This window comes from Lissotriton vulgaris, chromosome 2_1 (assembly GCF_964263255.1).
Source record: "Lissotriton vulgaris chromosome 2_1, aLisVul1.2, whole genome shotgun sequence".
Lineage (NCBI taxonomy): Eukaryota > Metazoa > Chordata > Amphibia > Caudata > Salamandridae > Lissotriton > Lissotriton vulgaris.
Window position 1 is genome coordinate 1,434,765,632 of NC_141687.1, and position 72,089 is coordinate 1,434,837,720.

General features: G+C 48.2%; 2 protein-coding genes across 2 annotated transcripts; both read left to right on the forward strand.

Moving 5' to 3' along the window:
* The first annotated feature begins 1,820 nt into the window (after positions 1 to 1,820).
* Positions 1,821 to 38,038, forward strand: LOC147732713 (uncharacterized). The gene is made up of 2 exons (XM_086954307.1): positions 1,821 to 2,463; positions 37,215 to 38,038. Exons 1-2 carry the CDS (start codon positions 1,821 to 1,823, stop codon positions 38,036 to 38,038), a joined length of 1,467 nt encoding a protein of 488 aa, XP_086810433.1.
* Positions 38,039 to 42,197: 4,159 nt separating this feature from the next.
* LOC147732714 (uncharacterized) lies at positions 42,198 to 53,221 on the forward strand. Its single transcript, XM_086954308.1, has 3 exons — positions 42,198 to 42,507; positions 43,256 to 43,722; positions 53,162 to 53,221. Exons 1-3 carry the CDS (start codon positions 42,198 to 42,200, stop codon positions 53,219 to 53,221), a joined length of 837 nt encoding a protein of 278 aa, XP_086810434.1.
* The last annotated feature ends 18,868 nt before the right edge of the window (positions 53,222 to 72,089 follow it).

Below are 72,089 nucleotides of genomic sequence, written 5' to 3' on the forward strand. Positions count from 1 at the left end.
GTAAGTGTTGGATAGTGTAAGGGTACTATGTGTTGTAATGCTATGCGTTGTAATGGTATGCGTTGTAATGACTACGTTGTAATGGCATGCGTTGTAGTGGTGTGCGTTGTAGTGTCATGCGTTGTAATGGTTGCGTTGTAAATGCCTGCGTTGTAATGGATGTTGCATTGTAAAAGTTTCGTTGTAATGGTAGTGCGTTGTAAAAGTTGTAAAGTCTCGTAATTTGCCGGGAAGACGTTGGTGCGCGGACTGGAGACACGCCAACCGGGGGGACAGACACGACCCCAAAAGGTAATTGCCTTGAAGTAGCCACAGATTGCAAATTAATCGCGGACCGCTGGAATAGAACACGAGACGGTGCAGACAAAGTGCACGTCATTCAAAGGCCAACAATTGGGCCCAGTGGGACACGCAACACGACATAAATCTGCATGAAGACATAAGAACGTCTGTCTGAGAACTACATTTCTCGAAGATAAAAGGTGAAGATCACATTTGGAAATATTGGCGGAAAATTCCAATCTACTTATCTTACAATTACGAAGAAGAATTTGGTTCCTCTCTTTACACTGACATTTTGAATTGGATTATATACCTGCCTTCTTGAACAGGATTGCGCCCTGAAGAAGTTCCGCCTGACGGAACGAAACGCGTTGGCTGGTTTCTCTTGGCATATTAAAAGAACTCTTTTGCAACTACAGATTCAGCGTTTTTCATCCGGAACCCTTACTTGTTCATGAACTTTACTATTGAAGCCTAGTGGCGAGCTATTCTACCCGAGTGGTGCATTTTGAAAATTGGGTTGCAAATTGTCGTTTTCCTAGGATGAATCTGGGATGTACTCCTGGGACAGGGAGTATTTAAAAATTGCACGCTACTTATAAATAATTCCCATTCATATTGTGGTGATACATGGGTTGGTGCATTGAAGGCGCACAAGTGGTCCACTGTCCCAATTGTTTTGTATAAAACTGTAAAAGTTGTGTTGTAAAGGTTGTTTCCCCTATTTGAGACAAATAAGCACCGCATAGGTCACCGATGAGGGGAACATGGCAGCTGGCTAGGTAGCACGGCTGTGGAGCTCCGGCGTTCCTAGTGCAGAAGTCAGGAAAATGACCTAAATATCGGGTTTTATACTTTTTCTTTCTGGCTGTATGAATTGCGGGGATGATTTGCCCCTAGAAAAACTTGTTTGTTCAAGTGAAGATTAAGCCTTAAGAAATCATTACATTCGGAGGCTACCATCGTGAGCTTTTCGAGAAAGCGGCTCATGGTGGAGGCTGTAACAGGGCGATCCCTGTGATGCAGTGGCGAGAGAGCTACAAAGCATGTTGGGTGCACTTGATTTGCATCTTGTTAACGTCGGAGCTACCCATTTTAAAGGTCATCAGCTGGATGTGGCCTTCACGAACTCAGAGAATCTTCAAGCCCTTCAGCCCCTGCCTCTTCCCTGGACAGACCATTGTCTAGTCCCCCTCAAATGGCAGTTGGGGAAGGGGAGAGATCCTGTACCTAGACGGTATTCAGTTGAACGGCTCTGGTCTAGGCTGCCAGTGGATAACTGGGCGGCTGAGTTAGCGAGAACCTGCCCTCCTTCGGTCTCTGACCCTATCACTGCTGATCAGCATGTGGGAAATTCGTTGATCAATTCCCTTGACTTATTAATTCCAGAAAAGAAAAGGTCCATTAGGGAAAGAAGAGCCGGTTCCGCTCCCTGGTACACCCCTGAACTTAGGGCTCTCAGAACACCCTGTAAAAGATTAGAAAGGGCATGGAGGAGAAAGCTGATGGAAGAAAGTCGAGAACACTACAAGGTATCGATGAGGAAGTATAAAGCTGCCTTGAAAGATGCCAAAAGAAGTTATTTCAGCGATAGGATTGATAGGGCGAGTAACTCATCAGGGGAATCCTTTAAGATTTTTAAGGAACTGCTGAAGGCTCCGGTTCCTCCAGTCGTGCACGACAACCCCCAAGAAAAATGTGAAGAGCTGGCAGACTTCTTTCATTCCAAAATAGAGAAGATTCTGTCTTCATTGCCTGCGACATCTCAAAATCTGGAGATGGACTCTAGCCCAGGAATATGTCCCTTTGAGTTGTCCTCTTTTGGCCCTTTTTCAGAGGAGGAGGTCGTAAAAGGTCTGAAAGGGATGAAGAGTGGGTCTCCGAGCGACCCTGTGCCCATGAAATGGCTCAAACAAGTGGCAAACACTCTTTCTGCCCCGCTTACAGATCTTATCAACCTTTCCCTCTCCCAGGGCACGGTGCCGCAGAGATGGAAAAAAGCAGTTGATAAAGCACTGCTGAAAAAAACTGGATTAGATCCCTCGAATCTGGACCATTTTAGGCCTATTTCTCTTTTACCTGGTTTTTCAAAAATCGCAGAAAAGATGGTTAATCGCCAGCTCTCGTACCACCTAGAATCCCATCATTTGCTGGGAGATTCCCAGACGGGCTTTTGCCCTGGTCAGGGGACGGACACAGCCTTATTGGCAGTGGTGGAGGAAGCAAGGAGCATTCTTGATACGGGGGGGTCAGTGGCAGTGATCCTCCTGGACTTGAGTGCTGCCTTCGACACCGTGAGTCACCAGGTGCTCCTCCAACGACTGTCAGAGGTGGGTGTCACGGGGATGGCCCTCAAATGGCTTGAGTCCTTCCTTTCTGACCGCTTCTATCAAGTCTGGGAAGGGGAAGAGCAGTCGACCCTGTTCCCTCTTCAATGTGGAGTCCCGCAGGGCTCATCATTGAGCCCTACCTTATTTAATGTCTATATGACTCCACTTGAGAGAGTGGTCTCCCCTTCAGGAGTGAGGATCATCAGCTATGCTGATGATACTCAGCTGGTTGTAGGCCTTACCCAGCTGGCGGAACAACCAGAGGTTCTTCATGACTGCCTTGCCAACGTCCATCGTTGGATGTCCCACTCTGCCCTTAAGCTCAACGGAGAGAAAACTGAGCTTATGTTGCTAGGCAAATCTAGGCCTTCGCTCATCGCCAGTTGCTGGCCTCGGTCTCTGGGTGATCCACCATCTCCTAAGAAGGAGATTAAGAGCCTAGGAGTATGGCTGGAGGAAGATCTGTCCTTTAGGACACATGCTAGGAAGACCGCAGGGGTGTGTTTTGGCCTGTTGCGGTCAGCGCGCAAGGTGCTACCACTGCTTCCCAATCCATCCAGGAAGCTTCTGATTCGTGGTTTAATCTTGTTGAGACTTGACTACGGGAACGCCCTGTTCCTTGGCGCTCCGGAAGCGACCTTTAGGACCCTTCAACAGGTGCAGAATGCAGACGCTAGACTGCTGATGGAGGTTCCTAGAAGACATTCAGCTGCTCCGGCCCTGAAAACGCTTCACTGGCTCCCGGTTAAGGAGCGGGTGAAATTTAAAGCGTTATGCACGGCCCATAAAATCTTGCATGGTAGGGGCCCTTCTTTCTTGTCCAATATGGCACCCCCCTATAAACCCACACGGCCACTGCGATCGGACCAAGGACGTCTTCTGCAGTTAACCAGAGTAAAAAGAGCTCGCTCTGGGGGCCGGCGATTTTCAGTGCAAGTGGCGGCACTGTGGAACTCCCTGCCCTTTAAGATTCGCTCGGAGCCTAACATTCTGCACTTTAGGAAACTCCTGAAGACGCATTTGTTTCCTGTGTAGTGACTGAGTCTGAGCTTTCCCTTCTTCGTTCTGTTCAGCGCCGGGATGCCCCTGGGTAACTGAGCGCGCTACAAATTTCATATAATAATAATAATAATAACCTTGGTGCGGCGGCGGCGGCGGCGGCGGCGTTGGAGCGAAGAGAGTGTGTGTCCTCCACACTCGATCTTCCATGGTGGCGAGCGCCCGGCTTCCGTGGAGGGGCCGGCTTGCAGTGGTCCTGCTGAGCTTCCAAGTCACAAGAGGTAGTGCTAGTGTGGAAATCGGCGGAGGCCGGCGGCGAGCGGATCAGTTTCCGCCACGGAGACAGGCATTGAGCCTGAAACAAGCGAACCCCTGTGACTGGGAGTGTAAAGAAAAAAAGGTGAGAGGGCAGACAAGTGTGCTGTTTGCCAGACTGGATGAGGGGGAGGATAATTCAGCGGTTGACATAAACCCCCAAAGTATCAGTAAAGGACAGCATTTGAAGTTTGATGTGGGCTGCCATATGACCTCAAAAAAGGGAGGTAGCGTTAATTCAAAAAAGAAAAAGAAATCCACCTCAGACATCAGTGAAAAAGAGGGGGAGGTATTGGTGCACCCAGGACAAGGTAGCGCAGATAGAATAGTTAAGGCAGGGCAAACAACCACCAAGGCAACCTGTGAAGCAGCGCCTGAACCGGCAGACTCTTCCACTAAGACACTTAATAATACATATACCACTCATAAAGATCCCTCTTCTAAGGTGAGCTTAACACATGGAAGTGTGTACTTGACGAAAAACAGATATTCCCTGAGGAATGTTGAATGTATACAGTTGTTAGCTGAAGGAGAAGAAGAAGGAGGGGGGAGCTCGGACAAGGATAGGGGGATAGGTAGTGGCGCAGCACTAACTCGAGTGTCACCCCTTTCCCCAATGCAAAAACCTTTAGCCCAGAAAGATATTATAGAGAAACCAAAGAAACTTACAAGACGGAATAAGAACCACACAGGGAACCCAAGAGTTACACCGTCTCTAAGATCGTTTTTCAAGTTAAAAGAAGCAGAACCTAAGGAGACATTAACATTACAGAGGGATCATTCAGTTACAGTCACCACAGACACCATAGCAACTACATCGGTGGAAAAGCAGTCAGTCGAAACTAACTTAATTACTTCGAACAGGTACTCTCTACTGGAGGAACAGGATGTGGAAGACACAGGCACGCTCTTGAAGGAGCACTCATTAAACGCTTGACTAGAAACTGAACACACCTTAAATATCTCCAAGACAAACGAACCTGTAGAAAAATATCCAGATGGACAAATAAAGGAAAATTCTGTAGATATAAGCACAATGTTAACACAATTCTCCAAGGAGATAAAATATCAATTTTCCATATCGGAGAGTAACCAAACGAAAATACAGGAATCTTGCGGGAACTTGGAAACAAAAATGGCTGATATCACAGCGAAATTGACAACAATGGAGACAACAGTTGGGGAGTTACAAAAAGATGTGAAGAATAATCAAAAAAGAAATTAAAATCTTAAACAGCAGCGAGAAGGAAATCAAGGATAAGTTAGAGGCGTTAGAAAACAATTCTAGGCGCAATAACTTAAGGCTTTTGAATGTCCCAGAAGGCCTGGAAAAGGGGAATCTAAAATAATTTGTGGTGACAATCATTAAGCAGGCCATGCCAGAATTTCAGACTTGGGACCTGGAACAAGACATACAGAGGGTGCATAGGGACCCTTTTAAACGTGACCTGAAAAGGGACAAGCCACGGACAATACTAGTGAATTTTCGCACTTATGTTATCAAAGAGGCAATACTCTCAGCAGCTCTTAAGGCGAAAGTATTTCAAAAAGATGATTGGTCCTATTCTATAAGATCAGATATTGCTAATACTACTTTAAATCGGCAATGGGAGTTAGGAAAACACATTAATACTCTTGAGGCCCTAGAGGCAACAGCGCAATTGAAATTTCCAGCTACTTTGAAAGTTATATTTAAGAATAAAATGCACAACTTCAGGGAAGTTAAAGGGGTTGAGAGCTTGATAGACCACATTAATAGTCAAAAAGGTGCACATTAGGTATAAGATAAGTTAGGAATGTCTGAGTTGCAAGGGGTGCAATGCAATACCCCATATGGAATAAGGGAGGGTTCCCTAGGGAGGGAGAAGGGCTTCAACGAGAGAAATGCACACTTTCACTTGTAATTAGTAATACTTGGCGGGGGTCATAAGGGGGAAAAAAATTCTCATACATGACATACTCAGACAACAAAAAGAGGCTTTAAAAATCAAAAATAAGGACAAGGGGGAGAAGAAAATGAATAATGAATAATCTTAGAATTATATCCTGGAATGTTAATGGGCTGATATTACATAAAAGAAGGAGAAAGATCCTAGAACTAATTAAACTGTCCGATAATGATATAATCATACTGCAAGAAACGCATCTACGAGAAGAGGAATGGGGAAAGATTCTTAGACAAAACAAATGGATAACACATATGGTGTGTACCAAGCAATCGTGCAATGTTAAGGGAGTAGCCATATTATTAAAAAAACTGGCAAATGTTAAAATAGAGGATTTTAAAGTAGATAAAGGAGGCAGATGAGTACTTGTGAACATTAAAATAGATAATTCAGGTCTCACGTTGGTAGGATATTACGGTCCTAATGTGGACGACCCTTCCCCCCTGAATGAATTACATGGACATTTGCTAGAAACTAAAAACGTCATAATTATGGCAGGAGACTTTAATATTTTAATGAATCCCCTACTTGATAGATCAAAATCACAACATATAACAAGCGCCCCAAAAATGAGAAAGAGTGTAAACCAGTTGATAAGGAATTTAGGTCTAGTAGATATATGGAGACTTATGGCAGGCAATAAAAAGGAATTTACATATAGTAATAAGAAATACTCGCATGCCTCAGGAATCGACCTATTCTTGGTGAGTGAGAGACTTAGAGAGAACAACATCAGGGTTACACATCAATTAAAGCATTTGTCAGATCATGCAGCAGTGAGGCTAGAAATGCTTATGAGGGGAAATGTAATTGAATATATGTGGACCCTAGATAGAACACTTTTAGATAGACATGAAGTGGTGACTGCATTAAAGAAAGAAGTGACAGAATTTTTTTATATTAACTTAAGCTCTGCAGCTCCACATATAGTATGGGACACTTTTAAGGCCTACCTGCGGGGGAGACTGATAAGCCATGCTGCCTTTTATAAAAAAAGAAGGGAAGAAAGAAATTAAAATGTACGAAGAAAAGATTAAAACAGCGCAGGAAAAGTTAACAAGTTGTCAAAACATTGCCTCAAGGGCAGGATTGCAGAATAAATTAAATGAGGCTAAAAAGCGGTTGGCAGAGTACCTAGAAGGGAATATTAAAGAACGATGGGAAGCCAGTAAACTGTGCATTATGAATATGGGGAAGGCTGTGGGAAGCTTCTTGCGTGGAAGGTAAAGCAAGACCAGTTGAGAAATGAGATTAGGAAATTCCGGGAGGAAGGTTCCCATAAATTATGCGAGGATAATGTTAGCATAGGCAAGGCATTTTGTGACTTTTTCCAAGATTTGTTCACTGTAGAAGAAAGAGACCCTCAATTAGCTGCAGGTCAGTGGCTGGATCAGGACCTCCTACCACGTATACACATCGATCAACAAGAAATGCTAAATCAAGGTATCACTGCTGCGGGACCGGACGGTATCCCCAATGGACTTTACAAAATCTTAAAGGAGATTCTAGGTCCATATCTACATAAGTTATTTAACACTATATTTAGCCAGCAAGCTCCCATCCCATCTTCATGGAACGAAGCAGTAATTACTTTGATATTAAAGCCTGGGAAGGACGCATTAAAATGTGAGTCATATAGGCCAATCTCATTGCTAAATAGTGATGACAAAATATTTACTCAAATTTTAGCAATGAGATTGGGCAGAATATTGGGAAGCGTCAATTGGTTACAGCCATTGACAAAGCCACTACCACAAAACTCCATTAACTGTCATAATGATAGATGCTGCTAAAGCATTTGACAGAGTAAACTGGCAGTATCTATACAGAGTTATAAAACAAAATATTATGGGGGATAACTTTTTAAAGGCTATAAAATCTATTTATGGATTGCCAACAGCTAGGATATTGGTAAATGGAGTTCTCTCATCCCCATTCAAGATAGGACGTGGGGCGAGGCAAGGATGTCCCTTGTCCCCTTTAATATTTAATATGTATATGGAGCCACTGGCTAGAAGAATAAGATCTGAAACTGGGATTATTCTGTTTAAATATCTAGACTGGGAAATAAAAACAGCATTATACGCAGATGATTTGATGGTCTACACACCAAACTTTGGGACAGCATTACCAAGTATAATGGATTTAATGGAAACGTTTGGTACAATATCTGGCTATTTAGTGAATAAAGACAAAACGGAAATCATGACTTGGAATGACCCAATAAGTTCTCAACTAGAAAAGCCAGAGATTAGGTACTTGGAAATTAGAATAATTAAAGACCTAAATAATATAGCATTTATTAATTTTAAGAAACTACACCTGGAAACTAAGACCTTGTTAGAATCATGGATGCATCTACCATTATCTTAATTGGGCAGAACAAACTTGATCAAAATGATGATTCTCCCAAAGTTTATGTTTATTTTTAACGCCCTACCATTACATTTTAAATCAGCATGGCTTCAGAAACTGCAAAACGAGCTGACCAGCTTTGTATGGAAAAACAAAGCGGTGAGAATAGCATGGAAAAAGCTACGTAAAAAGAAAATGGAAGGGGGGATCACCTTGCCGGACTTTAAATTATATCACTGGGCTTTCTTTTTTAAAAACACTAGACATTTCCTCATGGACAATTCACAAAATACTATGCCTTATTTACGGGCTTTAAAAAAGGATTTTCCGGAGGAAGGTAATTTCTTCCTATTCCATACGGTCACCCCAAATTCTTTAAAAAGATTAAATTCAAAGTTTTGTTAGAAGCCTGCGAGATTTGGGTACAAATTAATCGGATCATGGACATATCATATTATAGCAGCAAAGCTCCTATCTGGAACTCTCCAGGCACGCCAGAATGCCTTTTGGATATCCTAGCTCTCCCTTTATTAAGAGCTGGTTTAACTAAGTGAGGAGAGTTAACGGAAGGTAACTCCTATATTCCTTGGGATGTTCTGGGCCTAAAAACGAACTACACTTTGTCAAGACTTAAATATCTTCAACTGACAAGCTGGGTCCGGAACGAAAAACAGTTTAGCGCGGACTCAGAATGGGAGGTAGAATTTGTGGAAAACCGAGTATTTAAAAAGGTAGTGGCTAAATGGTATTAGATGCTAGTGGAGAGAGAGGATAGTAAGTTACCCGCACCAGAGGAAATATGGAGAACGGACATACCAGATACAGATATCCACACTTAATGGAAAGGATCATATGCAGCACTTTGGTCTAGCATCAGACCCTCACCTTTAAGAAGAAACCATCTTTTTACTCTATACAGAGCTTATTGGTCCCAAAAAAAGTTTGCCAAATTGGGAGGAAGTACGTGAAGATACTGCCCTAAGTGTGGGCTGGAAAATGCAGACGACGTACACATGTTCTGGCAGTGTCCGGTAATTCAGATCTTCTGGTGCGAGGTGGGTAAGTTTGCCTCCAAAACGCTAGGAGTTGAAGTCCAGGTAAGCCTTGACCTTGTTATTTTTGGGATAATGCATAAAGGTAATAAAAAATACATAGCGAATATATTACAAGCACATTTATTATTTGTATTGATAGCAATGGCACAAAGAGAAATATGTACGAAATGGGTATCACAGACAGCGCCAACATTAACACCTTGGCTGCTTGAGGTATTTATCTCCTGTGCTGGGCCATAATGATAAGGGGTGTGATCATGACGAGCTCAGCTCGTCATGAGCACAGGAGCACTGTGCCTCATGACGAGCTGAGCTCGTCATAAGCCCCGAAGGGGTTAAGGGAATGGACTTTATATGTTAAGAACTCCTGCAGGCTAGACTGTATATAAGGCTCACCTAGAAGTATTAAGATGTGGAAACCAATTTGGGATATGCTCTTAGGAGACGATGTGTAAGGGCACATTCCGCCGATTTTGTGATTTAGGACAAGTGGTATACTAAAGTCCTATGATTAAGGCATATTAAACTTTGCTGGAGTTTGGGCAGATCGCATATATTTCCAGATATATAGTTTAATAAGGCCTTGGATACCTGGGTAGAGGTGAAGAGCCGGTCATCCCAGTTAGTACGCACCCAGTCTCAGCCTTTGTCACATGCCATGTATGAGGACATAAAAAAAAAAAAAAAAAACTAAGCACCACATCAACTCCCTACCTGCCCCCCCCCCCCTTAATCTGCACACCAGTGCAAGCCATCAACCTCTTCTACGGTGAAAAATCACAGTAGATCTGAAAGCACATGGACAACACTAAATCTACTTCTACTTTCACACCCACTTCTCCACCGTACATTGCACAATGGTAACTTTCAAAACACTGTCGCTCGCAAACCTTGATTGCATCTTTAACTTCCGCAAACCCACCTTCTATGAAGATGATATTTCACCTTTATCATTCATCTAAGTCCTCTCTGGTGAAGCTCTTCCCTACTCACCGATGTTCAATATATATCTTACTCATGGTGGGCTTTTTCCAAAAGCTCTCAATATTCAAAAACTCAAACCTCAAGAAACATACAATAATCCATAATTACCTTGGCAGAATCTGACTGGAAATGTATCGGTGAGTAAATCATAAAAAAACAGTCTTCGCACAACTCCTAGACTATCTACTACCTTATCACCAATCATTCTACAATGAGTGTACAATTACCATACAGTGATGTTTCGTATGCATTGTCTTCTCCTAAAACCCTTAACACAATTACAACACTCTTATCTCATGGCCCCAGGTTAACAACAGTGTGAAGAAAAAGTAAAGTTCTTATAGTTAAAAATAGTATGAATTCAAGAACACGTTTTTCACACTCACTTCCTTATGGAAAAAAGTCGTTTGAAAAAAGGTTATAAGATATTTAACACCCTACACTGTTTCATCTTTGGTAAGTAAAAACTTGCATTTTTGTCGCCAACAAGTGACTGTTTAAGTACCAAACAAAACTAGAACAACAATTTGAAAACCAATCAAAATCTAATTTTTTCCCCATTTCACAGCCTTAGCATGCTTTATGTATTTTAAGGATCTCATAACCGTTGCATGTTTCGTTAAATTTATCTGCCTTCTATTACTATCTCTCCTTCTCTAACTCACTCAAACCGGGCACTCTTGACATATGTTTCACCATTATGAATGGAAGAACTTATACACACTATAGCACCTCAGATTCTATACATCTTAGGTTATTCATTAAAAAGGAATTAGTCTCATTTGAGCTGCGTGTGGAACTTTCCAAACAAGTCACCACTGTACCTGTGGACATTTCAGGCTCATCTCCAAATCGTATTATTGGCAAATAGTATGTAAACCTCAGTTTCACACTGTACCAGAGAAACACACATTCCAAATTAACTACCTGTTAGGGATGAATAAAAATGTATAGACACCACACTCACTTACTTCTTAGATGATATTTCACCTCCCAATCTTTTTGCAGCATTCGACATCAATAGACACATTATACTTCCTAGAAAACTAAAAGAATTACTTCACTGAATCTATTGAGGGAGAAAGCAGAGCAAAAAATGGCTAGTACACCAGTGGGGGGATATGTCTGAAGTCATCAGTTCCATTTGTCCCTGCCCGTGGTTCACTAACCTTTATCTTTTCTCAGAACTCTCTAACTCCTCTGTGTTAAAACCACTGCCTTTTTTGGAATGCATGCTTACTACACACACCAGTTATTCCATGGGGAGAAACTAAAACAATTAAACCATCTCTGAATCATTTCAAGACATATATTACAGAATCTTTCACAATTTCCTTTACAGTAACTTTCAGAAAGTCAGAATCACTGTTTTTACTGAAAAAAACATGGACACAGGAAGGTCTTCCATCCATGTGTCTTCAACCTTAAAACCCCTTCGCTGCTCATGACGAGCTCAGCTCGTCATGAGGCACGGTTGAGCTGTGCTTATGACGAGCTGAGCTCGTCATGAAACTATAGTATTCATACAACCTCAGCACAGGAGGGGAAAAGTCACAGCAGCCAGTAGACTTGATTCACTAATGCACATTTCTCATGAAAAGTTGTACTCTTAGAGATCTTTGTAATTTAAGAATGTTGACTAATTAGCAAAGATTTTTGACTTGCAGATGCATAATTTAGGCCACTTAGGGTGACAAAAGCAAAAAGGAACAAATGATGGGCTCACTGCACCACTGGATACAATCTAGCCTTGCTGATGAGGGGTGATGCCCTGAAACGGGTCCCAAAATACTTGAGGAACAGGGTCAAGACTGATTTACATAAGGTTGGGTCCAAACTGGGGTGACCTGGTGAGCAAAAGATTGATCGATTAAACCCTGATCTTTGTGACTGAGGATGACCGTTTGCAGTGTTTAGCATTCCATTCATCATTTGCTCCTTTTGCTCTTATCACCATAAATGGGAAGGGTATGCCCAGACAGGGTCCAGTGCTCCCTGCGCCACTGGATTCAAGCTAGCCTAGCTGACATGGGATGATGCAGTGAAATCGGTACCAGGATGCTTGTTTCCAGTCCAGGGAGGAATTGGCTTGGCAGTTCAGGCTGGATTGTTCCCATGAGGAACATGGTAAAGACTGATTTGCATATGGCTGTGTCTAAACTGGGGTAGCGTGGTGAGCAAAAGAACAATGGATTAAACCCAGATCTTTGTGACTGGGTGTGAATGCTTGCTTTGTTCAGCATTCCGTCCATCATTTGTTTATTTTACTTTTAGAAAGTTGGAATTGTTCTGCTACACTAAATGTGCCTTTATGCAAATGTCCAGGGTCATATGACTGTTAATGGCTCTCCTATGGGGTGATGTGTATTCCTTCCTGAGAGGACAGAAGGGCCTAAGGTGTTGGGAAGGGCGTTCCTCTCCTGAGCAGAATGCCATGGGGGTGGGATTGTACCCAGCTCCTTCCTCAGCCTCAATGGGTAGCCTGAGGGCTGTACTCAGCCCTTTCCTGACTACGGAAGATGCCTACTCTGTTATTGGAAAAATGCAGGCCATACCTGGAACTGCCTGCCCTTTTGTTTCATTTACAAAGTCTGGGGCCAAACCCAGGAGAAAGGGAAGAAATTACCAGAACCAGTTTTAGGGTTAGGCAAAGAGGTGTCCTCCACCCACAGGCTGGCATTGCACATAAAAATGGCAACACCAGAAACTCTCATCAGAAAACTTCTGGACCTGTGGAGAATTAAACAAAGGACTGCCTTGCTGTCTGAAGCCTGAAGAAAGTCTAGACCTGCTTACCTTGAACCCAGAAGTGGCTGACCTCCTTTCTGAGCTACTGGGACACAACAAGCTTCCAGAGGCCTTTCCCTGCAACTGCCCAGCTGACCATTACCAACTGAACATGCCGGGACCCTTCTTCTGGCCTATGGTGGAGTGAGTCCTAAACCCCAAGTATTTCCCGCAGGTCCTGGACCCTTGGCAGGTGTTGACAGTGTACTCCTACAACCTTAAAACTGCAATCACTGGATTCAGGTGAAGATCCAGAGGCTCTCAGCTCTTCATGTTAAAAGGAACTGTTCTCAGTCTCTTCACAAAATTAACTGAGAATCAATAGTTGCTTAGAGAAGGTGTCTGAATGGATGGCAGCCAGCTGCCTGAAGTTAAATGGCGAGAAAACAGAGGTCTTGGGTCTAGGTAACACTCCAATGCTTTAGGATCAGATTATCTAGCTCCTTTCTCTAGGTGAGTATCCATCCCCTAAATTGGAAGCAAAGAGCCTAAAGGTTATCCTGGACAAACAGCTAACCATAGCCTCTCAAGTTAAGAAGGTGGCTGGCAACTGTTTCGGCCTCCTGAGAGCCTAGAGTAGCAACCTGAAATGGCTCCCAAAGGACCTATAAAGAATCGTGATTCAAGGTTTGATTATTTCCTGCCTTGATTTCGGCAACTCATGTTACCTGGGCAGTCCAATGTTGGTGACAAAAAAAACTCCAAATCATTCAGAATGCCTTCGCTCAACATTGCAACGTATTCTGAAAACTCAGCTGCAGGTGCAGCACTCGTCACTGGCTGCCTACCAGTTGCAGAGTACAATTTAAAGGAATTATGCATCATACATTGGGTAAAGTACAACACAGGCCCACATGTTCTCTATTAATGGACCATCCCTTATCATATCAATAGGAACCTCAGGTCAAATAATCTTGAGCTTCTTGTTGTCCCTAGTATCAAGAGAGGAAGAAGTGGAGGCCATTCCTTTACATAACTTGCACCTAAGCTTTGGAGCTCCTTGCCCATTGGTCTAAGAATTAATGACAGCTTCATGAGTTTCAGAAAGAAGCCGAAGACTTTTCTATTTCCCTAATTTTAGTTATTTTAATATTTTTATCTTTCAACTCCCTCGCTCCAACTAGACTGTTGGCGCTCGGAAGCCCGTTGTCGGGTAGACACATGCTTTACAAAAACTGGTGATTATGATGATGACTGAGGCCAACACAGAAACTGCATCTGACAGCCACTGAGACATTTCCAGATACAGATCCTAGACCACATCCGCACTTGGCTCTTTGCACCAATAATTTTCCCATTGCATTGAAGTTACGATTGTATGGCCAGCTCTGCGCACCAGCAATTACCACCCTACGGTCCCCTGTCAACATGAAGTTCTGACCGAGGGCTAGTAAACTAGAAAGCTAGAAGGCAATCTTTTCACAGGTTCAAGCCTGGTCCCTATATCCAACCTGCGCTCCATCATGGTGGGCCTTACGGTTTGAGTTGACTCGGTTCAGCACCACCAGATAACCACATTTCAATTTTGTGCTTTTTGGCACTATTTCGACTAAAAACTTTAAAAAATCACTTCTCCAGTTCTACTTATTGGATTTTTGTTGTTTCAGGAACATTTAAGTTTTTTTAAGTTGTCTCTCTTATATATTTCTAAATTGGATTGGGATTTTTCTTGTGTTTTCACTCTATTACTGTTTGAGTGCTATATAAGTACTTTAAACATTGCCTGTTAGTAAAGCCTAATTGCTTTTCTGTCAAGCTATCAGAAGGTTGAGCCCAGGTTTATTTATTGACTTTTGAGGTTCACTTGACCAGCATTATGATTATTACTTGAGTGGGGCTCTCTTCATTCTCAACAAATAACCACATTTCCTAAAGAGATGGGAAGAAGCACGTTGGCACAGCCAGCAGCACAAGGCGGGAGAGACGTATACGAAGGAAATGACCTGAAAACACAGGCACTCTCTGTGAATGTTTACACTATAAGAAGTAGTTCCCTGACATCGAGCATAGATACCAGGCAAAAACAAATTCGGTAAAAGGGCAATGTTCCATGGGAGGATCAAACACAACCTGGAAAGCCGATATACAAATAAAAAGCAGACAAATGTGAATGGCAAGGAAAGTTAACCAACGGTAAGCAAAGGGCGGGTTCCCATCCCCTCTATGTTCATGGTAAGCCGTAATATGCCTCACAGCAGACAGTGCATGCATTGTCTAGTAGGTGTGATCTAGAAAGGACCTATGTCATGTGTATGTTTCTCTTAGTTGCTTTGCATTTTACAGATCACTGTTGTGGTGCACCCCTCGGGAAGGCCACATAATTAACTGCATCAACATCAGTACACAAATAGTACATGTGTAAATTGCACGCAATTATGCCTGTTTCACCCTTTGTGAGATAGACTATGGTTAAGCTATGCATAGGTATATAACTACTTTATACAGATGATGACGAGACTTATGCTTGAAAAACAGCTGTCACTCAATTTCGTGATTTTCCGGAAATGCTAAAAAAACTCCTCTTGTCAACCCGCCAGCAAACTCAGCTATAGGTATTTGACTTTGTTCTACCACTTGCAACCAAGCATGATGAGTCAAATAATTGATTTGACAATTCCTTGATTAAGTAATCAATGTCATAGTTACAAATGTGCAATATTACTGCATTTTCCCAACATCATTTGATAAGTTTGAGCTTGACAATGGGTAAATTTGTACCTTAAGGTCCATAGTATGAGAGGCTATTGGACTTGGCCTTGTTGGCTAAAGTTCACATAAACGTTTTTTTTTCCCCTATGCCGTTTTCCTGACAGAGAGCTGTGAAATTAGATGCTGTAGGTACTTGCCACTGCTAATCAGTGTGCAAGTACAGATGTTCCCTGAATAAATTGTAGTGGTGTTTGGTTGCCTCTGATTGGTATGTTTGCCTTACTAGCAATATCCCTAAGTGATGTGCACTGTGTGTGCCTGAGCTAGTACTAAAGAAATGCGCAGAGAGGGAACATAGGTCTTCAGTCTAGGGCCTGCGCCCATTATGCTAAATTAGCATGTTGTCCTGACAAGTGCTACCACTTGTCAGGCCTTACTTTCACTTTTGCATACACATGGGGCACCCGTGTAGGACGTCCTGGGTAATCCATAGGCAGGGTGCAGTGTAGGTAAAAGGCAGGACCTGTGCCAGTGTGGGTGCTAGGCCCTGACAGTGAAAAAGGCTCCATTTTATTTTCTCTGGTGAAAGGCCATCCTGCCATAGGACAGAATGGGGGAAGATGGTTGTGGTATTGTTAGCCTAGTTTTCCAAGAATTGGAAATGGAACAGTGAAGTTTTGTATATCTTTTTGGATAGATGGTTTTGTCGCTGTGTGCCCATAAACGGCTGTTTGGGAAAATGGCTGAGTTTGTGCTTTAGACCTTTTTGCGTGTCTCAGCCGAGTGTAAATTGCCTGCCTTTATCTAGGAGAGGTGAGAAAGTTTGAGGGAGGTTGTGTCCCAGGAGAGGGGTGGAGACGGCACAAGGCTGCCCTGCACGTCTAGCAGGGAGTAGGAGAGGCTCTGCGAGGTGAAGAGGCCTGGTTCAGACCCATAAAACAATACACCCATCTCTCTATGAGTGATTAAAGATCCAGGCCCCCAGTATCAAAGAGAGAACAGTGACACTGGGGGGGGGGGAGATTCACCAGACTGATTTAGGGAAGGGTCGGGGACCCCTGAGCTCAAGGAAACTTCAAAGACAATGAGTGGTATAACTACAAGAACTGTAACCCAAGACTTTGGTAAGGTTTGTTATGTTGACGATGTCGTCGAGAACGGTCTCGGTATCGTTCAGAGAAGTGCAGGGAGCGCTTTGAAGACACTGTGGACAGGTTGAGTCTCTGGCCGCTTTGACTTGTCCATGATCGGGAAGAAAACCTATGCCTCAGGAAGAGTTGCTGAATAGGCTGCGGGAGACACTTGACCCTTGCTTCGTGATCTGGGGCTTGTAGGCAGTTTGTAGCTCTTGACCGAGGAGATACTGAAAGGGCGCTGCAGTGGGTCATGTCCCACCTTCTTCCTGAGCGGGACTTGGCTGTATGCTGTGTCCTGAACCCCAATGGGCTGAGGTGAGCTGGCTCCCTGTTTGGAAAACAGGAACATAAAAGGAAGTCTCAAGTGGCGCGGTGGTGGGACCGTGTCATAGCAGCCAGAGCCCTCCAAAGGGGTGCCTAAGGTGATTGTGGACATCCGGAGCGAATCAAGACTCTGACACGCAGGGTGCATGTCTTGGTGCGGCTACAGGTGTTGGAGCGCCTGTGGATTGTGGGCATCGTGGAAGAGAGCCGAGATTTGGGACACACAGGGGTGCGTGTCACAGTGCAGTCTGGGCACTAGTGAAGAGTGCCGGGACCTCGTAGGCACGAAGAAGGAGTGAGTCTCTGACACACTGGTTGGCGTGTTGTGGTGGTGCCAGGGCGTTAGTGTAGAGTGCCTGGTACCTCGTGTGCGCCAGGAGGAGAGGTGAGACTCAGACGCGCAGTGTGCGTGTCATGGTGCGAGCCAGGCGTTAGTGGAAAGCACCTGAAGACCATGTGCACCAGGAGACAGAGAAGTCCTGAGAGTGCTGGAGAGGGGGTCCAAGTGATCGGGCTCTCAAAGGAAACGCGGGGTAGCCCCAGTGTCTTGGGTAAGGCTTCGTGGAAGGAGTTTGTGCTGAATGTTGGCGGCCCGCAGGAGCTGAAATACTGGCCCAAGTGCGCCTTGACCGTGTTGACACGGTTCTTGAGTGAGGCCAAGCCACTGGTGCAGGAGAGGAGAGTGGGGTCGCCCCCCCCCCCGCCCCCAGGTAAAGCGGATCATCGATTGGGGCGGGGTGCGGGCCCGGCGGGACACTCCCTCGGACTCTCGCTGCTGGCAGCTATGTGCGCCAGTTGCTTCTGCCCAGATCTTGGTCTGTGATGGTCCCGGATGGGGCAGTACAGGGGCCAGGGCCCGGAGTGGAACTTGGTGTCATTGTTGATCTGTGTTGGGGAGCAACCGTTCGCTCAGCTTCTAAAAACAGTTGTATAACACTTTGCATATTTGCTGCTAACAAACTATCGAACTATTGGACAATGTCTGATACTAGAGGTGCTTAACAAACTCAGGGGTTAGTGTGCTACGCACTACATTATGTTTCTCTTGCAGGTTATGGGATCCTAGTGTAGCACACTGAATTAGTTATTTACTGCACTGTGCTGAATTGCACTGTGACGCATTACCTTATTCCTTCCTTGCACAGGGCATGCTGGTGGTGATACACATTGAATTGTTTTCCTATCACACTGTATGTAATTGCAGTTGACGCATTGCTGTAGTCCTTCCTTGAACAGGGCATGCTGGTAGCGAACTGAGTTGCATTATCTTGTTTTGACTCAGTACATGATCTAAGCGCTACACATTGCATTGTTTCACTGTGGCACTGTATAGGAACCCATCGTTAAGTAGGGTAGTATTCCTTATATTTTGCAACATGTGTAAATCTACTGGTACGACGTTCCTAACCTGTTGAGAACGGTTAAAAGTCAGCGTAACTGTGGGAAAGCAGGGGTTGGGGATTAAGACCATCCAACCCCTGTTGGCCCCTCTTATAACGAATGAAGCAGATTGACTGCTGTGTGACACACTATGAGCCCCTCATTTATATCCGAGGGGCTGTGAATTTCTTGTCCACTTAATTACTTGTAGGGGATTTCATATATACTGTTTTGAGTCCATGATTGCGCTGCACCTGGGTCTTGTTTAATAGTGCAGGGATGGTGGGATGTGGTGGAAGGCAGAAGTGAAGCACTGTAGCTAGACAATGCTTTAAAACATAATCATTCAGTACACCTCCAATCGGTCCCACTGCAATCCACACCACCTCACTCCACACCACTCCACCCCCACTTAATCCAATCCACCCTAGACCAATCCATACCACCCCACTGCACCACAGTCCAATCCTCCCACCCCATATCCCAATTTACCCCACTCAAATATGCCCCACACCAATCCAAAACTATCTTCTCCAAAACAATCTGCCCATACCAATCCAATCTGCCCCAAAACAATCTGCCCCACACCAATCCAATCTGCCCCAAAACAATATGCCCCACACCAATCCAATCTGCAACACACTAATCCAATCTGCCCCAAAACAATCTGCCCCACACAATCCAATTGGCCCCACACCAATCCAATCTGTCCCACTCCAAAACAATGTAACCCACTCCAAAACAATCTTCCCCACACCAAAACAATCTTCCCCTACTGCCCACTCAAAAGCAATATGCCCCACTCCAAAACAATTTGCCCCTCACCAATCCAATCTGCCCCACTCCGAAACAATCTGCCCCACTTTAAAACAATCTCGGTCATACCTCAATCCCCGCCACACCTGAATCCCAGCCACACCCTCATCCACGCCACACCCCAATCCACAACATACTCCAATCCACGCCACAATCCAATCCAGGCCACACTTCAATCCCCGCCACACTACAATCCACGCCACACTACAACCCACACCACACTACAATCTGCCACTCCATCCCAATTCACCCACTCCAATCCACCACAATCCACTCCAATCCAATCCACCCCACACCAATTTAATCCACCCCGAACCAGCCCAATCCAAACGACCCACTCCAATCCTCCGCACCTCACATCCTCAACCCAATCCAATCCATCCTACTACCTCCCCAATCCTTCCCTCTCCATTTAAATCAACCCCACTCCAATCCCCCAAAAATCTTCCCCACAACCATATGCCCCTCCACTCCAAAACAATCTTACCCACTCAATATAAAACAATTTTCTCCACCCCAATGCAAAACAATCTGCCCCACTCCAATCCAAAACAATCTGCCCCACTCCAATCTACCCCGCCCCAACCCAAAATATTTTGCCCCACTCAATCCAAAACAATTTGCCCCACTCCATTCCAAAACACAAAACAATTTCACTCACTCAATCAAAACAAATTGCCCCACCCCAATCCAAAACAATATGCCCTATTCAAATCCAAAACAATCTGCCCCACTCCAATCCAAAAAATCTGCCCCACTTCAATCCAAACCAGTCTGCCTGCTCCCACCAAAAACAATCAGCCCCAATCCAATCCACCTCACCACTATCCAATCCACCTCAGAGCAATCTCATCCATCCTACTTCAATCCAATCCACACAAATTGAATCAACCCCACTCTAATCCAAACCTCTGCACTCCAATCCAACCCACCCCAATTCAATCCAGTTCACCCCACCCCAATCCAATTCACCCCATCCAATCCACCCCACTGCAATTTTATCTACTCCAATCCACCCCACTCCAATCCAATTCACCCAAATGCAATTCAACCCAATTCATTCCTCCCCATCTCACTACATCCACCCCACTCTAGTCCACCCCCTCTAGTCTACCCCACTCCTGTTCACTCTAATCCATCCCACTCCAATCTAGTCCTCCCTCCCCATTTTAATCCACCCACTCCAGTCTAATCCACCACATTCAGTCCACCCCACTCCAACCCACCCCACTCCACTGCAGTTCAATCCACTCCACTTTACTCCAATCCACCCAACTCTGCCCCAATCCAATCCTCCACAGTTCCGACCACCCCACTTAGCCCAATCCCTCCAGTCCACCAAACTCCAATACACCCCACCCAACCCCAAACCAATCTAATACACCATACTCAATCCACCTCACCCCATTTAAATCCATCCCACTCCAATCCACCCCACCCACCCAGTCCACCTCACTCCAACTCTCTCTATCCCAATTCAACCCAATCCACCCACTACCTCAGTCCACCCCACTCCAATCTACGATACTCCACTCTACGACTCTACACTTGATAACACTGCACTCTATGACACTCTCTGCCACTGAACCACTAAACTCCCCCCTCTACTCAATTGTATGACACTCTACTGCCCCATTCCACTCTACAACTACTACTCCAACAAATCCAGTCGTCTATGACACCCTACTCCTACCACTCTACTCAAGGACACTCCATGCCACTAAGTTTTAACCATGCTGAACAGCAGCAACATTGCTGTGCAACACGGCAACTCAACATTGTCAAAGCTAATATTTTTTATAGGCAAGACCTATTGGTTTTGCCAATGCTTGTTAATGTTGATGTTATTCTGAGCCTATGCCTATCATATTTAGCAAGAAAAGAGGCACACAACACATTGAATATTAATGTAGTGGTGAAATGCACAATACCCATTTGGTGGTGTGCCAAAGCTATTTTTAGCTGTCATTTGAATTATCACGTACATATAAAGGTGTTTCATTCCACTTTTTCTAAGGAGTTACCATTGTACTATTTAATGACGCTCAGATAATGGATCTTGGAAGCACAATTGTGCCATGAATAGATTCAAACTGCTGGTCTACTGTTATACAGCCAGGGTGCAACTCACAATACTATTCTGCTATGAACTTTGAACAAACTGAGGCCTTTGCTTGCCTCCTCTCCAGTCTTTGTCAACAGATTTACTATCCAATCCTAGGCCCCAATTATTAGCGTCAACACACAATGATAAAGGCCCGGCATGTATTTAGCCTTGTTTGTTGCATGTATTGAGCAAAAATCCACTTTACGGAGGGATCAGAAAGAAGATGGACATTGTGCAAGGGTTCCTAGTGGCCTCGCACGTAAAGGAGCAGCCATAGTATGGCAATGAAGCTCACTAACTCATTCTTTATTCCACATCTTCAGCCTTTGGTTTTGGTACATTGGCAAGATGGCAGCCATTTGGAGCTTTTCTTTTCTAAGGTTTATCCTTGAAAAACATAATTTGTAGTGTTGCGAAAAGCATACATTACTGTTACCCAGTGTAAGGATGTGTTAATCCTAGGCTGGACAGCCTGTTAAGTGAGCAATTAAATAGGTACACTCCTGAAATTCTACATGAAAGATGAGAGGTCCGAACTTTAATGCCAATCTTATGTCAGCTAGACTGCTCGAGGTTGCACATTGATCACAACAGAAATGACGTTACCCCACCAAGCAGCCTTATAGATTCATATTCAATGCTGTGTAACAGACAGCAGCAATTTGGAAGCATTTCTAATTCATTTTAATAGGCTTTTAGCTTTTCAAGTGTGTTTTACTTGGATGTGTCCAATTAAGATATTTTATAGTATTGTAGCATTTGTTTAGCGCTTACTACCCATATGTGAGGCGCTGAAGCACTTACCAACATAGATAGCAAGCTATCACATGTAGTTGGATGTATGTGGTTGGAAGGGTGTTGTGTTATTTTGAGCAAATGTGTAATGTTTTTTATGTCATGCGTGATGGGCAACGAGGTACAGTTTACGTTATGGAAAGCAGCACAAGGGGGGGGGGGTGAGGGTATGTGAGAGGGAGACTCACAAACTGTAATTATAATAACAAATTCCCAGCTTAGCCACAGAGATAGTGGAATGATGTGTGCTTGTACCCTAAAAAGGGTGCTAATCACAGAAGGCCCAGTAATCCACATGGCGACATGTGCCTGGCTGAAAAGGCTTTCAATGAGTAAAAAAATGGCAAAATCGCTAACATGGTAATTGTTGACATTAGCTGTAGTCATGCACTATTTTATTTATTTATTTATTTAGACGCAGAGATATGGCCTGATGCTAAAAACATTACACCAGATGAAGGGGGAAGGAAGCCGAAGAGAAATCAAGGCTGACAACCTCAGCAGAAACAACACAAACTTTAAAACATTCAAATTCCACCCGCTTCTGCGGACCCGATGGAAGCCAACATTTGTAGCAGGGCTTCACACAAGCCTCTCTCAAGCTGCAGAAGGCTGTCAAAAGCAGAAAATCACGAGTCGGACAGGTCTTATTCGGATTTGGTTTAGACCCCAGCCTTACTGATACCCTGCACATGGAAAGGTGAGTGAGAAAGGGCTTAATAGGTTTTTGCCCTGAGACTGAGAGCACAAGAGCAAATTGTGCTGCCAGTGTTGCCTTGCTGGCATCAGCCCTCCATGCAAGCCCAATATTTTACTTGAAGTCCCAGGGACCCTTGGTCATTCTAGCTAACAGTAGGAAACATCCTCATGACATTTAGGAATTTCCCCCCAGAAATGTTCACCTTCATTATTAGTAATGAATGACATATCACAATTCAAGAAATAAGACTTACCCTGCTTCCATTATTTTGTCTAGGATAGCATCATGGCACAGATTTGTAATTCTCAATTTTTTCAATCTTGGCACTGCTCTTCTCTGATCCAACAAGACTATGCAGTACCTTTTAAAGACGGAGGAATAAGGATGTAGAAATACCATTTATCAGAGGGGGAACATGCTGCTAAAGGAGAAAGTGCCCTCACACACCTGTATGCGGGTCATGCTTCATCATCGAGCAAGGTCCTTCTCGGGCACCCAAAAGGGGGCACTTTACCAGAGATCTTTTCATAGAACTGTTGGACCATTATATAGAATAAGTAGCTTATATGCTGGACCTAACGACTCCTGGTCCTCCCTCCCATTTGATATAACAGCTCTTCTCTAACCTGAGAGCCTTGTGAAAAACACGTTTTGTGCTTCTCCACAAGTTAACTTTACTTCTGATCTCCAATGTCCTGAGTAATAACCTGATCGGCTCAGAAGATTGTCACCACCTAATCATTGAAGGAGAAGGTAAGTATAACACTCATTTTGTTGCCTTGTATTATTTCCCTCTTAGTTATGAATGAGCTTTCTGATAACCTGTCATATGTATATGTTTTATTAGGATGTAGGCGAAACAGGGTACATTCTACCAATAACTTCCAAATGTGTAAAGGACATAATACGAAGATGGCAATTTCTTTTATTTTCACATTACTGCCCTACCCCATATTTTTCTCAAGTTTGACGACCACATAAAGTTGTGAATATATAGATGAATAGGACTATCTTTTTGGGATGATTGATGGATTTTCATCAGAATAATGCCAATCTGCCACTACCACTTTCAACTGGCCTGACACCAAATGAAAAACTTTGGTATGAAAACCCCCTAAAATCTGCAGCATACCTTTACATTAAACACACAAATACTAAAATTTACATAATTAATCAATACCTGGGGTCACCCAATGAGAATAACCTAGAACTTTGAAGTTTTTTCAAAACCAGCTGTCATATTGTCTTGTCTCCCTTTTTTAAACTTTCTTTAAACCACTCCGTGACTGCCATGATACTTAATGAGCTTGATCTGTAAAAGATAAATGACAATTTTTTAATGTTATCAATTTTTACTGCTAGTTTATTGCACTACTGTAGTACTAATCAAAGTTCCTTTTTGCTCCTTTTTGTATTAATACATGTATACGTGAGTCATATGGTCTTAACATTTTTGTTATGATTTTAAGTAATCAAACATTAAAACTTAAATTCGAATTTGAACTTTGAAGTTACTATATTTATGTTTCACTGGAATTGTCTTTTTATGTACCTATCAATTTACTTATCTCCTCATTGTCAGAGTGTAATGTTTCCTTTCACCTGCTTTTTATAAGTAATGTATATATTCCTCACATGGCATACATCCCCTGTGAGGAGTATATAATCATTCTGAATCCTAAATCTGAAACTTTTTTTCTACAGATCTCTGCTGTCTTTTTTGTTCTAGTCTGATTTATGAAGCTCTCAAAAAGAATAAAACGGTATTTGTATCTAAATTCAACTTCATCTCACTATACCCTGTTGTATAATTTTTACCAGGGATGCCATTCAATTTCTTCTCGGCAACGCTCTCTAATTATTACTATGCACTAATTTTGTAACACACAGTTAACTAGGAGTTAGACTTGCCATATTTGTGAGACCTGTGTCTAGCTTTCCCATCCAATGTGACTGTGTAATCCACTTAATACAGTTTCGAAATAGATAGAAAATTTCAAATACCGTCCGCAACATTAGGAACAACCGCCACAAAAGACCGACTGCGATGGTAGCGGGCCAAGCAAAGCCGCCCGACGCGGGCGGAGACAGCAAAAAAATGACTGCGGTGGTCGGATAAGCAGCGGAAAAGGCACAACCCATCGCATGGAAAGCGGACACACCGCACGGTAAAGTACGATATCCACGAGGGTGTCCCGGTCGGAACCGCCGACACCAACTGCTGCGGTCGCACCCAGGAGTGAATGGGAGAAATGGCGGTCAAGCAGCAGCAAAGCCACCGCAGCGGACAAACATGAAAAATGCGGTCGATGTGAAAACAACGCAGTGATGCCGAAATTGCATGAACAAAGTAGCACTGCCCCCAAAATATACAACACACATACACAGAAATATAAATAACTAAAATAAAATACAAAACCACAGAACTACTCCCACAACACACCTGACAACCAAAATCCAATTGGACACACCCATACAGCTGAGTACAAAGCCACCCCTTTCACTGACCACAATCCTTTGCATCACTCCAGAAGAGAAGGCCATACACCACACCTGACAGGAGAGACAATAGAGCACAGCACACATACCCACCTACCACCACCATCAACACTACCATCACACCATCACAAACAAACCCCCATCACACAACCCACCTCACACATCCCCACCACACCCCTGCACCCACACACCCCTGCACCCATAAACACCTCAACCCCCACACACCATGACAGCACCAAAAATGCCCGAATTCACCGAGAGAGAGTTGACAGTCATGGTCAACGAGATTGTGAGAGTAGAGCCACAACTATTTGGTAGCCTGGTCCAACAGACACCATTAGCCACCAGGACACAAATGTGGGAAAGGATAGTCCAAAGGGTGAATGCAGTAGGGGCCACCCCAAGATTCAAGAAGGAGATCCAGAAGCGGTGGAATGATCTCAAGAGGGTTGTCAAGGAGAGGAGGAGCAAGAACTGGACGCTCGCAAACGCGACTGGCAGTGGCCCTCCCCTCCCACTGAGGACATTCACACCATGGGAGGAGAAGGTGCTTGCCATACTGCTTCCTGAGAGTCTCACAGGAGTAGCGGGGGAGCGGAGGCTGGTAAGTACAGAAAAATGACAACCACCACAATGCCAATTACTACCTTGCAATACCCAAACACCATTACACTGTCCATCCCCACCCAACATGTAGCCAGCCATCTTGCTGAGGAGGCCTGTATGGGGAAGGGAGGTCTGTACAACAACTCACACCATAGCCCCTGTCCCACAGCTGAGCAGCATGGAGGCCTCCCCCACCCAGGAGCATGTGTCAGCCATTACAGATTGGTAGCCATCTTCACTGGAAGGGGGTGTGTGGGAGGGAGGGAGGCCTGCACTACTACTACCACCATTCCCCCTGTCCGACACCCCAGCATTATGGAGCCCCCCCCCCCCACCCAGGAGCATGTGTCAGCCATTGCACTGTTTAACAAACAGACTTACAGGTTGGTAGCCATCTTCACTGGGAGGGGGTGTGTGGGAGGGAGGGATGCCTACATTACTACTACCACCATTCCCCCTGTCCCACACCCCAGCAGCATGGAGGCCTCCCCCACCCAGGAGCATGTGTCAGCCATTGCACTGTATTCCCTCACCTAACAGGTAGGTAGCCATCCTGTATTGGAGGAGTGTCTCGGGGTGGGAGGCCTGTATCACTACTCCCATCATGCCCCCTGTCCTACACTCCAGCAGCATGGAGGCCTCCCCCACACAGGAGCATGTGTCAGGCATTGCACTGTTTAACAAACAGACTTACAGGTCGGTATCCATCTTCACTGGGAGGGGGTGTGTGGGAGGGAGGGAGGGAAGGAGGCCTGCACTACGACTACCACCATTCCCCCTGTCCCACACCACAGCAGCATGGAGCTCCCCCACCCAGGAGCATGTGTCAGCCAATGCACTGTTCAACAAACAGACTTACAGGTTGGTCGCCATCTTCACTGGGAGGGGGTGTGTGGGAGGGAGGGAGGGAGGCCTGCACTACTACTACCACCATCCCCCCTGTCCCACACCCCAGCAGCATGGAGCCCCCCCACCCAGGAGCATGTGTCAGCCATTGCACTGTTTAACAAGCAGACTTACAGGTTGGCAGCCATCTTCACTGGGAGGGGGTGTGTGGGAGGGAGGGAGGGTGGCCTGCACTACTACTACCACCATTCCCCCTGTCCCACACCCCAGCAGCATGGAGCCCCCCCCCAACCCAGGAGCATGTGTCAGCCATTGCACTGTTTAACAAACAGACTTACAGGTTGGTAGCCATCTTCACTGGGAGGGGGTGTGTGGGAGGGAGGGAGGGAGGCCTGCACTACTACTACCACCATTCCCCCTGTCCCACAGCCCAGCAGCATGGAGGCCCCCCACCCAGGAGCTTGTGTCAGCTATTGCACTGTTTAACAAACAGACTTACAGGTTGGTAGCCATCTTCACTGGGAGGGGGTGTGAGGGAGGGAGGGAGGGAGGCCTGCACTACTACTACCACCTTTCTCCCTGTCCCACACCCCAGCAGCATGGAGGCCTCCCCCATGCAGGAGCATGTGTCAGCCATTGCACTGTATTCCCTCACCTAACAGGTAGGTAGCCATCCTGTATTGGAGGAGTGTCTCGGGGTGGGAGGCCTGTATCACTACTCCCATCATGCCCCCTGTCCTACACTCCAGCAGCATGGAGGCCTCCCCCACCCAGGAGCATGTGTCAGCCATTGCACTGTTTAACAAACAGACTTACAGGTCGGTATCCATCTTCACTGGGAGGGGGTGTGTGGGAGGGAGGGAGGGAGGCCTGCACTACTACTACCACCATCCCCCCTGTCCCACACCCCAGCAGCATGGAGCCCCCCCACCCAGGAGCATGTGTCAGCCATTGCACTGTTTAACAAGCAGACTTACAGGTTGGTAGCCATCTTCCCTGGGAGGGGGTGTGTGGGAGGGAGGGAGGGAGGCCTGCACTACTACTACCACCATTCCCCCTGTCCCACACCCCAGCAGCATGGAGCCCCCCCCCCCAACCCAGGAGCATGTGTCAGCCATTGCACTGTTTAACAAACAGACTTACAGGTTGGTAGCCATCTTCACTGGGAGGGGGGGTGTGGGAGGGAGGGAGGCCTGCACTACTACTACCACCATTCCCCCTGTCCCACAGCCCAGCAGCATGGAGGCCCCCCACCCAGGAGCTTGTGTCAGCTATTGCACTGTTTAACAAACAGACTTACAGGTTGGTAGCCATCTTCACTGGGAGGGGGTGTGAGGGAGGGAGGGAGGGAGGGAGGGAGGCCTGCACTACTACTACCACCTTTCTCCCTGTCCCACACCCCAGCAGCATGGAGGCCTCCCCCATGCAGGAGCATGTGTCAGCCATTGCACTGTACTCCCTCACCTAACAGGTAGGTAGCCATCTTGTATTGGAGGAGTGTCTGGGGGTGGGAGGCATGTATTACTACTCCCATCATGCCCCCTGTCCTACACTCCAGCAGCATGGAGGCCTCCCCCACCCAGGAGCATGTGTCAGCCATTGCACTGTTTAACAAACAGACTTACAGGTTGGTAGCCATCTTCACTGGGAGGGGGTGTGTGGGAGGGAGGGAGGGAGGCCTGCACTACTACTACCACCATTTCCCCTGTCCCACACCCCAGCAGCATGGAGCCCCCCCACCCAGGAGCATGTGTCAGCCATTGCACTGTTTAACAAACAGACTTACAGGTTGGTAGCCATCTTCACTGGGAGGGGGTGTGTGGGAGGGAGGGAGGGAGGCCTGCACTACTAATACCACCATTCCCCCTGTCCCACACCCCAGCAGCATGGAGTCCCCCCACCCAGGAGCATGTGTCAGCCATTACACTGTTTAACAAACAGACTTACAGGTTGGTAGCCATCTTCACTGGTAGGGGGTGTGTGGGAGGGAGGGAGGGAGGCCTGCACTACTACTACCACCATTCCCCCTGTCCCACACCACAGCAGCATGGAGGCCCCCCCACCCAGGAGCATGTGTCAGCCATTGCACTGTTTAACAAACAGACTTACAGGTTGGTAGCCATCTTAACTGGGAGGGGGTGTGTGGGAGGGAGGGAGGGAGGCCTGCACTACTACTACCACCATTCCCCCTGTCCCACACCCCAGCAGCATGGAGGCCCCCCCCACCCAGAAGCATGTGTCAGCCATTGCATCCTGCACACTCACCTAACAGGTACGTACCTACAGTAATTCTTCATGAAGTGTGTGTGTGTGACCTGCATCCAGAAAACCTACAACAATAGCACGCAATGCATTGACAATCAATATGTATGACTCCATGATGTCCCTCTGCACTATGAAATGTTACACAGTGTTGCCATGATTTGTACTACTGATGAATGCATATCTGTTGGAAAGGGGAGTCTATGGTTGGCGCAGTGCAGCACTGGCGACAAGCAGGGACCCTCTCTTCCACGTCAGGGCTAAGGGTTACCTTCAAGACAACCTCTGCTTCCCCTCTAGGTAGTGTGGCGTAAGCAGTCTAGGCTAATCTCTGGGGCACATGGGGTTAAACATTTGCAATACCGTACCACCACAACCAACCCACCACACAATGACACCAAACTGTATTTGTAAAAATATATATTCTTTATATATTCTCAGAAGCAGGCTTGTAAATACAGTCTTGGTTCAGTTTAAAGATGGTTCCAGTGATTCTTTACATATGCCACAGATCTTATCAGCAATAAGCAATCTTTGTTCAGCGTTCCAAATGGCAATTTGTAGTTCTTATTCAGCTTATTTCGCTATTTCCCCAAAACTATAGTATCTGGGGCTGTCTTGGTTAACGTTCTCACGAAGGCGGGGTGCCTGCTGACGCCTCGCTACACCTCCGGTAATCAAGGGGGCCCGCCCGGCCCGGGCTCACGCTTCTGGCGGGAGCGGTGGCAGGTCGGCTCGAGTCTGCCTCCCAGTGCGAGCTGCACGGCTGTGCGCGGCTGGCAGGGGAGAGAGCGGGGGCCCTGGGAGCGCTCAACACGCGGCTCCGAGGGCTGTGCTGGTCAGAGGGCGGTGCGATCGAGGCAGGCCAAATGCTCGCACCGCGGGGCAATCAACAGTACCTTTTTCTTGGCTGAGGTCGTCAGGGCGCAGGTCGGAGCGGCGATCCGTGTCGCGGTGTCTTCCTCCCGGGGTGGAGCGAGCGGCGGCTCGGCTCTGGCTCGGAGGTTGGCGTTGCGGCGCGGGCCGGGCCGCAGGGACAGAGCGCCTTGGGGTTTCCTGACAGGGGTGGCACACACAGTGGGCGGCGATCCGTCGAGCACGCCACAGGCAATCCAGGCGGCGTTCTTGCACCACACGCCGCAGCTGTTTCTCGGACAGCTGCCAGCGAGGTCAGGGGCACAAGACACGAAGGGGTGCAAGCAGGCACTGGGCACGGCCTTTCTTCACGTTGCGAGCTGCGGCTCGGGGCCAGTCACGGTGCTCGGATCAGCTGGGCTGGTCTTTGCGATGCTTCTGGGCCTGGCAGGCGGCAGTCACGGTGTTTAGAGGGATGGCAACACCCAGAGCTTACTGAAGAGCGCGATGGTCACAACGCGCTCCGCTTTTCCTGGATCAGCGTGCAGGGGGAAAGCAGCGTCTCACAGCGGTTCCTCTGTCAGGGGGTAGCGCCCACTGTTCCTGGGGCGCTGGTCAGGGGGCAAGTTCCACAGCAAGCCCTTGGAGATCTTTTAGCAGAGTTTGGCACAAAGTTCAATAAAAGCGAAAGTCTCTTGTATTCTTTTCTTTCCTCTCCTTCTGCAGCAAGGCACCAGACACAGGCCAGAGACAGCACTCCTCCTTGTCCTTCCAGGTCCTTCTCTTTGGGCAGAGTTTCTTCTGTAGCGCAAACAGGATCTAATCTACAAGGAGCAGGGCTCCTACTTTTATACCCAGTTTCTTTTGTTCTTACAGGCCAGGGGGGCCTTTGCATAACTGCTCTCAGTCCCTGAGCACTTGTGGTGGGTACTTCTGCTTCTGCATTCAGTGTGAGGGCAGGCACATCAGCCGCTCCCCAGGGGGGCGGAGCCACCATTGTGAAGACAGGGGCAGCTTGAGCACTTTGTTGACAAGCTTCGGTCCTTCCTGGGCCAGGTGCAGGCTGAGTCATCAGTCGCTCCCCAGGAGGGCGGAGCCAGCATTGTGGAGGCAGAGCACAGCCGGATGCATCATTCAGGGAAACTCCCACCTCCCACTAAGGTGTCATCCTGCTATTCACCACCTGTCAACTCCCAGCCCTGTCACTCACACAACTCAGACAGTCAGATACACACAAAAGCAGAGGCGGGCTGAAATGGTTAGACAAGCAAATGCTAGCTTTCTAAAAGTAGCATTTGCAAACCCAGGATATTAAAATAAACTTTACTAAAAGAAGTATTTTATTATTCTGAGTTCAGGCATACTAAACATTATTTTCTACCATGCTCCCTGAGCCTTCTGGGATTATAGAGTGTAATAATTCCAGCAGCCCATTCTGGCCTAAAGGGAGCAGGTAGCCTTGCAATAGTGAAAAACGATTTTGGTTGTAGTTCACTATTAGGACATGCCACACACATCAGGGCTTGTCCTACCTTACACTTACAATGCACCCTGCCCTCAGGCCTACCATAGGGGTGACTAATATGAAGTTAAGGGAAGGTTTAGGGGTGGGCAAGTGTGTGCACTTGCCCAGCCAGCATGACAGTACCAGACTGCACGCAGGTTCTGCAATGGCAGACCCTAGACACATTTTAAGGCTGCTTCTGTGGGTGGCGCAACCAGCGCTGCAGGCCCACTAGCAGTATTGGCATTTACAAGCCCTGGCACTCCTGGTGCACTTTACTAGGGACTAACAGTAAATCCAATGAACCAATCATGGACATCAATCACATGTACACTTTTCAGTAGGGAGAGCATATGCACTTTAGCACTGGTCAGCAGTGGTAAAGTGCCCAGAGTCATTAAACCAAACAAAATAGGTCAGAGAGAGTATTGGAGGAAGGCAAAAAGTTTAGGGATGACCCTGCCAAGAGGCCCAGGTCCAACACAACCCCCTTCCAGCCAAAACGCAGGGTAGACCAATCACCACTGTGATGGGCTTCCCTGCTTGGGGCGATAGAACATGGACCTGGCCCGCAACAGCAGGGGCACATTCCAGTTCTACGCCAATCAGAACCTATTTTAAATCCTCTGTACATACTCTCAGGGTCCACCCAGCTACTCCATGGGGCACCCTTCTCTTCCTCTGTGGACACCACCTGTGCAGCCTCTAACCTTAACTTGCTCACAGGTGTGTCCCAACAGACAGTCATCAAATCACAGTGGCCACTGACAGTAGTCAGGGCTGAGACCCAGGCCTCATGCCTCTCAGGGCTACCAAACCTCTGTGGCCTCAGAGAGTGGGGGGCAGTAGCCCCAGGTGCTTGGCACCCTTTGTCCACTCTCCCTCCTGTCAGGTCAGGTATGTCATCCTGGCACTGACCCACCAGCTCCAGGCCTCTACCTGGCAGCTGGACCCAAGACTGGGGTAGCCTCCCCCACACCCGGTCCTCCTCCTTGGGGCTCTGTACCCTCCCACCTGGAGTGGTACCCCCTTCCAGAATTGTCAGGGCACCTGTGGCAGGTGACCTGCACAATTCGCCCACCAGTTCAGGGGTGCTATCCTGCAGCTGGGGCACCAGGTCAGGGGGGGACACCCTGCACCTGCCCCTTAAACCTAGGGTCTAGAACCTCTAGTTGAACCGGGGTCAGAGGCGAGGACTTCCTCCCTCTACACCCCCTTCCAGAGTACTGCCCACTCCCAACTGGAGTGGTACCCCTAGAAGTGACATGGGTCAGGACACTGATTACAGTGGCCCCGCCCTCCAGGTCAGACAACACCTGAACCTGGCTCTCCAACTCAAGGACCCAACCCTGCAGTTGAACACTTGCCTGACGCACCAGGACTTTCCGGGGGGCACGCATGCCCCCCCTGAGGGTGGCACATAGCTCATGTGCCGTGCGACAGTCTGCCTGGCGCAGATCTCCCAACCCCTGTCCATCTGACAGTGCGGGAAGATCCCCCAGGACAGAAGTGGTGTCCCCATGGTCATTCAGTGGGGACGCAGCCCTGCTGGCTGGCCCCTGACCCACTGGTTCTTCCACTGGGGACTGTTTCCCCCTCTCGCCCCTCCTTCTGGACTTCTGCACCCTCCCAACTGGAGTGGTACTGCCAGACACCAGAACTACTGGAGCTCTGTTTACAGAGCCTCCACGTTCTCTAGACACTGGGGGATCCCCCTCAGCGGGTGACTCATCCGGACAGCCTAGGCTCCCCACCTGGTGATCCCTTAAAGAACCATCCAGGCTCTGAGACTGAGGTTGGGCACTACCAGGACAAAACCCATTCTCACTCCTTCCCCTCAAGGACAGGACGTGAGGCCCTACACCCCTCTCACTACCACAGGACCTAGCTGGGCTACTCTGCGCCACTTCCACCACTCTGGGCTGGAAGACACCTGAGCCACTCCCCACAGGATCACACCCCAATGCCTCTCCAGACCCTCTGGAATCCACCACAAGGTCTGCCTCCAATGTGAGCTCCCTGGGGTCAGAGAACTCACTCTCCAACAGGTGTTGGCATAGCTCTGGAAAACTGGGACTTAAAGTATGCTCTCCCACAATTGGATTACACAGCCCCCTAGCAGGGTTAACCAAACTATCCTCCGCCTCTCCATCCAGCACCACACACACATACTCCACACGATCCTTCTGAGACTGGCCAGACAGTAGCGGACTGTCTCTGTCACACAACCCACACTCTTCCAGCCGGTCTTTACACTCACCCACCAGGACCTCAACCATGGGGGAATCCCTCCCACCACTAGGACCATGAACTTCTACACCAGCTACCCTATTCCCTTCAGGGACGCTGCGTACTACTGGAGCTACCTCATGCCCTTGAACCTCCTGATGTAAGTTAACCCCCTCCAAGTCAGGTGCCTTATCTCTAGGTGCGCGCACTATGCTGTCAGCACTAGATACCTTAATGTTGCTGCCACCATCTGAGCTGGACTCCACCTCCAACTCAGCAAAGCTCAATCTCTGAGCTACACATATTTCTTGTTGCTGGGCTGAAGCCCTCCTGGCCTCAAGCCCCTCGAGCTCCAAGTCAAGTTTCCTCATTCTTAAGTCATGCGCAAGCTCCATTTTTATTTCTTCCAGGGCTAACTTCCTAGCTGGCAATTCAATTTCAGCTCCGCCAACTTCATTTCATGTATTCTGGCCTCCTTCCTGTCCGTCAACTCCTCTGGCGACAGGGCTCTACCAAAATTCATGATGCTTCTTGCTGGTTCAGTTTCCATTCTGACTGATCCAGGCATGACTTTACAACAAATGGAGATCTCTTCTAGCAAAACATAAATCAAGAAAAAGTCTGTGGCTTAGGTTACTGGACTGTCATCACCGTGCAATGGTCAGAAGTTAAGGCAAAGACACTGCAAATGTAAATCCGCGATCCTCACCGCTGCGTCCAATGTTGGAAAGGGGAGTCTCTGGTTGGCGCAGTGCAGCACTGGCGACAAGCAGGGACCCTCTCTTCCACGTCAGGGCTAAGGGTTACCTTCAAGACAACCTCTGCTTCCCCTCTAGGTAGTGTGGCGTAAGCAGTCTAGGCTAATCTCTGGGGCACATGGGGTTAAACATTTGCAATACCGTACCACCACAACCAACCCACCACACAATGACACCAAACTGTATTTGTAAAAATATATATTCTTTATATATTCTCAGAAGCAGGCTTGTAAATACAGTCTTGGTTCAGTTTAAAGATGGTTCCAGTGATTCTTTACATATGCCACAGATCTTACCAGCAATAAGCAATCTTTGTTAAGCGTTCCAAATGGCAATTTGTAGTTCTTATTCAGCTTATTTCGCTATTTCCGCAAAACGATAGTATCTGGGGCTGTCTTGGCTGACGTTCTCACGAAGGCGGGGTGCCTGCTGACGCCTCGCTACACCTCCGGTAATCAAGGGGGCCCGCCCGGCCCGGGCTCACGCTTCTGGCGGGAGCGGTGGCAGGTCGGCTCGAGTCTGCCTCCCAGTGCGAGCTGCACGGCTGTGCGCGGCTGGCGGGGGAGAGAGCGGGGGCCCTGGGAGCGCTCAACACGCGGCTCCGAGGGCTGCGCTGGTCAGAGGGCGGTGCGAGCGAGGCAGGCCAAATGCTCGCACCGCGGGGCAATCAACAGTACCTTTTTCTTGGCTGAGGTCGTCAGGGCGGAGGTCGGAGCGGCGATCCGTGTCGCGGTGTCTTCCTACCGGGGTGGAGCGAGCGGCGGCTCGGCTCTGGCTCGGAGGTTGGCGTTGCGGCGCGGGCCGGGCCGCAGGGACAGAGCGCCTTGGGGTTTCCTGACAGGGGTGGCACACACAGTGGGCGGCGATCCGTCGAGCACGCCACAGGCAATCCAGGCGGCGTTCTTGCACCACACGCCGCAGCTGTTTCTCGGACAGCGGCCAGCGAGTTCAGGGGCACAAGACACGAAGGGGTGCAAGCAGGCACCGGGCACGGCCTTTCTTCACATTGCGAGCTGCGGCTCGGGGCCAGTCACGGTGCTCGGATCAGCTGGGCTGGTCTTTGCGATGCTTCTGGGCCTGGCAGGCGGCAGTCACGGTGTTTAGAGGGATGGCAACACCCAGAGCTTACTGAAGAGCGCGAAGGTCACAACGCGCTCCGCTTTTCCTGGTTCAGCTTGCAGGGGGAAAGCAGCGTCTCACAGCGGTTCCTCTGTCAGGGGGTAGCGCCCACTGTTCCTGGGGCGCTGGTCAGGGGGCAAGTTCCACAGCAAGCCCTTGGAGATCTTTTAGCAGAGTTTGGCACAAAGTTCAATAAAAGCAAAAGTCTCTTGGAGTCTTTTCTTTCCTCTCCTTCTGCAGCAAGGCACCAGACACAGGCCAGAGACAGCACTCCTCCTTGTCCTTCCAGGTCCTTCTCTTCGGGCAGAGTTTCTTCTGTAGCGCAAACAGGATCTAATTTACAAGGAGCAGGGCTCCTACTTTTATACCCAGTTTCTTTTGTTCTTACAGGCCAGGGGGGCCTTTGCATAACTGCTCTCAGTCCCTGAGCACTTGTGGTGGGTACTTCTGCTTCTGCATTCAGTGTGAGGGCAGGCACATCAGCCGCTCACCAGGGGGGCGGAGCCAGCATTGTGAAGACAGGGGCAGCTTGAGCACTTTGTTGACAAGCTTCGGTCCTTCCTGGGCCAGGTGCAGGCTGAGTCATCAGTCGCTCCCCAGGAGGGCGGAGCCAGCATTGTGGAGGCAGAGCACAGCCTGATGCATCATTCAGGGAAACTCCCACCTCCCACTAAGGTGTCATCCTGCTATTCACCACCTGTCAACTCCCAGCCCTGTCACTCACACAACTCAGACAGTCAGATACACACAAAAGCAGAGGCGGGCTGAAATGGTTAGACAAGCAAATGCTAGCTTTCTAAAAGTAGCATTTGCAAACCCAGGATATTAAAATAAACTTTACTAAAAGAAGTATTTTATTATTCTGAGTTCAGGCATACTAAACATTATTTTCTACCATGCTCCCTGAGCCTGCTGGGTTTATAGAGTGTAATAATTCCAGCAGCCCATTCTGGCCTAAAGGGAGCAGGTAGCCTTGCAATAGTGAAAAACGAATTTGGTTGTCGTTCACTATTAGGACATGCCACACACATCAGGGCTTGTCCTACCTTACACTTACAATGCACCCTGCCCTCAGGCCTACCATAGGGGTGACTAATATGAAGTTAAGGGAAGGTTTAGGGGTGGGCAAGTGTGTGCATTTGCCCAGCCAGCAGGACAGTACCAGACTGCACGCAGGTTCTGCAATGGCAGACCCTAGACACATTTTAAGGCTGCTTCTGTGGGTGGCGCAACCAGCGCTGCAGGCCCACTAGCAGTATTGGCATTTACAAGCCCTGGCACTCCTGGTGCACTTTACTAGGGACTAACAGTAAATCCAATGAACCAATCATGGACCTCAACCACATGTACAATTTTCGGTAGGGAGAGCATATGCACTTTAGCACTGGTCAGCAGTGGTAAAGTGTCCAGAGTCATTAAACCAAACAAAATAGGTCAGAGAGAGTATTGGAGGAAGGCAAAAAGTTTAGGGATGACCCTGCCAAGAGGCCCAGGTCCAACAATATCTAACTAGTGTACAGACAGATGATGATACGCAAATGACACAAACACTGACCGCTCCCCATCTACTCCACAGGTGACGAAGAACTCACTGCTGAGGACCACACCAACGACCAGCAGAGCCAGTCTCCACCCCCGGCACATGGACTCTCAGATGTGGACTCCCAGGACAGTTTGGATGATGAGCTCCAGGCCGGCCCATCTGGTGTGCCACAGATCCAGAGGTCCCAGGCCCCCATCCTCCCCACCACCACCTCTGCTGCCACTACAACGCAGCAGACCCCTGCAGTCACCGCAACCACCACCGTCGCCACTGCCACCAACACCACCAGTACCACCAGTACCACCTGCAGCACCCTCCCTGTCCCTAGGGATGACCATCCCACAGCAACACCTGTGGAGGGCAGGGATAGAGTGCGTGGCCCCCCAGTGGTGAGGGAAGAGGTCTATGGCAGCAGAGCAGGTGGGAGGGCCAGGGTCACCACCAGACCTCGGGAGGAGTGGACACCATCCCTGGACCACTTCACCAGAGTTGTGGAGGCCTACCAAGAGGTCCAGGGACAAAGTGGCCGGTCTGATGAACTATTGAGGGAGCTCATCCTGCTGATGAGGTCCATCGATAACCGCCTGGGACAGATGGCGGACCTCATGGGCCAGCAAGTGGCGTTGCAGAGGGACAGGCCTGTGTCCCAACCACCACCTCCGTCCCCTTCTGTTGCACCGCAGGATGACAGTGCACCATCCTCCCCTGCGCCAACAGAGAGGGACGAGTCCCCTGACGCCGCTGGCCATTCAGCAGGCCCCCCACCGCCCAAAAGATCTATGGGGCGTCCAAAGAAGAGCCTGGGAGTCTCTGGAGGCAAAGCACCTACCACACGCCAGTCACGGAGCCAGCTGTGAAGACAACCCTCTTCCCAACTGCATTCATTGTTTGGACTATCTTTCCCCACATTGCCCTGGCAATGGCACCTCTCTGTTGGACTGGGTCACCACATCCATGTGGTGTCTACTCTTGCATCTCATTGAACATGACTGTCAACTCACTGCTCATTCCACACCTTCATGTAAATATTACCGCACCAACCACATGTCCACTCCCAAAATAAAATACCTGACGCACAAGATTTTGTGTAGTGAATTCTTTAGTGCAGCATTTACATTGTTGATAATGTCCATGATATGTACAAATGATGTACAGTATGCAGGGCAGGAACCCTATGTAGCACCTAGGGAGACACAACAGAACAACAGTCACTGGTCTCATTGTGGCAACACACAGATCACTGCACAAAAATATCCAAGACATCACAGGCATACTACACAATGAATAGCAGATGTGCACAAATACAGTCCAACATACATCTCGGTATGGAACGTCAATTTCACAAATAACACACATGGGTGACAGAACATGTGCCTATCGGTTACATCCGCGCCTAGCCCTTAATAACAAGAGCAACCACACCAGACAATGTACACGTTGTACCTTGTCAGCCACCTTCAAGTGAAGTAGCGTTCAATGAGCTGTTGGCGCAGGTCAACTCCTTCCTCCTCTCCACTGTCCTCATCACTGGATTCAGGTCCCTGAGCAGGTGGTGGCCCTGGTTCATCACCATCGTCCAGGAGCAGGGGGACACCCCTGTGGATGGCCAGGTTGTGCAGCATACAGCATGCCACAAAGATCTTGCACACCTTCCCAGGCGAGTATGCCAGTGCGCCTCCGGTCCAGTCAAGGCACCGGAACCTTGACTTCAACAGGCCGAAAGTCCGCTCAATTACCCGTCGGGTCCTGCCATGGGACTCATTGTAGTGGATGTGTGCTGGGGTCCGGGGATTCCGGAGTGGGCTCAACATCCATGGGCGACTGGGATATGCTGAGTCACCTGTGTATGACAATCACACATTGCAATGTTGTACAGCCAGAGTGCAGCAAGTGACACACAGCACGCCATAGTAGTAGTGATACCCACCCACAATCCAGGCACGTTCGGGATGCAGATTCTCCATCATCCGTGGCACCATGCTGTTCCTCATGATGTACGAATCATGTGCCGAACCTGGATACTTTGCACACACATATGATATGGTCATGTCCGCAAGGCAGACCACCTGCACATTCATGGAGTGGTAGTGTTTGCGGTTCCGATAAATGTGCTCCATCGCCTGCGTTGGCAACAGACCTACATGGGTGCAATCGATGGCACCAACTACATGTGGGATGCTCCCAAGGGGATAGAAGTCACCCTTCACGGCAGCCAATTCACGTCCCCTGGGGAAATGTATGTAGCGATTGCGATATAGCATCATGGCCGCAAGAACATCCCGCAGCACCATGCTGAACATGGGCTGCGACATCCCCCCAGCGTTAGCCACGGTCTCCTGGAAGGAACCAGTCACAAAAAAGTGGAGTGCTGCCATCACCTTGTAGGTGGGTGGGAATGCCGTAGGATAGTGACAGCGAGGCTGCAGGTGGGGCTCAATAGATCACACAGGATCTTCAATGTTGGTCTGTCCAGCCTGAATTTCCTGATGATTGCCTCATTCTCCATGTCCTCCAGCACTGTTAGTTGACGTAGGAGATTCGGCCTCCTCCTAGTTGAGGAGTGAAATGAAAATGTCAGTGACAAGCATCATGAGATGGGCATAGCACAAAACATCAATGATGTCATGGGAAAATAACGAGTGCCAGAGAGATGCATGGCACATCAGGTTACATGGCTAGCCAATAGCTACACACAGAGGGCACACCTCTCCAATGACAATACACAAGTGTCACAAACACATCTGGGACTGTGAATGCAGATATAATGGATGAACAATTCACATGTGCAGACAAGGTGCAGCAAGACCCGCCAATGTATTGTGACTTACTATGTCTATCATACCCATCTGCTGTACCTGCCACACCTCAAGGCATCATGTAAAGTCAAAACACATTCATCAACACAATGATCACAGTAGCAGGAACACTTCCGGTTGTGTGCATGAGCAGTTGTGAAAGCAGAAGTCTGGTCCGATACAATGCGGTGACACCAGCCAGGTCAAGGTCTGCATTGACCCACAACACATTAAACGTCATGACATCATTTACAACAGCTGAAGTCTGTCAATCATCATCAGCCATCAAATGTGTCACTAAAATGGCTGAACCACAGGCCAAAGTGACTCACACTGAACGTGCGTCCACCTGTGGATGACATGGCTGTGTGGCATCGTGTGTACAATGATGTCCCCTTCACCATGTTGCTGCAGGGTACTGATACAGTGTCCTTGATTGACATACTCACCAATGGGTACAAAAACGGCAGTACCTACCGGCGGGCACCGGCGGTGTGACCCCAGCACCACCATCTCCCCAGACAAGATAGCCATTGGCATACGGACATGTGTATATGGTGGTGGGTATGCTCCGCCGCATGAGTCGCGGTACCTACCGCCGGGCCCCCGCAGTATGACCCCAGCACCACCATCTCCCCAGACAAGGTAGCCATTGGCATATGGACATGTGTATATGGCGGTGGGTATGCTCTGCCGCATGAGTCGCGGTACCTACCGCCGGGCCCCGGCGGTGTATCACCGCCATGGGGCATTGCATGCAGCCAATGGCAGCGATGATGGCGGTGGCATGATGCAGATTTGAAAATCGCGGAAGGTGTGCTTTGCAACCGCGGAGGTGGTCATTGGATGCTTTTGAATGATGCACCATCGTGGTAGCGCACCCCGGGCACCCGCGGTGTGACACAGCCCTGGAGCATTCCATGCGGCCAATGGCAGCGATGATGGCAGTGGCACGTTGCAGATTTGAAAATCGCAGAAGGTGTGCTCCGCTGCCGCGGAGGTGGACATTGGATGCTTTTGAATGATGCACCATCGCGGTAGCGCACCCCGGGCACCCGCGGTGCATCACAGCCTTGGAGCATTGCATGCGGCCAATGGCAGCGATGATGGCGGTGGCATGTTGCAGATTTGAAAATCGCGGAAGGTGTGCTCCGCTACCGCAGAGGCGGTCATTGGATGCTTTTGAATAATGCAGACCAGGACAACCAATTGTAGTTTTTTTTAAGCTTCCAAACGACCCCAGGGGGCTATAAATCTGTGGGTGTGAGCCTCACATTTCCACTGCTCACAGAGCCTGCTGACTGGGACCCTGTCCTGCTGCTGCCCCAAGAGCCTGCTGACTGGGACCCTGTCCTGCTGCTGCCCCAAGAGCCTGCTGACTGGGACCCTGTCATGCTGCTGTCCCAAGAGCCTGCTGTCTCAGACCCCTCACAACTCACTTCCGCCACAGGTCTGCCATATCCACAGGGATGTCAAGAACAGATAAGATCCATGCCAGTCCATTCACGAGTGAGGAGCTGGATGTCCTTGTGGACGAGGTGCTGGCACAGTACCCATGGCTGTTCGGTGAGCCCAATGTTGTGGTAAGTCACCATGAAGGGAGCTGTAGGGCAGGGTGGTGTCAGACGTGTAGTGGTCATGCTGCATTATATGATTGGGGTTGTGGGGTGATGACAAACACTGACAGACAAGCTGTCTCCAGCTCGAGGGAGTGTGTGTGTTGCAATGCAACTCTTTTCTAGCCCTGTACTCGTATGTGTGAGTGGGGTGTGTTACATTGTCGGCCATACAGGACCAACGGTTGTTATCCTTTTAGATGACAGGACAGTGAATGCTTGTGAGGACATTTGTGGGTGCCCCTGTAGTCAGAGTCAGTGTGACCCACAGAGTAGGTTCACTGGCTGCACAGCCAAACGTTGAACATCAGCCGACTTACTTGCTACAGTTGCTTCACACTGAATATTAGATATGCCCCATCAGTGGCCTCTACAATTACTGAATTACACACTGCTGTTGATGCATTTGTGTTGAGGCATCATACATTTGTGTGATTATCATGGAGACTAGGAACCACAATGTGTGCATGCATTCACTAATGTTTATGCCATGCAGAGTGCCCTCGTAAGGGTACCCCCAGTTCGGGAGGGAGGGAGGTTACTGTGAGTCCTGAGTCAGTGTCTGGCTGCTGTACTGATAGCTGCTGACATCTCACATTTCATAAATGTTCTTTTGCCCTTCTTTACTCTCCTACCTGCAGCTCAAGGCACACCAACGTAAGGCCGTGTGGAGGGCCATAGAAGCAAAGGTGCGAGCCCTGGGGGTATCAAACAGAAGACACATACACTGTCACAAGAGGTGGGACGACATCAGCCGGCTGGCTAAGCAAGTGGCAGAGATGACCTTGGGGATGCTACCACGCCCAGGGCGTTTGGTACGGCGCACCATGACTCCTCAGATGGGACGCATACTGGCAGTGACCAATCCAGACCTGGATGCACGTCTGAAGGGGCATCAGCTGCAAGACAGAGATGGTGAGTATCTGGGGAGGGATAGTGTGTCTGGGAGTGGATGCATGTGTACAGGGCCTGTGGCAGCGGTGACACATGTGATGTGCGTGTGTTGCCATGCTGTGATGTGTGATGTGAGTGGCGACTGTGATGTGTGCCTGTATGAGGCATTGGCCCACCATGGCCTTACTGTGCTGCTCCTGCCTGCAGTCCTCAATCCTTGAAAGATTTATTGTGGCCACATGGTCACTCTTAATTGGGATGGTGTAGGGAGCCCATATTGTGCCGAACTGCAGAGTCCCCTTCATGAGTGTGACTCAATGTCTGTCTACTTTGCATGCACCATGATGTTTGAGGCCCGCACATCCGACGACAATGTGAACCCAGATTGGCACATGGTGCTTGCTATGGCCTGGTTGGCATTGTGGCATGTGTAGTCAGTACAGGTGTGTGTGGTCCCCTCTGGTTCCCTGTAGGGCTGTCAGTGGTGATGAGTGTTGTGGCCACATCATGTCCATGGGGCAGGTCTATGTGGGGTGGGGGCACTCCATCCACGGGCAGGGTGTTGTGCTGTGTGGCATCGACATGCCTCACTCCAGGCAGTTTGTCTGCATGACAGGCACTGTTGTGGACTTTATAGTGTGTAGCTGCATAGTGATTGCAGGGTGTGATGGTTACCATGTAGCTCAAGGCCTGTACAGTGCTGCATTGATCTGTAATCGTGTGACCAGATGATGACACTTACACAACTCTGTTTCTCTCACTAATGCAGAATCGCAAGACACCACGGCGGAACATGATCCAGAGACAAGTGGCGGCGAGACCAGCACGACAGCGGCAGCGGAGCCAAATGAGACTGAGCCAAGTGACAGTGAGCACACCAGCGCATCTGAGGGTGACAGGAGTATGCAGGAGGAATCCGTGGCTGAGAGACAGAGTACCACTTCATCTGATGCCAGCGGTAATGCATCCATGTTAGCAGGCACAGGGGATGGGGAGTCTGCTGCTGCATCTGACAACCAGCGGCCAGTTCCCAGCCTCCCATCCACTTCCTCTGGTGCTGGCCGTATCTGTGTTACTAAGAGGGGAAGAGTGACATTCACACATGGCACCGCTGCCCCTGCACCTGTCCCCCCTGCTGCCCTCAGTGCAGAGTGCATAGAGCTCCTGCGCCAACTTTGCATGGGCCAGACCGCCCTGCTCAATGCCTTCAGTGCCCACGAGAACAAATTAGGCCAGGTAATTGCATTCATGGAGGGCATACACTCTGACGTGGGTGGGCTACACCGTACAGTCCAGGCATTGTCAGCCACAGTCACGTCAGCCCTCCAACAGGCACATGCTCCCATTGCAGCTCATGTGCCTGTGACGACCAGCCATTCAGTGGCCACATCAGATCACAGTGACCACTTGGCACTTACATCACCTAAAAGATACAACACTAGGAGCACACGTCAGACACAAACAAAACAATCCCGTCCACAGACTCCATCCCCAAAGAAGAGCAGGGCCCCCCCAATATGCACAGACAAGGAAAAGTCACAGAAGAGCAATGCCAGAAGATCATTGTGGCAGACATCAGGCTCATTTGCTGCAGAGGCATCTCCAGTAATTGACTCTCCTATGCCCACAGAGGATGTGTGGCATGTCATGGGTACACCTGGGGGGAGCACAGGGACACAACCACCCACCACATCAACCCCAAAACAGAGTACATTGAGGAAGGTGGAGGAGAGCCCTGTTGTGACCAGCCCAGTCATTGAGGCAGAGGAGAGCCCTGTTGTGACCAGCCCAGTGATTAAGGGAAAGGAGGCCAGTGTTGTGTCCAGGCCAGTGATTAAGGGAAAGGAGGCCAGTGTTGTGTCCAGGCCAGTGATCAGGGGAAAGGAGGCCAGTGTTGTGTCCAGGCCAGTGATTAAGGGAAAGGAGGCCAGTGTTGTGTCCAGTCCAGTGATCAAGGGAAAGGAGGGCAGTGTTGTGACCAGCCCTAGCAAGAAGGGGTAGGAGGGCACTGTAGACACCACCCCTGGGGGAAGTGGGAAGGTGGGCACTGTAGGGGGTACACCTTCCAGAGAGGGTAAGGTGGTCCAGAGGCGTAGCCAGCCCAAGTGTTCTGCAGGATCAAGCACATCACCAAAGGTAGTGCCAGTGTCTGCCCCTGATGTGGGACAGTTGGTGTGTGTACCTATTGTGTCATCACTAATTCCCATCAGCCCCAAGACAGGGAAGCCATTTCATGTACCCAAAAAGTGGAAGGGCACCCCTCCAACCTCTCCCCCCCACACTGTGTCAGGGGTCTGCATGACTCCACCTCCACGTGCCACTGTGCCACCTGGTCCACACAGCCCTCCACCTTGCAGGCCCTCTGTTATTACCACATCACACAGGTCTCTTTCAGCCCAGTCAAGTGGGCCTGCTGTCCACAAAACACAGCCAGGTCCCAGTCCGCATGACAGCCAGGAGTGATTTGTCAACATACTCATGCGCCTGTGCCCGACACAAGTGTGCTAGTGAAGACCATTGTTTGCGACCTGTGTGTGTTGCTGGCCCTGTTGCTCTGCTGTGATGTACTCTCCCCTGCCATAGACTCTGGGCCTGTTGATCTGATGTGCTGTACTCTCCCCTGCCATGGACTCTGGGCATGTTGCTCTGCTGTGCTGTACTCTCCACTGTGCAGCCTCTCATGTACTTGCTGGCTCCCCTGCCATGGACTCTGGGCCTGTTGCTCTGATGTGCCATACTCTCACCTGCCATGGACTCTGGGCCTGTTGCTCTGCTGTGCTGTACTCTCCCCTGCCATGGACTCTGTGCCTGTTGCTCTGATGTGCTGTACTCTCCCCTGCCATGGACTCTGGGCCTGTTGCTCTACTGTGCTGTACTCTCCCCTGTGCAGCCTCTCATGTACTTACTGTCTCCCCTGCCATGGACTCTGGGCCTGTTGCTCTGATGTGCTGTACTCTCCCCTGCCATGGACTCTGGGCCTGTTGCTCTGATGTGCTGTACTCTCCCATGCCATGGACTCTGGGTCTGTTGCTCTGCTGTGCTGTACTCTCCCTTGTGCAGCCTCTCATGTACTTGCTGTCTCCCCTGCCATGGACTCTGGGCCTGTTGCTCTGCTGTGCTGTACTCTCCCCTGCCATGGACTCTGGGCCTGTTGCTCTGATGTGCTGTACTCTCCCCTGCCATGGACTCTGGGCCTGTTGCTCTGCTGTGCTGTACTCTCCCCTGTGCAGCCTCTCATGTACTTGCTGGCTCCCCTGCCATGGACTCTGGGCCTGTTGCTCTGCTGTGCTGTACTCTCCCCTGCCATGGACTCTGGGCATGTTGCTCTGATGTGCTGTACTCTCCCCTGCCATGGACTATGGGCCTGTTGCTCTGCTGTGCTGTACTCTCCCCTGTGCAGCCCCTCATGTACTTGCTGTCTCCCCTGCCATGGACTCTGGGCCTGTTGCTCTGCTGTGCTGTACTCTCCCCTGTGCAGCCTCTCATGTACTTACTGTCTCCCCAGCCATGGACTCTGGGCCTGTTGCTCTGATGTGCTGTACTCTCCCCTGCCATGGACTCTGGGCCTGTTGCTCTGCTGTGCTGTACTCTACCCGGCCATGGACTCTGGGCCTGTTGCTCTGATGTGCTGTACTCTCCCCTGCCATGGACTCTGGGCCTGTTGCTCTGATGTGCTGTACTCTCCCCTGCCATGGACTCTGGGCCTGTTACTCTGCTGTGCTGTACTTTCCCCTGTGCAGCCTCTCATGTACTTGCTGTCTCCCCTGCCATGGGCTCTGAGCCTGTTGCTCTGATGTGCTGTACTCTCCCCTGCCATGGACTCTGGGCCTGTTGCTCTGCTGTGCTGTACTCTCCCCTGTGCAGCCGCTCATGTACTTGCTGTCTCCCCTGCCATGGACTCTGGGCCTGTTGCTCTGCTGTGCTGTACTCTCCCCTGCCATGGACTCTGGGCCTGTTGCTCTGCTGTGCTGTACTCTCCCCTGCCATGGACTCTGTGCCTGTTGCTCTGATGTGCTGTACTCTCCCCTGCCATGGACTCTGGGCCTGTTGCTCTGATGTGCTGTACTCTCCCCTGCCATGGACTCTGTGCCTGTTGCTCTGATGTGCTGTACTCTCCCCTGCCATGGACTCTGGGCCTGTTGCTCTACTGTGCTGTACTCTCCCCTGTGCAGCCTCTCATGTACTTACTGTCTCCCCTGCCATGGACTCTGGGCCTGTTGCTCTGATGTGCTGTACTCTCCCCTGCCATGGACTCTGGGCCTGTTGCTCTGATGTGCTGTACTCTCCCCTGCCATGGACTCTGGGTCTGTTGCTCTGCTGTGCTGTACTCTCCCTTGTGCAGCCTCTCATGTACTTGCTGTCTCCCCTGCCATGGACTCTGGGCCTGTTGCTCTGCTGTGCTGTACTCTCCCCTGCCATGGACTCTGGGCCTGTTGCTCTGATGTGCTGTACTCTCCCCTGCCATGGACTCTGGGCCTGCTGCTCTGCTGTGCTGTACTCTCCCCTGTGCAGCCTCTCATGTACTTGCTGGCTCCCCTGCCATGGACTCTGGGCCTGTTGCTCTGCTGTGCTGTACTCTCCCCTGCCATGGACTCTGGGCATGTTGCTCTGATGTGCTGTACTCTCCCCTGCCATGGACTATGGGCCTGTTGCTCTGCTGTGCTGTACTCTCCCCTGTGCAGCCCCTCATGTACTTGCTGTCTCCCCTGCCATGGACTCTGGGCCTGTTGCTCTGCTGTGCTGTACTCTCCCCTGTGCAGCCTCTCATGTACTTACTGTCTCCCCAGCCATGGACTCTGGGCCTGTTGCTCTGATGTGCTGTACTCTCCCCCTGCCATGGACTCTGGGCCTGTTGCTCTGCTGTGCTGTACTCTACCCGGCCATGGACTCTGGGCCTGTTGCTCTGATGTGCTGTACTCTCCCCTGCCATGGACTCTGGGCCTGTTGCTCTGATGTGCTGTACTCTCCCCTGCCATGGACTCTGGGCCTGTTGCTCTGCTGTGCTGTACTCTCCCCTGTGCAGCCTCTCATGTACTTGCTGTCTCCCCTGCCATGGGCTCTGAGCCTGTTGCTCTGATGTGCTGTACTCTCCCCTGCCATGGACTCTGGGCCTGTTGCTCTGCTGTGCTGTACTCTCCCCTGTGCAGCCGCTCATGTACTTGCTGTCTCCCCTGCCATGGACTCTGGGCCTGTTGCTCTACTGTGCTGTGCTCTCCCCTGTGCAGCCCCTCATGTACTTGCTGTCTCCCCCGCCATGGACTCTGGGCCTGTTGCTCTGATGTGCTGTACTCTCCCCTGCCATGGACTCTGGGCCTGTTGCTCTGCTGTGCTGTACTCTCCCCTGCCATGGACTCTGGGCCTGTTGCTCTGATGTGCTGTACTCTCCACTGCCATGGACTCTGGGCCTGTTGCTCTGCTGTGCTGTACTCTCCCCTGTGCAGCCTCTCATGTACTTGCTGTCTCCCCTGCCATGGGCTCTGAGCCTGTTGCTCTGATGTGCTGTACTCTCCCCTGCCATGGACTCTGGGCCTGTTGCTCTGCTGTGCTGTACTCTCCCCTGTGCAGCCTCTCATGTACTTGCTGTCTCCCCTGCCATGGACTCTGGGCCTGTTGCTCTGCTGTGCTGTACTTTCCCCTGTGCAGCCTCTCATATACTTGCTGTCTCCCCTGCCATGGACTGTGGCCTTCTTGTTTGTGTTTCACCTGTGCATAGTCTCTACCATTTGTACATGATTTTGTGGCTTGCTGTTGTCTACTAATGTTGTATTGCTACATCTGAGCAATTTGTGAATAAATACAGGTACTTCTGGTGTGTGTTTTATCAGTCTCCTTGCTGATTATTGTACTTTTCTTGTTTGCATTTGCTTGACTGTATACCGTGCTCTATTTTTCAGTTCTACATTGCAAGGCTCTTTGTAGCCATCTGATTTGTAGACAGGGGTGACAGGGTCTTCAGTCCATTCTGGCACTACTGATGTTGTACTCTGTGATGGCTATTTTACAGGACTGCAGTTCTCTTGTTGGTGATTTGCTATTGTTGCATAGACTGTTCACAGGTCATGTTGGGGGACACTGGCAGCACAAGGTGTGCTGCTGTTCAGTGGGTTTGTTGCTGGCTGTGATGTCATGCGGTATGTTTGTGTGTTCCTTTCTGTATGCCCAGTCGTGTATATGTGTGGTCATCTTGTGTTGGATGTTAGTCCTGGTGGCATGGCTTACATGTCATGTGTGGTGTTGGGTGTAGCAGAGGTGTGCAGTTTGAAGGGTGTAAGTTTGTAGTGTATGTATGTGTGCCCCTGTATAGTGTGAGACACACATGTGTCAGCCAGGAGTCTTATGCCTGTTGTTTGTTTTGTCTTGCCCTGTGTGGATGATTGTATGCAATTGTGTGGGCTGTGTGAGTGCACTGGTGTTGTGTGTTCATTGTCAGCCAATCCTGCAGTGCCTGTGTCCCTGGTTGTGTGTTGTGTGTTGCTGTGTGTGTGTATTGTGCTTGTTGTTACAGTGCTTGTTAGTGTGCATGGGGGTACACGGGATGAGCACCTGGCCTGTGAGTAGCTCCGGTGGGGTGCAGTGTGGTTGTGGGTGGTCTGTCCCTGTGATGTTTGTGCCCTGCCCATGCCTTGGTGTGGCCCGGCCTTCTGCATGGTGCGCATGTGTTGACCGCGGCGGTGACGTGACCGTGACCGTGACGTTGCTGCTGGTTGGCGGACGTTGTGTGTTCCGGATGCTGTGGGGTGCCTTGTTGTGAGGTGGGTGATGTGTGGGTGCCCATGCGGATGTGTTGTGCCCCCAGCAGGATGCCTGTGTGGTGCTTGGGCCCTGTGTCGGCATGTGTGTTGTGTGGTGCATATGTGTATTGGCGTACCTGGGGCGGCGTCCGCAGCGGCCCATCTGGCGATAGTGTTGCAGCAGGTACATGACCGGGTGCATGTGGAGGGCTGGGTCCATGGGGTTCATGTCGGGCGGGGCGGACGTCATCAGGCACTGCGGAGGGTTTCGATTGGCTCCCGCCGCCGTGGTGGCGGGCGCACTTTGATGGCGGTGCGCGGCGCTCCGCGGCGGACGGGAAATGACCTGTGTTTACCTATCCTAATGTTGCTGACATCGGTTCCGCTGCTCGCGGGCGGTAAATGCTGTTTTTCTGCCCCGCCACCACCGTCTCTTCAGCAATGACAAAGATCAATAGTCTTGTGATGTTGGTTTTCTATGATGTCACTTCTTGTGATGTCGCATGCAAATTAGAGGGGCCTCACATCTTCCCTTTCGCCCATGGCCCCACAAGTCCTGGACCGGCCCTGACTTCAGGGAATGGCTGGTAAATACATTGCATTCAGGAGAGACAAGGATCACCCTACTTACAGGAACCAGGGTATACGTTATACATAAAAAAAAACTTTGGTATCCCGTGGAAAAAATGAGACAATAACAATAATACTTATTTTGATGATATTTGTTGAGCACATAAAAATGGTGCGTAATTTGTAAGGTGTCCCAAGAGAAATTAGAAATTAATTTCACTTGGACACCTTATACCTTCTCTCCATTTTTACATGAATTTATAAATAAGAAAGCAATTTACTCATTGGGCTTTATTAGTGGTTTTCTGAGTTCGTACACCTCTCCCCCTATATATTGCTAATATGCTCAACAAACATTATCACCATAAGTATTATTGTTATTGTCTAAAAAAAATCCACAGGTACCATTGTTTTTTGGTAAATACGTTGGGCATGCCGATTATGGTCTGGTATGCACCAAAATCTATACTTTATGCCCCAGTTTTGGTGGGAAAATGCGAACTAGATGATACTTATTCGAACCCAATAAAGTCGGTGTCGAATTTTGTTTGGTGTGATAATCCTATACAAGGCCACTCGTAGTAAGGCCCTAAATGCATACATATACTGGCATGTTTATGACAGACCGATTAAGCAAAACTGTTGCCTTTTCCCCATCGCTCTTGGATAACTTATGTTTAAGCTAAGCAGCATTATTCCTAACTGTCCTGGCTGGTATGGAAAAGAACTTGTAACCAGGACTGCAGAAAGCACGCTGAGACAGCACCAGAGTAGCCGAGACAGCTGGGGCATGTCTGGCACGACGGATCGGCATACGCTCCCATTTGAACTTTCGTTTCACAATTAAGCATAATGCAAGCTTCTTGCACAGCACCTTAACGAGCATTGGCACATGCAGAATTAAGCTGTGAGCACGGGATTGTGTTTCTGTGGACAAAACAGGATATATTTCTTCAGACACATATTTGGATGTCTGGCAGAACGGAATGCTTCTCTAATCCTCGAACAGATGTCCCTATAACTTTGTTAGAAGCATTTCACGGTTTTTTTTGTTTTAAGTTTCTGCTCAATATGCATGCAAACTTCAGTGGAAAAGCACTTTGGAAATCACAGTTGATGGCTGGATCTTGCATTTTTATATATAAATAATAGTGTTATTCGCTTACTATTTTGTACGACTTAATTGTAAAGAGCATTTTAACGCCGATACTTGATTATTTTTCTAAATTGTCATGGATCCCTTTTGCTATATTTTTGTTTTGATCATATAAGCGCATCTACTAAGTGAAAGACTTTCCAACGATTTTAGATAAATATGCATAATGCAAAAACATACTAAAATAAATAATGCTGCTAGCACAGTTGGAAAATAAAACATCAAAACAACAGCTGCAGCATAAATTGTAGGAACAGACCCATGAAAATCCGAAGCCGAATTTGCAGTCAAAGCCTCCTGCAGGTATCACGGCGAAGGGTGCAAATGCAAATGGCATGGAAAGAAATCTAAGAAGAAATAACAGTCACAAGAAAAAGTGGAGGCGTTTATTCTTTGCAAAGGAAAGCGAGTGCGGAAGGGGCAGCTGCGCCGAAGCAGCTAGAAATCGGCGGCTTAACAAAGCCATAGTTTATTTTGTTTGGCAGAAAGCGTGAAATGGCGGTTAAGAGATGCTAGCGCTAGTTAAGGCGAAGGGAATTAAAAAGAGAAAGGAAAACTTACTACTAAGTATCCTTAACAAAAAAAAGCGTACATTTTTAAGTCGAAATTCAAAATGCATGCCGTTAACGGTGAGAAAAATTAGCCACTGTTCATTGTAAGATTTCTTGAAACTCTTAACTAAAATAGCTTCATTAAGCCACTCATTAAAGTTGTGGGTGGGGGAGAAAGCCACCGGCTTAGCATAATCTTCTTAGGAGCGGGCAGACGTACCTGCAGAAGTCTGAGAAGGGTTAGCTGTGCATCCCAGAAACCAAAGATATGCGTGCCACGTTCTGCATGGGCCATCTAGTGGGCTAGCACCTGAAGAGTCCTCAAATCCCAGACATCCGACGCTAAAGTGCATGGTTATCGTCGTGGGTGGGGAAGGGATTCTATTTTCGATGATACATGTGTTCTATTCTTTATCTCATTCCGTTTACACAGCAAACTAGAATCGATGCACCGAATCCCATACCATATATATATTAAAAAAAATGTGTAGCTTTGTGATTTATCCTAATATTTTGAAAACGGTACCTGAGCTAAACAACGTATATACATAATCTGGAAGATTACTGAGAGACTAAACATTTGTTGTACTTAGTAAAGACCGAGATGTGTCTGTTGCCGTGTGTCTGTATTGCTTCTGCCTTCAAATAATGCTTATTGTGCCTATGGAAATATAGCCCAGAAAAATTGTGAGAGTCATGTCAGTCGTGTTAGATAGTCAATGGTTGGAATCAAAATATACCCCAAGAAAATAATCAAGATAGAGTGTATCCCTTACATATCGATATCAAATGAGAGGGCCCGATTAAAAAAGTACAACTCTTCTGTTAGCACTTGTTAGAAATGGGGTTTCTGATGGCTAGGTTATACACCTAAGCCAGACAGAACCGACCACTCTTGTCAGGGTAAGGGAGTTACACACACAAGATAACACCTGCTCCCCGATTGGTAGCTTGGGAGAGCAGTCAGGCCTACTGTGGTGTTTCCCAAAATGAAGAGAGAAGGAAACAAAGTGTAGTCCAAGAGTCCAGTTTATTCGCCTCATCCACCAACAGCTTCAGGTCGTAACTGACCTGGAATCACATGTACATTCCTATTCTAAGAACATGGAATCATTCCTATTCTAAGCAAGCGGGACTAGAATGTAGCGAGGAGGAAGACAGGTAAGAAGACACAACATAACACATCTCCCTTCTTTACCAAAACGTAGTGAACAGAAGATTAAGTAAAAGAGAGGAATAAAAGAAACTGATAAATAAGCAGAAACAAATGAACATTGTTTAGACATAATCTTTCATGTACATTGGAGCACTGCGTAACCTTTGACTCCTCATGCGAGAACTGGGTGAAGAGTTGTGACAAGAGCGAGAAGAGTTGCTTATGCCAAACAGATTAGATTTGATATCAGAGTCAGACTGAATAAGGTTCTTTGACCTAATAACTACAACTCGACTTTTGTTCCAAATCCTCCCATCTTGTGTCTTGACGGCATTACCAAAAACTTTAATGACAGGCCTAACATTGGTATACTTGGACCAAGGCCTTCTCCCTACAGGTGCCTTTATTCTTATAAGGTCACCTACCTTTACTTCATGAAATTTAACACATTTAATTTTGTCGAAATATGCCTTCCTGCAAGTTTGTTTCTCTATTTCTCTCTCTCTCCAAGCACCCACATGATTATCCACAAATCCCTTCGTCATATTCATCCAACCTGGACACCACATAGTGTTCGGAACTCTACCTCTAAATAGTTCAAAGGGAGATTTTCCAGTGGTCGAGTGAGGGGAGCAACGATAAGCGTCTATTCTTTCTCTTAGTGCATCCTTCCAATTCAAGCCACTAGCTCTTGCGAGCTGAATGCATTCTTTCAATGTACGGTTGACCCTCTCAACTGCACCATTTGTTTCAGGGTGATATAACGATGTTCTCTTGTGTACTATTCCACATTTTTTAAGATAGTCCTCAAAGAAGCTAGAACAGAACTGAGGACCGTTATCTGATAGTAAGCTATTCGGGAAACTCTCTCTCAAGAATATGTCAGATAAAAACTTGATGACAGAATTAGAAGTAATTTCACTGACTGCGCGAACCTCGATCCACCGTGAATACAAGTCAATTAAGACTATCAGGTAGGGGGTGTCAGAAACTCTAGTAAGAGGCCCTAAAATGTCAATTGCCAATTCATCCCAGGGATGATTGGGTAACTCCCTACATACCATGGGCATTTGCCTGACTTTTAGAATCTTATCACTTGCACAGCATTCCACGCATTCCCTAACCAAACGTTCTATTTCTAAGTCCATTCCTGGCCACCAAAACTGAGTACGAACCATCTCCTTGGTTTTTACTATCCCCAAATGACCAGAGTGTGCATGAGAGAGCAATTTTTTCCTTAAAGAGAAAGGAGGTATAAGTCTCAACCCACGAGTTAGCATGTCATCTGAAATTGAAAGTTCATGAGAAACAAGAGACCAAGGTTTGTCCAGACGCTTGTTATCTTTTAATAGAGACATTACCTTAACCAACTCCTCATCCTTTAACAATTCCTCTTTCCACTCTTCTTTACTTACAACACCCTCTGTGACCTCACAAACATTTAAATAATCATCTTCATCAACATAGTCATCTTCACACCCCGTATCATCACTTTTTACCAATCTAGAAAAACAATCAGCAGCCTTGTTAGACACACCAGGTAAATACTGAACTTCAAAGTCAAATTCCTGTAAAGATATGATCCACCTTCTAATCCGAGAAGAAATAGAATCTAGTCCTTTTTTACAAAACACTTCTTTTAAGGGCTTATGGTCAGATTTGACAATAAATTTAGTCCCCCAAACTAAATTCTTAAACTTTTTAAGTGCCCAATATATCGCTAATGACTCCTTTTCGATTACAGAGTAGTTTAACTCCGGACCACAAAGACACCTGGATGCACATGCAATTAAAGCGTCATGGTCATGTTTATTTTGCACCAACACCGCTCCTAATCCCTTTTCACTTGCATCAGTGAAAATGAACGTGGGTAAACCAGGAACAAATGCTTGCAAGCATGGAGCTTTCTTCAATTCCTCTTTTTATTCCCTCAAATTCCTTCTTACACTCATCTGACCAGACAAAAGTGACACTTTTCCCAGTGAGTCTCCTCATGTTCTTTGTCTTGTCCGCAAAATGTACGATAAACTTCCCATAAAATTCTACCATCCCTAGAAAGGATAATAACTCTTCTCTATTGATAGGTTCTGCAACATTACTGATGGAAGCAACCAAATCCGATTTTGGAAAAACCCCTTGACTCTTAATACAGTGCCCTAGGTAATTTACTTCTTCTAAACCAAATTTACACTTCTCCTTCTTAAGAGTCAAACCAGAGTCAGCCAATCTTCTCAACACTTCACACACACGCTCATTGTGTTCTTGCAAGTCTGACCCATATATTAGAAGATCATCCTGGTAACATTTTACCCCATGAAGACCTTTAAGTATGTGTGTCATGATTCGTTGGAATACCGAGGCAGCTGATATTAATCCAAATGGCATCCTTTTGAACTTAAAGGTACCCATCGGTGTTACAAATGCAGTTAAGTCCTGACAAGAAGTGTCTAGTTCAACCTGGTGGTAGGCAGATGCCAGATCGAGAGTAGTGAAGTATTTCGCACCCTCTAATGTGCCTACAATTTCATCTATGTTGGGTAACGGAAATCTGTCCACCACCACCTCCTTGTTTAACGCTCTTAGGTCAATGCACAAATGAATCTCACCAGTTGGCTTCTTCGCAACCACAATGGGAGCCAACCATTCCGTGGCTTCTACAGGCTCTATAATGTTATTTGAAACTAACTTTTCTAACTCTTCTTGTACCTTTACCTGTTCCGCTAGTGGAATCCTTCTAACCTTCGCTACTATAGGGATAGCATTTTTCTTAAGCTTGATACAATGCTTATAGCCAATTAAACATCCTAACTTGTCCTTAAACACAGTTGGAAATTTTTCAGCAAACATGTCAGCAAGATTTTCTACTTCCTGAATTCTCACCTGAGGTGTGGCATTAGGATCAAGTGTGACTCCAAGATCACGTTGGTCTCTCCAACTAATTAGTGCATCCCCAAAATTGGTAACATAAATTTTCCCAGGAATGATTCTGCATCCTAATTCCATAGTGGCAATAAAATAACCTAAAATCTTAATGGGTTTACTGCCATACCCTAGCGGTAAGATGTCACTCTTGAACAGCTTTACATTTTTTCCAAAGGTTTTGTGCAGAAGCTCTTCATCAATCATAGTGATCTGGGAACAAGAATCAAATTTAAATTCAATCATGGCATCATCTACTTTAACTAAATGTGTGGGATGTTCTAATACTCCATCACTAACCTGAAACGTAACCGTTTTCACTTGTGGTTGTGCCCATTTCTTGTACGTATTATCCCTTTTATAACCTTTTGTCCTACAACATTTTGAAAAATGACCTCTTCTCCCACACTCATTGCAAATAGATTTCAAAGCAGGACAATTTGGTGAGTTAGCTAAATGCCCGGGATTGGCACACCTGAAACAAGAAAATTTGTTAGACATATTAAAATTCGGATTAAATCTATTCATCACATTGTCATTCTTCCCACTGTCTTCTTTTCCCTCTTTCTGAACCTGACAAACTACTTTCTCTACTTTGGATTCGGCTTTCTTCTCAGGTTCCACCATTTTCTCTTTTTCTCCTTTCAGTTCATCTACACATTTGGTCATGTGTTCGACTTGCTTTGCTATCACAAGTACTTCCTCTAAGGGTGGTTCATCCTTTAGCCATAACTCTTTACGAATGCTGTCATGAGCACATTTTAAGACAAACTGATCTCATATTCTTTCTTCTAATGTTTGTCCAAATTTACATGAAGACGCCAATTTTCTTAGAGCGGATACGTAGTCTTCTACAGACTCATCTCTCTTCTGACCTCTCAAGCCAAAATGGTATCTCTCCATTATTGTGCTCAATCTTGGAAGATAGTGACGGTCTAATTGCTCTATGGCTATTTCGTACTCATTTAAGTTTCTCTGTTCTGCTGCTGTGAGCTCCGGCAAGTGTTCCAATACGTCTTGCCCTTCACCTCCTAGACAGTGTAAAAGTAAAGAATGTTTCCTTTCTGCACTCAGGTTTGTGCCACAAACTCTCGCATAATTCGCAAAAATCTTCTTCCATTTCTGCCATTTCACACTTGGTTCACCTGGACTTATCAAAAAGAATGCTGGTTGGGTGACATTTTGCATTTTCTATCTCCTCTTTTCCTTTTCTTTTTTTTTTTTTATGTATAATATACTCTTTCTTCTCCTTATCTTTTATTGTGTCCTTAATAAATTTTTTTTTAAAGAAATGTCATTGATAAAGATATAGTTGTGTTAAATTAGCTTCTCTTTGCCTATCTTTTTTTTTTACAAAGCCACGTTCTAATCTTCTACAGGAACGTTCTTTCACTCTATGAACAAAGACAATCAGGATTCTTTTCACAATATTTGCGTTTCCTTCAGTGCAAATCGAACGTTCTTTCACTCTACGTTCTTTTGACTATGAGCAAGGACAATCAGGGTTCTTTTCCCAAAATGCGCGTTTGTCACTGAGCGCAATGAGGCTTGAAACGCAGCGTGACTTCCTTTACACGTTGCGTGTTACGTCACTGAACCGCATGAAGCCTTCCTGTTACACGCGCTGAAATCGAACGCGCATAGAGAAGCGAGCAGCGCGAGCGCCTTTAACGGCTCAATTAATAAACAATGCGCGTCGCTTATTTCCTTTCTTTTACGTCCCCTTTATTTTTTATATTAACCTCCCTCCGTACTCCTCACCGCATCAAGGAGTTTTCTTTCTTCTTTTGTAATCGTCGTTTCAGCCGCTGGGAAGACCTCGCTTCCTTTCGATGGAATACAGCCGCAGGGGAGGTATTTCGAGATGAGGACAGCCGCGTTTTGAGGCGTTGTGAGGTAGGATCGTCGCCAATAATAATGTGGTGTTTCCCAAAATGAAGAGAGAAGGAAACAAAGTGTAGTCCAAGAGTCCAGTTTATTCGCCTCATCCACCAACAGCTTCAGGTCGTAACTGACCTGGAATCACATGTACATTCCTATTCTAAGAACATGGAATCATTCCTATTCTAAGCAAGCGGGACTAGAATGTAGCGAGGAGGAAGACAGGTAAGAAGACACAACATAACACCTACCCCAGAGGCAACGAGTAAAGTCTTTGCGCGACATACACACACGCCAGTGACATACTAAGCACACCACAAAAGAGATTCCACACAAGGCGATATAAAACATGCTTGGTGTTATACACCAAACACATTAGACGCAGGATCACATAAATCACTGTGCCACTAGGCCCTTGTAATAATAATGCATAAATCAGAAGTCACCTTGCCGCCAGGCAATTGTCCCCATTGATCATAAATCACTTTTGTCAGCTAGGCCATTGTCATAAACATTTAGCGCAAATAAGACAATACGTATAGGTGACACACCTTATCAAACAAAACTGTGCACAACATATCATCCATATATTTTATATCAATAGGGAATCACATGCAGTCTGTATTTATTAGGAATAAAACCCATAAATTACCACATTTCGCTTTACAGGAATCACCATAGGCATATTACTGCAACCTCATCCTCAGGTAACAGGGCACTTTACTCCTGTGCTTTTATTAGATATTATGCAGAAGGTTTTCCACCACGCTAGAGGCAGGGACACCAGAACACCTATTACAGGAATCACAGTAATGTCCCTGGTGCTGCGGAAGCACCCATGTGTATTTTAATCCTGGCACCTCGGACCCAAAAGGCAGTGACTCACGGCCCCTCTGGAAAGGCTAGCGGGCCATGGCAGCCGGCCCCTTCTCTGGTTTTAGCCCTCCTATTGGGGCTTGCACGATGCTGCTGGGGCCCCACCTCTCTCACTAGCTTAAAAGGAAGCTGGTGCCTCAGTAAGGCCGTCTTCAATTCCACTACAGCTCGGCTGGGCTCAAAATGCATGGAAGCACTCACTACCTTGGTAATAAAACTCAAGGGGACAAAGATAGTGCCAAACCTGCATTGGGTACAACACTTCGGGACAGCCACCATGCAGAAAAACCAGGAGCAGAGATCAACATCCGCCATATGCTGGGCTCCTGTTTGGAAAATATGCGCTGGGTACGATAAAATGCTCCTTTCATGCTTAAACATCAAAGGAAGAAGAAAAGTCAAATCCTTCTCCTGCTCCAGACAGGAGCAGCGACTGCAGGCTGACCTATCCCACACCAGTCAGGGGCAGCAGCACACCTCACACAGTTCCTTCAGCACTTCTCCCAGGCAGGACACTTTAAGATCCAGCAAGGATCTTTCTTGGAATCTTTTATGTCCTTGAGTTTTCCAGTAGGAGGCCAGCACACACAAGCTCTTGGAAATTTCTTCCCAAGCAGGATATCACAGCAGGGCAAAAAGAGTTAGTCCCTTTCCTCCACCACAGACAGAAGCTGCAAATCCAGGCCAACCCACCCTTCACGCAGAATAGGCAGCGCTCCTCACACAGTCCTTCCGCTTTTCTTCTTAGCAAGGTTTTCTTATTCCTGGAATTAATCTAAATTCCTGGGGTTTTAAGTGTAATACTTATACCCTATTTTGTCATTGTTCTTTTTGCTTTAAGGGTCTCAGAACAGAGTCCAAAGCAGTCTGTCCTCCCTGGTGCAGCATGACCACCGGGGCCGAAGACAGCATTGTGAAAAAGGAGACAAAGCTTATTCAGGTGTAAGCAAATCTCCTCCCACCACTCTAAATGCAGACCAGGTCTATTCAGCCCTGCGATGAGTCACACAGGCAAGGCAAGATGCACCTCAACCCCTCCAGTGACTGTCTAGAGTGAATGCGAATCCCTGCCCCTATCACTCAAACACCAGACGCTGAATACACAAACAGCCAGAGCCACACAGAATAGTAAAGTACATTTACACTCGCGGATTAGAGAGTGAAACCCTTTCTGCACACTGCAAAACAAAAACAATTTTATGCAAGACTGGAATACAGGGAGTGTGTGAACCTCTCTAAATATGAAAGTAAGAAAATCCCCAGTTTCTAAAAGTGGCATTTTCAAACAAAGCATTTAAAAACCCCCTTTACCAAAAGGTGTGTTAATAAATTCTGAGTTCAGAGAGCCTAAACGCAATTTTTCCAACTTATTCCTATAGACAGTTATACCTGTGTAAAAATGTTAGAGTACAGCCCACAACAAAGATTGGTTATTTTTCTAAACTGGTGTGGTGCCCATTTGTAGTGTTTTCATTGTGTTAGTATGTGTTTAGGTACAAATTCTTGGAACATTGCCTCTAAAATGAGCCTGCCTGCTTGTGCCAAGCTACCAAGAGGGTGAGCATGGATAATCTTGGGTGTGTAATTTCCTGACTAGAAATAGGTTCCCTACTTGGACAGGATGCAAGCTGCTGCCAATTAGAGACCCCCATTTATAACAAATCAAATAACAACAGTTAAAAAAAGGTAATCCTTTGGGTGGGGACAGGGCACAGCCCTTTCAGATGTAAGTGTGAGCTCATGCCTTCCATCCTACTCAGGATGGCCCATCTGCATGCTAATGACCACTCAGGCACACTTATCATTCCTTTATGTGTGGCTGTCTAGAGGGAATACAAGAAGGCAACTATCATCCCCCCTAGATGTGTATTTCAGAGACAGACATAACACACCAAATGCTTAGAATAAAAAAAGCCAGCTTTATAATAGTGGTAATTGCTAAATTGGAATTTGAAACCCAACTCCACCATAAGTTGTGTTTTTTGATTGTGAGATCAGTGACACTAAACTTGAAAAGTCAATCTCTTCTCAATTGGGAATTACACTTAAAACATGTAATAAGGTAATCCCAGTGTTATCCTGTAAGAGAGACAGGCCTTGCAGTAGTGAAAAACGGAATTGGGAGTTCTTCACTACTATGGGCCCCGATTCTGAAGCGGTTTGGAAAGCTTCCAGACTGAATTGGTTTGGAAATGGTTTTTGAACCACTCAGATCGGGATAGTCCGACCGACTGACTACGATGAATCCGGATGCTTCCCGATACGAATTGGTTGGACTCCCGTTGACTTCAATGGGAGCATATGTTCCTAACCGCATCGTAATTGGGTCCTCCGTCGGGAAGACACGTTCCCGATCCGATTCGGAAGGAGCAAATGCAGTTAGGAGGCCTTCCTAACCGCATCATAATTGGGCCCTAGGTGGGAATGCTTTCCTAACCTCATCAGAATCAGGCCCTAAGACATGTAAAGTTTAAAAGTGCATATCCTGCCTTGTAAATACACTACACTCTGCAGGTTATACAGGGCCTACCTTAAGGGTGACATATGTATAAAAAAGGCACGGTTTAAGCCTGGGAAGATAGTTGACTTGCCAGGTCGAAATACCAGTGTGAAACTGCACAGACAGACTGCAGTGGCAGGTCTGAGACATGGTTAAGGCGCTACCTCTGTGAGTGGCACAATCATGCTGTAGGGCCGCTAGTAATATTTAATTTATGGGGCATGTGTAGTGGACTTTACTAGGGGCTTATAAGTAAATTAAATACGCCTATTAGATCTGGAATCTTTTGGCATGGTTTTCCCTGTCATTTTTGCTTCTGACCTCCTGTTTTTGACTTTGTGTGGAACTTCGTTTTTGCTGATTTTAGGACTCTGGACACTTTACCACTGTTGAACAGTGCATGTACTCTGTCTAAAAGGTGATGGCATTTGTGGTAGCCATATGAGCATACAGACACCACACGTTAGGGTATCAGTGTAGACCGTTGCTTGCACCATTAGATACTTGCTAATAGTCATCTGGGTCCTGAAGAATCGCTAGTCAAACTTCACAGTAGCGAGAAACATGTTGACCGGACTATAAAAAATTCTAGATGATAGCTGGAAACATTATTTTCCATAACTCTCCTCTAGAAAAATCATTTTTTAACTAGAGCAGTGGCCCTTCTGAATAAAGTATTCCCGGTACCACTAGCTTTATTTTGAATCACTACATCACGTCTACCCTTTAGTTCTGGCCCCACACCCGCACTTCATCCATACCGCTGTTAGAAAAGGATCTCCGCCGGGAAGCCCCTCTGTGAGGTGTTGCCCGTTGGGTGTTGCGCCGCCGACCCAACGGGGAGCGGGCCCGAGTGATGAAGCGTGGCACCTGAGGGGGTGTGTGGGGGGATTGAATCCAACAAAATGGATGCCCAGTGCTACCGTCTGGTTACCCTGCCTTAAATCACCTGCATCATAGACTGTATCATTTTCTTTTTCTCCCATAGGAACAACTCGACAATTTTTGTATAGAGAGCTTATTAATATAAGCACAAGGCGGGGAGCAGATCCGCTTCCTAACCATATTACTGGTCACCAATGGTTTGACTATTTCCAGGGCTTGTATTCTGGAGGTTCAGATTGTTCATCCTCTGACCAAGGGACTCATCTATCTCCCATAGTGACCCCGAAAGTTGGGAAACTATTTGGGCTCAACGAGGTGTCATCGACCATCGCAAGCATAGCGCCAGGTAAGGCGGCGGGTCCTGATGGCATCCCTGGCGATCTATTACTCCATGATAAGCGGAGGTGGGCCCTTTTTATCCTCCGGGTAATGAACATAATTGCAAGCGGCCATCCTGGTCCGGAGTCTTGGAAAGGAGCTGAGGTAGTGACCATCTTCAAGAAGGGGGAGAGGGAGGACCCTGCCAACTACAGGCCGATTGGTTTAATCATTGTAGTACAGAAAGTGGTAGGCAGGGTCCTCCTCATGAGGATAAGGTTGTGGATGGAGGAGGAGAACAGCCTCTCACATTTTCAAGCAGGATTTAGGCAGGGGTTGGCATGATGGATCAGGTCTTCAGATTTCATACGATCTATTTGAAATCTGTGATCATAGAGAAGGGTAGCCTTTATTTGGCATTTATCAACTTAAGAACAGCCTTCGACTTGATCCCTCGTGCCAAGCTTTGGCAGGTACTGTCTGTCTTAGGCATTCCCGGTCTGATTCTGGACTTTATCATATGCTTGCATGAGGGGAATTATGCCAGGTGGGGATGCCAGAGTGACCTGACAGAAAGGGTAGTGGTACAGAGATGGGTACGCCAGGGTTGTGTCTTGGCCCCGACTTTGTTCTCCCTCTTTGTCAATGAGGTGGTAGACCATTTGAGGGAGGACCCAGCCAACGCCCCAACCCTGGCAGGGGAGAAATCCCCCACGTTGCTCTTTGCGAACGATACTCTCCTGATTTCAAAAAGCCCATTGGGACTCCAAAAACGACTGGATCAGTTTAGCCAATTTTGTGATTTCAGGGGCCTATGTATCAATACATCTAAAACCAAGCTCATGGCACTGGCTCCATCTAAACGATTCAGGAACACCATCAAGTTGAATGACTCCCCATTAGAATTAGTCGATGTTTTCGACTATTTGGGTGTTCGGGTCAACAAATCGATGAGGCGGAGTTCCCACCTGTCAAAAATGCTGCTTAACCACAAATGAGTCTCGGGGGCCATTGCAAGACACCAGCGTCTTTCACTTAGCAGGCCAGTAGCCCCTGTCATCAACGTTTATGAGGGAAAAGCCCTGCCTTTTCCCCTTTACGGGCGGAACTCTGGGGATTCAAGAACATCATGGACTTAGTGAGATCAGAAAACAAGTTCTTTAGGGATCTGGTCTCACTCCCTCCATCGACCCCATTAATTCCGCTCCACCATGATTTTGGGAAACACCCAATTAATTAAATAGCTAGGCTGTGCCCCCTAATATTTTGGGTGCGATTGAGAAGGACCACCGAATTGTCAAACTATGCTTCTGCCCTGAGCTAATTAGTACGTCTAGACACGGCCCACAAGAACACCTGGATAGTCAAATTGAAACAGTTGGTGGGGGACATTGGACTGGCGGAAGCATTGGAAAGCCAGACTCCGCCGCCAAAACAGGCAGTAAAGAAAGCTTATTGGGAGTGGTCACAACAGAAGCCACTAAGCGGGGCACTTGACGGAGCAAGTCCTAGACCCCAAGCCCACCGCTCAACTCGAGCCCTTTCTCGACTTCATTGAGTCTCCGAGAGATAGGGCATTGTACCTGAAGTTGAGTCATGGAACACTCCCACTCAATGACTTTACGGTAGGGTAGAATACATGTGATGCGAAAGGTAGCAAGTGCCCCGCCTGTGCTTCTCCCACAAAATCTATATATTTTTTTTAAACCTTTATTTGGAGATAAGCAAGGAAAAAGGAAGTGCATACATGATACATACAGTCAGAAATGGCCATTACAATAGTACGACATACTCAAAAAAAGTCCCGAGTACAGGGTGGCAAAGCAATCAATACATATAGCAATAATTAAATTCACATAGCATGTAGGAGAATGATGATCCAGGACGCACAGGTAAGCTGATGAAATGATACAGGATGGGCATGTTCTGTTAGCGCAAAAAGAAAACAAAGGGGAAACAGAAAGAAGGGCTAAGACCTGACAGGAGTTCGATCTCTATTTCTACCATCTGAGTGACATACAAGGAAATACAGCCCCCTTGAGCTCGCAGACATAGGATGCAGTTCAACCCCCTCCCCGATACCTGAAGATCAGCAACTGTAGAATGATATCCCAGCCCACCGTGCTGCAGTCAACCAACACCTACTCGGTCCTCATGTTCAGAATCAGAATCCTGCACAGCTCTAGTTAGGAGGTACACCTGAAGCGGGCTCCAAAAGTCTTTGGGCCTGCACCTCACAGGCATCAATTCAGAATAGACATTATATTGGTCCTGACAGTATATGAGGTCATTCAACCAATCCTGGAAGCGCGGTACCCTGCCCCGACCCCAGCAGCAAGCAACCCTACGCTTAGCCAGAAGCAGGGCCACGTCAACAAATCTACGATGAGAGGCAGGCACGTCCTTAGAATAACCCAGCAACATCACCAAGGGGTCAAACGCCACCCCATCCTCCGCCATAACCTGCAGGGCCACATGGACCTGAGTCCAGTATTCCAGAACCCCCGCACAACTCCAGGCCAAATGCAGAAAGTCAGCACCTTCTGCTCGACACCTAGCGCATCTGTCATCCTCCGATAAATGAAACCGAAGTTTCCTCGCCGGGGTGTAATAGTACCTCTGGACAAATTTGTAATGGATGATTTTCAGGCGACAACTGGAAGAAACATTGGCCGTGAGTCCACAGCAATACTTCCATTGCTCGTCAGTAATAAGGGCTCCCAGCTCAGCAACCCACTGCTCACGCACCCGATTGGCCGGGACAGAGCGCTGTCGGCGAATAGCACCGTATAATTTCGACACCAGGTGTCGCCCATCTGAAACCAACAGCACATGGAGGGGGAGGGTGACCTCCGGCTCCGAAGGGAAATCCGGTAACAAGGCACGCATGCCCTGCCTCAGACGAACATAGTAAAACAGCTCCAAAGGGGAGCAGGCAGCAACTCCAAAGAAATGAGCCTGGGTACGGAAGGCACCTTCGTGAAACACGTCACCCCACGTAAGAATACCGAGCCGCCTACACATTCGTTGAAACCCCGTTTCCAGCAACAGAGACAAATCAGGATGATAGGATAGAGGCAGGGCCGGCGAATAAAGAAAGGAGACACCCAGCAGTCGTGCCACCCGTTTCCAAGCATCCACCGTGCATGTCACCGTCGTTCGAGGCGTATCCACATCTGACACCTTGCCCAATACTAACCCCTCCAATGGGAGCGGATGGGCAACCCAATGTTCAGCCGCTATTTGGGGCATAAACGGCGTGGGGCGCATCCAGTGATAAGCGTAATGCGTCTGAGCGCTAAGATAGTAAAGCTCAAAGTCACGGACGTCGAATCCTCCATCAGAGTAGGGTAGTGTAAGGGTAGCCCAAGCCACCAGCGGCTGTTTGCCCCCCCAAAACAATCGTATGAGCTCAGAGCGAAGTCTGCGAAAGAAATAAGCACCAGGATGATATGGAAGGTTTTGAAAGAGGTACAGGAAGCGGGGCAGAACTACCATCTTGATAAGTGACACCCGACCGGCCATGGAGAGAGGCAAAGACATCCATCTAGTGACGTCGTCTGCCAGTTTAGTAATAGCCACACCATAATTAAGCCTGATCGTTTCTTCTCTGTCCAATGACACAACAATGCCGAGGTACCGCAGCTCCGAATCGCACCATTCCAAAGGGTAATCAAGAGGAAACCTAGCCACAGTAAGGGGGAAGAGTTGGGATTTCCGCCAGTTGATATGGACACCGGAGACACCCCCAAAAGCAACCAGCTCACGTAAGAGCGCATTTGGTTGCTTTCAGGATCTTTCACATAAAGCGTGACATCGTCAGCGTACAACGAGATCCCAACCTGACGCTGAAGACAATTAAAGGCGCTCTGCTGATGTAGCTGACGAATCCTGCAGGCCAGAGGCTCAATAGCAATGGCAAATAGGAGGGGCGAGAGGGGGCATCCCTGACGAGTACCCCTTGTGAGAGGGAACGGGGGGGACAGCACCCCATTCACCACCACCCTCGCCATCGGATCAGTATATAAGAGCTTAACCCATGAAATAAAGATCCGAGGAAAGCCCATCCGACAAAGTACATCAATAAGATAGCCCCACTCAACAGAGTCGAACGCCTTAGTGGCATCAAGGAAGATGGCGGCGACCGGGATATCTGGAGCGATGGTCGAAATAAGGGAAAACAAGGTGCGAAGATTGTGGGAGGTAGCACGACCGGGCACAAACCCCGACTGATCGGGCAGAACAATAACAGGCATGAGCTCAGCGAGCCTCACCGCCAGGACCTTCGCGAGTATTTTGACATCGCAGTTGAGCAATGAGAGGGGCCTATAGGACCCCACATCCAACGGATCCTTTCCCGGCTTGAGCAGCGACGTAATAGCGACCTCCCGCATGGAACACGGCAGTCGCCCCTCCTCCAGGGACTCCTCAAAAACCTCGCGGAGGACGGGGGCCATAATGTCCACATAACACTTATAGAATTCAGCAGGAAGGCCATCCAGACCAGCGGCCTTCCCATTATTCAAAGACATGATGGCATTCCTGACCTCCTCCACCTCCAGGGGCCTACCTAAGAACGCCCGATGATCATCCGACAACCAACAAAGTGCCAACTCATCAAGAAATCCGCCATATCGTGTCTCACCAGTCTGCTGTGTCGTGTAAAGGTGTGCGTAATGGTCAATGAAGGTACGCTGAATCTCCGCAGTGTCCCGACAGCGAGTGCCATCCGGCAAAACCAATTCCAGCACGTCCGACCCATGCCTTGGATGTCTAGTAAGGGCAGCAAGGACTTTACCGGGCCGCTCCCCCCCACAGTACCTCCTCGCCGTCCAATACTTTCCCCTATGTTTAGCCTCCCTGGCGGCCTCCTCTTCATACTCGGAGAGCTTGGTACGGAACTGGCTCAAAAGATCGGGATCCGAGTCATCCTGCATCCTGCGTTCTAAGTCCCGCAAGACACCCTCCAAGCCCCCGAGGGTCCGAACAATCAGTTTAAGCATTCCACAACTTTTAGAGATAGTGACTCCTCGGATCGTAACCTTGAACGCCTCCCATATAACCTCGACACTGTCGACAGAACCCTTGTTTCTGGGGAAGAACGCCTCCACCTCCTCGCCAAGCTCCTCCCTGAACACAGGGTCAAGCAAGGCAGTCGGAAAAAGGCGCCAAGGCGGGCGCGGCCTTTGCAACCCGGGAACAGATAGAACAACCTTCACCGGGCAGTGATCAGAATACGTACGAGCAAGATGCACAGACTCCCGTAGGCCAGCCGCCAACCCCCTAGAGAGAAACACATAGTCCAGCCTCGCCCATGAGCGCGCATGTGCAGTGTAATGAGTGCCCTCCGTAGTGTCAGGGTGAGAGTACCTCCAGCTGTCAATCAGTCCAGCCTCCTCTACAACCCCACGCAGAACTTCTCTAGCTTGCACATTATACTGAGGACTCCCGTCCGACCTATCCAACTGAGCATGAAGTGCAAGGTTGAAATCCCCCCCTCACACAATGTAAGTGGCATCTACAGCAAGCACATGACCCCACAATGTAACAAAAAAGGTTGGCGTATCAACATTGGGAGCATAACAATTAACAAACAGCACAGTGACCTGCCCAAGCCGCCCCCACAGTAGCACATAGCGCCCCTCAGGGTCCCCCATAGATCCCAGTTCTTGAAATGCGAGCGATCTTTTAACAAGGATAACAACCCCACGAGCATAGGAGGAGTATGAAGCAAACATCCTGGCCGCAGCCCACCTCCCACCAAAGCTGGGGGAAGGTCCGGGTCGCAGATGCGTCTCCTGGAGGAGGGCAACATGAATAGCATGCCTGTCCAAATACTGGATCACATTACGACATTTTCTGGCATCATTAAGACCCCGTACATTCCAGGACACAATTGATATCTGGTCTATGATGACAGTCAACATTAGCCATTTTCAGGGCCCCACAAGACCCGATGAGCAAAGGCGGAACATCCGACTCCCAGCAACAGCCAGCAGCAGGACACCAATCCAGGACGCAGTTGTCCCACCACATACACTCCACACACATCCCAGCCATCTCCAAACCAAGCAACCAGAACCATAACAACCCCCCCCCCAGCTGCACCATCCGTGCAACAGGCACCAAGGAAACACATCGCGCAGCACGCAGCAAACACAGCTCATCCGGCCCACAACCCGCACACGCGTACCTCGTGCAGCGCGCTCACCACCACGCGGTCGCCAAAGATGGCGGCCGTTCCTCTCAGGCCCACAACGGACGAAGGCAAGGGCCCCAGGACCAGTGCCGCCCAAAATAAAAATGGACCAGCCGAAGCAGCGGGCTCGGAGCCGCGCCTGTACACACAGACAGCAATAGCAATCCCCGCAAGGACCCATGAGGCCTGGGCGAGCACGTGTCGTCAGCATCAACCCCACCCCACCCACCCACCTGATGACACCCCAACTATCAGGCCATGCACACCCCCCCCCCCATTCCCCAACACACATCCAGTCAACCGACAAAGGACTAGAATCCAAACCAAAGGTACAAGTGGGGTACACCCTCCGGGGAACCCTCTAGAGGTGCACGACACCACTCCCACACACCACGCCAGTGTCCGAGCCAACGAGTCCCAAATGGCCCCAGGCGCAGCGCGGGGGGGGTGGGTGCCCAGAGCGCGAAACCAAATAGCACCATCCTGCGGTTCCATACCGACCCCCCTTAAACGCCACCCATACATACAATTGCAAACTGACAAGATAAGGCCCCCGCCTCAAAAAAACGGATGGCAGTTAGGCCTCCAATGCGGTTAAGGAAGTCAATGCAAAAGACATACGTCTAAAATGTCTCAATACAGAAAAAAAAGGGACAAAGTCACCCCAATCAGGCGGCCTCCTCCTCAGCCGCCGAATGTTCACCCTCAGGGTCTCGATCACCTCCACGATCTGCAGCCGCTCGATCGCGCTTGAGGCGCTTTGCAAAATCCTCAGCATGCTGTGGGTTAGTGAAAAAGTGTTGCTTAGCCTGGTGCGTCACTCTAAGCTTGGCAGGGTAAAGCAAAGCGTAATCTACTTGCAGTTCCCGAAGTTTCTTTTTCACCCCCAGGAACTTACGACGCTGGTCCTGCACCATCGGCGTGAAGTCGGGGTACATGGTGAAAGACACCCCATCAAAGGAGAGGGCCCGATTGGTGCGGGCAGCCTGGAGGGCAGCGTCCCGGTCACGATAGTTTAAAAGACGCGCAATGATGGGGCGCGGAGCGGCTCCAGAGGCCGGCCGAGGCCCCAGTGACCGGTGCGCTCTCTCGACGATGAACTGGGACGAGAAAGCATCCGCACCAATGGCGCCCACCAGAAGTCTTTCCACATAAGTTTCCATCTTTCCAACATTCGTTGACTCCGGCACACCTACAATACGAACGTTATTGCGCCTACTCCTCGCCTCCAACTCCTCATTCTTAGCGGCAATCACCCGCAATATATTATCCATTCTCGCCAGCTGGGTGGTATGAGTGGCAGCCGTGTCATCGTGGTCCGAGATGCGCTGTTCCGCCGTTGTCAGGCGTTCCTCGTGCACGTCTAGCTTCTGGACCACCGCATCCATGCGCGACGATATCTTGTCCACTTTGTCCACTATCGTGGCAAACCCCTGCCTCATCTCCTGCATCATCTGGTGAAAGTCCGGAGTTGGTGGCTGCGGCACAGTATCAGCGACAGGCGGGGGGGAGACCGCGAAGTCCCAGCATCCTGGAGCAGTCGCGTCCCCCTCCTAGCCCCTCCAGAGTCAAAGGACAACTTAGATTGTTTAGTGTCCGGCTTCCCCATAATACAGCGCTAGTAGCACAGCGGGGCACCAAAGTCAAGAAGAGGTAGGCTGCAGGCCGGCCCAAGTTCTAGGCCAAACGCCGAAAAACGGGGGCACGAGCAGGCATGTACGCCCCGCCACTCCCAGCGAAGAAAAAATGGCCGCCCCCGCTCCCAGGCCCAAGGGTTGTTCCCCAGGCGACCAGACGATGAACCGCTGTGTCTCCGTAAGCAATAGTTCCTGGGCAGGCAGATGTAGGAGCCGAGAAATCAGTTCAAGGACAGGGGAGCATCCAGCAGCATGCCCGACCGGCAGGCAGGCCCGGTGGAGAAAGGCAGAGCAGGGCCTACACCCCACGTGCAGAGCCGCAGGCTAGCGTGAAGGATGACGCCGGGCGACGGAACACCCGACCTCCAGAGCGCAAGTCGGGGAAACTTGGAGCCCTCGTAACTTCGGCCAACGACCTCCGAATGGACCAGGAGTTGGACCGTGGGTGGTCAGTCGGTATCCCAGTAGATCTATATGGTCAGATCAGGGCGCAGCGATGGTAATCAGGATCCCTAGGCGGATAATAGCTCCGGGCAGCAGGAGCCTCACGACAGTGCGGCCATTCTGCAGTGCGCCCTCTAGCGCCCCCCCTCCCACAAAATCTATTCCACACTTTCTCTTTGTCTGTCTGACGTACAAACTCCCGAGAAGAAAATGACTCAACCCTGTATGTATCAACCTGGGAGCAAGGAACTATAGGAAGGTGCTGAGCATTTTAAAATCTGATACATCCTCCCTTAGTACAATTTGTGGGACAGCTAAATTTCTGGGCTGCGCCTGATTAACCAGAAGTAAGCTATTGAAGGCAAATGCCGTTAAAAAACAGGATTAATAGTAAGGTCTCCTCTTGACATGTGGATTCTATGTTATATGAATTGTTCTTAATCTGTATAGATTATATGCTATTTTACATTTTATTAAACTGTTTTTATCATCACAATTGTGTTTTATCGAGCTATTGTATGACATTGAGACACCGTTCCTTTTTAATACTAGATTCTCTTACTTGATGGACATGGTTTGTTTATACTTTTATGATATTTTTATATCGAATAAAGTCATACAACAACAACAACTAATATGTAAAATGACCTTTCAGCCCCGGGGACCTGCACCCCCAGGGCTTTTTAATGTTGGAAGGGGGTCACGCGGCCCCCCTCCTGGAGCCCTTGATGGCCATGGGGATCACCGCCTCCCAGGGCCGGCTCCTGCAGTGTCTTGGGGTACCTACCCCCTGGATAGTGCTGTTTGCTATGTTAGGGCGTGAGCGTCGCTGTTCCCACTTTACCACAGCAAACCGCTTTCCTATTTGAAAGAGAGAGCATGTTAATCTGGTCTCTATTTCAAGTAGGAAAGCAGATTGGTTTTCGATAGAGAGTAGCATGTAAGCTGCTCTCTTTGACAAAGCAATGCCGGCTCTCGACGGACGCAGGGAGGATCATGGGGGCATTGGGGCTAAAAAAACAGGGCCATATTATCAAGCCTGGGCAATAAAATTATTGACGCTTTATCGGCAGGAAACTGCCAATAAAGTGGTGATAATGGGCTTGATAATATGCTTAATGGAATTCCATTCAAAGCTCATGTTAGATAATTCCATCGAGCATATTATGAAGCCCATTATCGCCACTTTATCAGCAGTTTCCTGCCGATAAAGCAGCGATAATTTTATCGCCTAGGCTTGATAATATGTCCTACAGTTCTTTTTGTGAACTAACTTTAGTGGTGAAAAAAAGAGCTATGTTTCTATGATAGTATGTAAAACGTTCAGTTTTTTTTGTGCACCAGTTGTACTCTCTATGCATGAGCAGCCTTGTTTCCAAGCCCATGTGTCTTTCTTTTTCTTTAAGTTCGCCAAGCAAAGCTGTCCTCATTTCAGGTATTAAATTTGCCTCTTTCTTTTTCCGGGCCGTGTGTTTCAATCGCTGCTATTCTTTTGTAATATATTAATAAGCATATTGTCGAGGCGCCAAACATTCATTACATACTCCGTCCTCCACCATTTTAGTAGTTTTCCTCCCTTTTTTTTTTGATCCTGTTACTTTCATTTTACTCTCCGCCTATCTTGTCTGTGATCGATGAGATATCTTGTGTTTGTCTTTAGCCTCCGGTGTTATCAGACTTGGTGACACGTATACGTAAAAAGTAATTTGAAGTACGTAAGCCACAGCCATTACAACGCGTGTCCGTCACCAGAAAGCCATTATTATGCTTATGCCTTTTT

Bases quoted from the DNA above. Each gene is read 5' to 3' on its own strand.
- LOC147732713 (XM_086954307.1), top strand. From the start codon at position 1,821: ATGAGGAAGTATAAAGCTGCCTTGAAAGATGCCAAAAGAAGTTATTTC. The intron at 2,464-37,214 runs GTCAGGGGACGG...TCTACTCCACAG, and splicing joins CCAGACGGGCTTTTGCCCTG to GTGACGAAGAACTCACTGCT.
- LOC147732714 (XM_086954308.1), top strand. From the start codon at position 42,198: ATGTTCTTTTGCCCTTCTTTACTCTCCTACCTGCAGCTCAAGGCACAC. The intron at 42,508-43,255 runs GTGAGTATCTGG...TCACTAATGCAG, and splicing joins TCAGCTGCAAGACAGAGATG to AATCGCAAGACACCACGGCG. The intron at 43,723-53,161 runs GTAATTGCATTC...TCTCTCTCCAAG, and splicing joins ACGAGAACAAATTAGGCCAG to CACCCACATGATTATCCACA.